Source organism: Rana temporaria, chromosome 6 (assembly GCF_905171775.1).
Source record: "Rana temporaria chromosome 6, aRanTem1.1, whole genome shotgun sequence".
In the NCBI taxonomy this organism is placed as follows: Eukaryota; Metazoa; Chordata; class Amphibia; order Anura; family Ranidae; genus Rana; species Rana temporaria.
The window spans coordinates 138,308,478-138,380,566 of NC_053494.1; the positions used below are offsets into that span (position 1 = coordinate 138,308,478).

A 72,089-nucleotide genomic window follows, 5' to 3' on the forward strand; every position below is an offset into this window, starting at 1 on the left:
GCACCTCTGGACCCCTTTACTTTACACTGCACCCCGTAGCTCTGACCCCTTTTACATTACACAGCCCTCGCACCTCTGGACCTCTTTACATTACACAGCCCCCACACCTCTGGACTCCTATACATTGCACAGGCCCCTGCACCTCTGGACTCCTTTACATTACACAGCCAGCGCACCTCTGGAGCCTTTGACATTACACAGCCCCCCAGAGTTCTGGACCACTGCACATTTCACCGACCCCCCCCACCCTACAGCTCTGGACCCCCTACATGTTACAAAGACCCCCATGGCTTTGGACCCCCTACATGTTACACAGACCCCCCAACTCTGCTCCTTCCTACCTTAATCATGCAAAGGGAGCGACAGAGTAGCGCCAAACAGAGGGCAGGTACTGCTGGAGTTATTTTTTCATATTAACAAGCTAATGATTGGTTGCTAGGACCACCTAGAAACCAGTCACCTGCTGGTTAAGTTAACTCCAGCAGTTCCTCTATTCACTGTCTATCTCCCCTCTGTGGCAGAAGGAGAGAGTGTTTTCTTTCTGCTGCTCCACTTTGTCAAAGGCAGGCTGGCTCTGGGTGTAGAGGTATGGTCCACACCCAGCCCGGGCACCCCCACACCTCATTACAGCTCGCCTCTCCAGGCTCTTCCTGACCTGTCACAGTGCTGCTGCGCTGCCTGAGCCCACCCCACTATCACCGCTTCACTGACACCGCCGGCCTGACACCCCCCTCTCCCCAGTGTGTGGCACCCGGGCGGACCAACCCACACCCCCCAGTTGGTACACCACTGGTCCCTGCACCTTTTTTTGTGTGAATTTCGTTTTTACGCTACGCCTCCGTAAATTATTTGTGCTACACTTCATTCACGAAGCATTTGCTCCGTAATTTGCGGAGGCGTTTCGTAAAAAAAGTTGGCGTAAGCGCGCGTAATTTTAATTAACCCGTAGGGGGCGTGGATTATTTAAATTAGGCGCGTTCCCGCGCCGAACGTAGTGCGCATGCTCCGTTGGGAAACTTTCCCGACGTGCATTGCGGTAAATGACGTCGCAAGGACGTCATTTGCTTCGACGGGAACGTAAATGGCCATTCACGATCCACTTACGCAAACGACGCAAATTTTGAAAAACGCGACGCGGGAATGACGTCCATACTTAGCATTGGCTGCGCCTCCTAATAGCAGGAGCAGCCTTACAACGGAAGCACCGTACGCAAACAACGTAAAAATCGAACGCCAGGCGCACGTACGTTTGAGAATCAGCGTTAGTATGCAATTTGCATACTCTACGCTGACATCTAGGTGAGCGCCACCTAGCGGCCAGCGTAAGAATGCACCCTAAGATACGACGGCATAAGAGACTTATGCCATTCGTATCTTAGGCTAAACCCGGCGTATCTAGCTTTCTGAATAAGGAAAGTAGATACGCCGGCGCAAGTAAGCAATTACGCTGCGTATCTATGGATACGCAAGCGTAATTGCTTTCTGAATCTACCCCAGTGTATTTTTTTCAACCTAATTGACTATAGAACTAAGAAAATTTTAGGGAGGCTGCCATTGACGACTAATCATTTTTGAGTCATTGCCCTGGACTATGAACACATTTTTTGCTATTTATTTTATTTTAGATTTAGTGTGAGATTATTTACATTGCCTCCAAAAACTGTTGTCAAATATATAAAGTATTTAAGAATTTATTAATGTTATTTTAGGGATTTACTTTTTGTCTTTTACTATTTCAAAAAAGCATTTGATTACCGTAATTGCTTTGAGGAATACACTTTTTCTCCAACTCTGACGCATCAGCTCAAAGGTTTGCATGCGATGTGGCATGTTGGGTCCTTTGAGGGTTTTCTCCTAGCATGACACAAAGAACATGCGTGTGATGCAAACTTTAGTGAGCAGAGATCAGCTTACTGCAAGCTTTTTTGTCTGAACTTATACGTTTGGCTCTCATTAGATACAGTCAATCCATGTAGAGGCTGAAGCAAGGAGAAAAGAAGGAACAACTGGTGAGGCCCATAATAGCTCACATCTTACTTGGCACTTATAGCTCATCCACTCAAATTCTAATTCAGTCTCGGAGAAACGTCTCCAGGAAATATCTACTTGGGATAATCAGGCAAAGGCAGCAAGTCATTCTATATCAGTAATGACCAAGAAATTGTTCCCTGTAACAATCTATTAGCATCACTGCTCAATCTCTCTGTGTCTGTGTTATAATCTGTGTTGTACAGATTATAACAGCTTGCTTAATTACTTGTTTTACCCCCTTCATGACCAGGCCATTTTTTGCTATTCAGCACTGTGCTACTTTAACTGACTGAATGCTGTGACCAAACAAAATTTATAAAACAACATTCACACAGATAGAGTATTCTTTTGGTGGTATTTGATCACCTCTGTGTTTTTTCATGTTTTTTATTAAATAAACAAAAAAGACCAACAATTAAAAAAAAAAATAAAAAAAAATCGACTTTTTGCTATAAAATATATCCCCAAAAAAATATTTAAAAAACAAAATTTCTTAATAAATTTTGGCCAAAATGGATTCTGCTACATGTCCAATAAGTTTATATTGATGCTAAAGCCCAGAGCTTCTGAACAGCAGTAAATCATAAAGCAGAACTAAACATCTCGATTTAACGGTTTCAAAAAACAGTTACATTCCTGGAATGAAAGGATTGCTAACTCTCACATTTGCTTGTGTCCTCAACTAAACTGTCAAACCATCAAATGTCTGGTGTCATAACTGATCACAGAAGCAGTTTCCTTGGCTGTAAAGAAAAGGAGGGTTTTATTCTGCTTTAACTGTTTCCGGACCAACCGCCGCAGTTATACTGCGGCAGGTTGGCTCCCCTGCGCAAGCCTTCATAATTGTACGTTGGCTCTTTAACCACTTAAGGACCGGACCAATATGCTGCTAAATGACTCAAGGGGTTTTTACAATTCGGCACTGCATCGCTTTAACAGACAATTGCGCGGTCGTGCGACGTGGCTCCCAAACAAAATTGGCGTCCTTTTTTCCCCACAAATAGAGCTTTCTTTTGGTGGTATTTGATCACCTCTGCGGTTTTTATTTTTTGCGCTATAAACAAAAATTGAGCGACAATTTTGAAAAAAATGCAATATTTTTTACTATAATAAATATCCCCCAAAAATATATAAAAAAACGTTTTTTTTCTTCAATTTAGGCCGATAAGTATTCTTCTACCTATTTTTGGTAAAAAAAAATCGCAATAAGCGTTTATCGGTTGGTTTGCGCAAAATTTATAGCGTTTACAAAATAGGGGATAGTTTTATTGCATTTTTATAGTTTTTTTTTTTTTTACTACTACTGGCGGCGATCAGCGATTTTTTTCGTGACTGCGACATTATGGCGGACACTTCGGAAAATTTTGACACATTTTTGGGACTATTGTCATTTTCACAGCAAAAAATGCATTTAAATTGCATTGTTTATTGTGAAAATGACAGTTGCAGTTTGGGAGTTAACTACAGGGGGTGCTGTAGGAGTTTCGCTTCACTTAGTGTGTGTTTACAACTGTAGGGGGGTGTGGCTGTAGGTCTGACGTCATCGATCATGTCTCCCTATAAAAGGGATCACTCGATCGATGCAGCCGCCACAGTGAAGAACGGGGAAGCCGTGTTTACACATGGCTCTCCCCGTTCTTCAGCTCCGGGGACCGATCGCCGCACACTAGCGGCGATCGGGTCTGCGGGACCCGCGATCCCGTTCACGGAGCTTCGGACCGGGTCGCGGGAGCGCGCCCGCGACCCACGGCTGGGTACTAGTACAGGACTTACCTGTACGTACATGTGCCCAGCCGTGCCATTCTGCCGACGTATATGTGCAGGAGGCGGTCCTTAAGTGGTTAAGACGACTCTGGCAGCGCTCGCCTGAAGCGCGTCCCGGAGTCGATGTGAGTGCCCGGCGGGCACGATGACCGCCGGGCACCCGCGATTCCTTGTGACAGGGCGAGAACCAGGATCTGTGTATGTAAACACACAAATCCCGGATCTCTCAGGGGAGAGGAGACACTGGGAGCTCATGCCGCATGACGTGTGAAAATCAATGTTTCCCTATGGAAGCCGTCTTAACTGGTCTGACACAAGTCAGTCCGACTTTAAAAATGCTCCCTTGTACTACTTTGGTCTGACTTTGATCCTACTTCAGCCCATTGAATATCACTGAAGTCAGATCAAAGTCGGATCCTTGTCCTAACCATCCAACTTTTGACATCCGACATTGTGATTACAGCAGCAGTATAAAGAATTTATCTCACACTGGGATTGTTTTGATTGGTCAAAGAACAAGTCAGACTATCACAAAGTCGGAGCAAAGTAGTATCCTGTTCAATCGAGTCGGATGGATGTAGGACCAATGTAAGACTGATGTCGCAGAGCAAAGTAGGATGAAAGTCCAATGACTGTCTTGTTGTATCAGTGTGACCCGAGCCATAGGCCGGGTTCATACTTGTCCGACAAACGCTCCGACATTGGGAGCTCATGTTGCATGACGTGTGAAAATCAATGTTTCCCTATGGAAGCCGTCTTAACTGGTCTGACACAAGTCGGTCCGACTTTGAAAATGCTTCCTGTACTACTCTGGTCCGACTTTGATCCTACTTCAGACCATTGAATATCATTGAAGTCGGACCAAAGTAGGATCCTTGTACTTACCATCCGACTTTTGACATCCGACATGTGATTACAACAGCAGTAAAAGGAATTTATCTCACACTGGGATTGTTTTGATTGGTCAAAGGACAGGTCAGACTATCACAAAGTTGGATCAAAGTAGTATCCTGTTCATGAAAGTCGGATGGATGTAGGATCAATGTAGGACCAATTCAGAGACGTTTACGCCGGCGTATCAGTAGATACACCGTCGTAACTCTGAATCTACGCCGTCGTAAATTTAAGCGTATTCTGGAAACCAGATACGCTTAAATTAGGCTAAGATACGAGCGGCGTAAGTCTCCTATGCCGTCGTATCTTAGGGTGCATATTTACGCTGGCCGCTAGGTGGCGTTCCCGTTGATTTTGGCGTAGAATATGCAAATGAGATAGATACGCCGATTCAGAAACGTACGTGCGCCCGTCGAACAAAAAGCTGGCCTAGCCAATGTTAAGTATGGACATCGTTCCCGCGTCGAATTTTGAAATGTTTACATTGTTTGCGTAAGTCGTCCATGAATGGGGCTGGAAGTAATTTACGTTCACGTCTAAACCAATACGTCCTTGCGGCATACTTTGGAGCAATGCACACTGGGATATGTCCACGGACAGCGCATGCGCCGTTCGTTAAAAACGTCAATCACGTCGGGTCACCAGTCATTAACATAAAACATACCCCCCTGTTCCACATTTGAATTAGGCGCGCTTGGGCCGGCCCATTTACGCTACGCCGCCATAACTTAGGAGGCAAGTGCTTTGTGAAGATTAGATCTGCATTGCACAGTGGAAAAAACTGAATACTTTTTAAAAAATTTTGGTAGCCTCAAAGCTGCTCTCTTGCACTCTTGGAAAACCTAACTGTCAATAATGTTATGCCAGGGAGGTAACACATAAGTTCATGTAATTGTTCAGTTTGTATAATTGATAGCATTAAATTAAGAATGCCACCCACATTTTAAATCAGTGTGTACAGTTTAGGTTTCAGTCCAGATACAAAACTTGCTCTAATTGTGGTCTTCATCTTTGGAATTCACCTTCCCCATATAGCTCTATAAGTGGTATTTGGATGTTGCAGATCTAAAATCTTGAAAGTCTTCAGGTGGGATCTAACAGACAGGCCTAGAAGAGGAATGCTCAGATCACAGGAAATCCACAATATCGGCAATGGGGAAAGCTGAAACAATATGTGAGAAGTTCAACAAGAAGCTCATCCATATATCAAGTTACCTCTAACAGAGTTACACAGGGGTTTTAAAGGACAGAAAGCCAAGAAAAGACACTGTGGCTGAGTCAGCATCATATGGCGCCATCAGGAGCCAATACTTCCGCCCCGCCCCCCCCAAAAAAAAGATTTGTCCACCAACATATCCTACATATAGTATTAGGTATTATTTTATTGGCGGCAACGTCTGCTGATGCAAACCAATGCAGGTTGGGGCAATGCACTTCTCCATCGAAGAAAATCTCCACCAACGCTCTCTGGTCTTTTGCTTGTAGGGCTCTTTCAGACAGGTATTGAATTCTAAATCAGCCTATAAGTGTATTAATGCGCCTATAGCTTTAATGAGTGTTTTGGATGTGTTGTGCAGGCATTCATGCTGTGTCAGGCAATATATAAAATGACGGACAGGCGGGAACCCTATTGTTCTGGGACGACGCCATATGACGAGAACACATCTCGTGTGGCTGCTCCGAGCCATGCTCCGCCCCAATCTGTCACCCGCTGCGTCCACCGGTCAGTGTCCCTGGTCACTGTCACACCAGTTAAATGATAACGCTGTACTGCATTGGTGACAGTATGTAACAAATAAAAAAATAAAATTTGGAAAAAAAATGCCATGTCTCTTACTAAATACCTCAGACTGTCTACTTTCCAAGTGCAACAGTGCTGAAACCAAAAAATTGGCCTGGGCAGGAAGGGGTAAAAGTGCCCTGTATTGAAGTGGTTAAAAACACAAATGCCATAGGTGCGTTTACAATGCACTTGTGGTACATTTCAATAGACGTGATTAGAGGCAGTTGCAAAGAGTCAACCATTGCCAAACTCTGCAGGCAGCGTTATTTTTGCCTCACCGCAACCAGGGCTGCTATTTGAAAACACGGGGTCCTGTACAGCCTGACAGGGCACCCTTCCTTTTTTACATTATTTTACCAGCCTTGCATTTGGTAAAATATCAGCAGGGCCCAGATTCACGTACCTGGGCGCATCTTTGTGCGGGCGTAGCGTATCCTATTTACGGTATGCCGCCGCAACTTAGACAGGCAAGTGCAGTATTCACAAAGCACTTGCTCAGTAAGTTGCGGCAGCGTAGCGTAAATGGGCCGGCATAAGCCTGTGTAATTCAAAGTAGGCTGGTAGGGAGAGTGTTGTATGGAAATGAATCGTGACCCCACGTAAATGACGCGCCTAACGAACGGCGCATGCGCGTTCATGCTCAGTATTACGTCAAATTTTCTCCCTAAATTACGCCGGCTCAATGCTTAGTCGACGTGAACATAACCTACGCCCATCCCCATTCACGTACGACTTACGCAAACTTTAAACGATGATCTCTGTGACCTACGATGGCCGACTCTGAGAAGTGATTAAACCAAGCATATTCAATCCTGCAATTTCGCTGGAGCCAGGTCCCCTAAAACAAACTGTGTCAGGCTTATTATTGCCACCCAGCACCCCAGCTCGACTCAATAGATTTCATTGTAGAATTTAAAAACTCTCTGGTGTGTACAGTTGCACGGGTCACTGTAGACCAATTCAGTAAGATGGCCCACTTACCCAAGTTCCACTAAACAGTTAGCTACCTTTTTTTTTAAAACATATCGTTGATGTCTCATTCACAGTTTTCGAATAGGGCCATTTGTGATTACTAATGGCAGACAGTCTGTGTCAAGGGCCGATCCTCTGCAGGTAATCACTGCATTACATGCGAACAGGCAGGAATAGCTTCAGGTGCTGCCAGGCTCCCATTGCTTTCAATGGGGCTACCGTCCCACAACTATTCGCAAAAATCTACATTGATTCTCCAATGGGCAATCACAAATTGGCCAATTTGCAAGTGTGAATGGGGCCTAAGTTAAATCCATCTGGACATCATGCCTGACCATGTTAATTTCTATGTTTTGGAAAGCTTTCTCTTCACTCTTGGAAGTCTTGGTATCTCTTTCATCTGCCTATCACCCTCAGTCTAATGGTCAGACTGAGAGGACTAATCAGTCCTTGGAACTCTACTTCTAATGCTTTGTCTAAGATAGTCAAGCAGATTGGGTAACCAATTTTCCTGAGCAGAATTTGCCCTTAATAATCCTCCAAAGTTCCAGTTTCTCCTCTCCTCACAGATGACCAGCTCATAATTTCAAGGTGGGCTACCTAGTATGACTGTCCACTAAAACTTTTTCACTTAAGGTACCATCACAAAGGTATGCTTCTAGATTCATCGGGCCATATCAATATGTTAGATCAAGCCTGTTTTGTTTCACCTCAGATTACCATCTTCTCTGAAGATACCCAACAGTTTCATGTTTCCTTATTGAATCTGGTGCATCCTTTGACTTCTGTGACCTCTCAACATCTGGCACTTGTGGGCGGTCAGGGAGAATATGAAGTGAAAAAGAGACTCCCGGTAGGTTATGAGCTCTCTCCATTAATCAATCCATTGGAAGAATTATGGCTCGCAGGAATGTTCCTGGATTCCGCATCTTCAGTTCACGCTCAACATTTGATTATAATTTCCACCAATCTCATCCTGAGAAACCATCCATGGAAGGGTTATGTTAGGCAGCCTGTATTGCTAGCTGCAACCGTGTCTTAATTAATTAATTAATTAATCTGGCCACACTGTTTAGCAGCCTGTGCTACTGGCTACAGCCCTGTCATTCTCAACTGTGGGGTAGTAATTCTGGCAACATGGCTCAAGGTCTGGGAATAGTCTATGGCTCAGGAGTCACCCTATTTAAGCCTTAACTGTTTGTGCCTCAGTGCTTGTGATAGCATTTCTTGGCTGATCAAATGCGTGTTTGTGTTACTGTTTCTGGACAAATCATCAGCTATGTTAAATGGACTAATCTCTTGTCTGCTTGTCCCCTGACCAATGGCTACATTCATCAGATTTGTCACTTATCTACTGCCTCTCCTGATCCTTGGCTACATTTATCACACTTTTTTTCAGCTACTTTAGCTTCAGCCACATATACGCTGCCCTACATTCCCCTGCATGCCTGTAACAGCATCAGTAGATGAACTACCCTTAAAGGAAAGATAGCTGCTTAGGCACCGTACACACAGTCAGACATTTGTCTGACCAAAATCACATCGGAATTCCGATAGAATTCCATCGGAGTAAAAGAGAACATGTTCTCTATCTAAACGCCGATGGAATTCCTCTGAATTTCCGATGGAAATAATCCGATGGGGCATACACACGGTCAGAATTTCTGATGGAAAAATCTGACTTTTTCCATTGGAAATTCCAATCGTGTGTATGGGTCAGTATATACTGGGACCAGGGTATTTGCATACACAGCCTTGCAGGTATAGACAATGTATAGAGAAGTCCAGCATTAGCGTTCTTTGCCACCAGTAAAAGGCAAGTGGAGAATTTACTATAAGCAATTAAAAAAACAATCAGTGCAACAAATATCCCAGATAACTATTCAGAAAAAAAAATAGCTATCTGGGCCTAACTACACTTTTCTGACCCTGACTAAACACTGACCAGTGGATGCTAGAGGTTCCTTGAGCAGTTAGAAGTGGCAAGAAATCTTCCTGATGGTGCCTGGACAGTTACAGAACTAATGTCACTTGACAGAGTAACTAGTGTGGAACCACAGATGCATCTACTCCTGTCTCTCCAGTAAGTAACCAATGATACAAATGTTTTTTTTTTAGCTGTCTGTAAGGGGGAAATCCTTCCCATTGACCCCTAAGGGAAAGGGGAATTCTTGTGAGGGGTCCCTTGAGGCCCTATGATTTTATGAGTACGAAATCTCCCTATGCCTAACTCTGAACATGGGTCATCCCTTCTGTCCCCCCCCCCCCCATTTTTCTTTTAGCACCCCTCGCAGGATTAAATTATATAGTTACCTCTTGTACAGGTGTCTTTGGTCTGGTCCGCTCCTCTTCTTTCTCTACTGGTGGATCCTAAATGCTGCATAGAGTCCAGGGTGGGGGGGCCAGTGCTTTGCCACTCTGAGCTCACAGAAAGTGGATTGAATAATAATGGGCGGGGCTGGTGCAACCCCAAAAAAGTTGCACCACATTGCTGGATTGGTGGATCTGTGGGTGACAGCAATGGAAATCGGGTGAGTTTCAACACCGGAGTAGCTTTTTTTATTTTTAACATTCCTTTAACTTTTGCCCAAGGTAGAACTGGACTTTAAATGAAGAGTGACGTGTTAGTGATTTATTGTTTGCCACATCCTTAATTTTGGCACAGCATAAGACCTCTTTCTATTAGGTTTATTGGCTGTAAGACTACTTAAAGCGGTGGTTCACCCTCAATAACAACATTCTAGCATTAAATTAAGCATAGTAGCGCGAGCTACAGTATGCCTTTATTTTTTATTTTTTGCCCCGTACTCACTGTTTAATCCTATAGTGAAGATTCAGACTCCCCACGGGGAATGGGCGTTCCTATCCAGAGGGAAGATGATTGACGGCCGGCTATGGCGCGTCACGCTCCCCGAAGATAGCCGGACTAGGTCTCGGCTCTTCACGTCGCTATACGGCGCCTGCGCACAGACTAGGCGCAGGCGCGGTGAAGAGCCAAGGCCTATTTCGGCTATTTCCGGAGAAGCGTGACACGCCATAGCCGGCCGTCAATCATCTTCCCTCTGGATAGGAACGCCCATTCCCCGCGGGGAGTCTGAATCTTCACTATAGGTTTAAACAGTGAGTACGGGGCAAAAAATAAAAATAAAGGCATACTGTAGCTCGCGCTACTATGCTTAATTTAATGCTAGAAAAAAAAAATGTATAGGGTGAACCCCCTTTTTAACAACTGACAGTGACACTAGTGCAGAAATGCACCCTAGATACTTTTATTTAGCATAAAGTTAACATGTTCTTTCTGCTAACTAACAACATCACACTGTCACAGCAATTATTTCCCTATCTATTTGACAGTATCAGAGGTCCCTGAGTATGATTTAGTCGTCTACTTTGGCATGAACCCTTTGCTGTACATCTTAAATTCCATGGAAGCATCTCTACAGCTATTTATGGGCCCTGCTCCAAAAAGCCTTTGAGCTTGATGACCAAATCCCATATTAAATTACTGCTAAGCAACACTGGCCCCCCTCTGTGTAACTGCATGGGCTGCGACAAAATCCATTGACTGCAAAACGACAGAAGTAGACCAATCATAGGCCACTAAGAAATAGAATTACCAAACAGCCCACCACCAGTTAGGGAATCCCACCCCTACTCTTTAGAGGAGTAAATGCAGTCAGGTCATTAACCTATTCAGTGAAAGGCAGGACCTGAAAACATTTGATTAACTAAGTTAGGAAGTTTTGAATAAGACTATCACTAAATTAAAACATCAGTTCAATGATTTAAATGCATAAGAAAGAAGAAATATTTGAACATATTTCAAGTGTTAAAGAAAATGTATGACTGATTTTTTTATTCCAGTTTGCTAAAGTTTTTATCAGATGAATTTTTGTTTCAGGTTAAAGTATTATTTTTTGCAGTGTTTTGTATTTACAAACTAGTGTTTACTTCTTAAACTATAAGGGCCATATCCACGAAGAAGTTACAATGGCGTATCTATTGATATGCCGCGTAACTTCTAGTTTGCTCCGGCGAGATCTTTGTTTTGTATCCACAAAACAAGATACGCCTGAAGCTGGGCTAGATCCGACTGGTGTACGTCTTAGTGCATATTTCCGCTGGCCGGTAGGTGGCGCTTCCGTCGTTTTCCGCATCGAGTATGCAAATTAGCTAGATACGCCAATCCACAAACGTACATCCGGCCGGCGCATCTTTTTACGTTGTTTCCGTAAGGCTTTTTCCGGCGTAAAGTTACCCCTGCTATATGAGGCGTATCCTATGTTAAGTATGGACGTCGTTCCCGCGTCGAATTTTGAAAATTTTACGCCGTTTGCGTAAGTTGTTCGCGAATAGGGCTTTGCGTAGAATTACGTTCACGTCGAAAGCATTGGCTTGTTGTGGGTTCATTTGGAGCATGCGCACTGGGATACCCCCACGGACGGCGCATGCGCCATTCAGAAAAAACATCATTTACGTCGGGTCAAGACGTATTAACATAAAACACGGCCCCATCTCATCCATTTAAATTGCGTGCCCTTACGCCAACACAGTTACACTACGCCGCCGTAACTTACGGCGCAAATTCTTTGAGGATACGGAAAATACGCTGTAAGTTACGGCAGGGTAGTGTATCTGAGATACGCTATGCCGGACGGAACAATGCGCCACACTACGTGGATCTGGCCCTAAGTTTACTTTTATTTTAGGTTTGTATCCCTCTTTGGGGTAGGGGGGTATGATAAATGGATCTCCCTACAAATGGATTTACCTACAACGGGAGATTACTCTAAACCTGTAGGTAAATAAAAGGACAGAATCTTCGCTAAATGGAATGCCTCATACACGCGATCGTCAAAAGTCCACCGGCAAAACCGAGAACCTGCTTGGTCGCTTTTCCGTGTACACACAGCCGGTTTTCCCAACAGGAAAACTGCCATGACAGCTTTGGTCGGGAAAACCGGCCGTGTGTATGCTCCACTGCAGTGTTTCCCATAGGAAAACTGCAGAGCAAAAAAAACGCAGAGAATTGCGGGGGGGAAAAAAGAGAACAAGTTCTCATTTTTTGCTTGCAGTTTTCCTGACCAAAAGCAAGTGTCCTGATGGAATTGTGCACATATGTTGCAGCAAAGTTCAGTTACAGGGGTCCCTGAGGATAAACGTAATGTAGCGTTCATCTTGGTGTTAGCGACCTAAAGACAAGATCAGTGGTGGTAGGGAGATCCTCCAACCCTTATCCAATCAGCCTTGAACTCAGAATCTTGCCAGCAGAAACCAAGGTGTGGCACTGGAACTCAATCAGCCTCTGTGTCTTAGTCCCTATAGTTTGTAATCCGTCCCCCTCTGACGCACCCTCTGCTACATCACTGGGGAAGCCCAGGCTCGTGACGGGTGGCCCGCCTCACCTATAAAAGAAATGTCAAAGCTTCAGCAGCGTCATTCGCCGGGCTGTCTCCGACGGTGGAGACAGGTGGCCGGCGATGCTGCTCTCTGGATCCCGGACGATCTTCTCATCGCTGGACCGGAGAGGAGATCACCCGTCGCTGGATACCGACAACATTGGAGCGGGGAGCCGGGACCGAGTGGATTACCACCGCTGGATTTTTTTTTCTTTTTAATTAAGGACTTTTTTCACGGTGTGTGTGTTTTTTTTACAACTATTTACACTTCCTTCGTGAAATGGTAGGGGTACAATGTACCCCATTACCAATTCACATGGGGGGGCAGGATCTGGGGGTCCCCTTTGTTAAAGGGGTCTTCCAGATTCTGATAAGCCCCCCGCCCGCAGACCCCCACAACCACCAGCCAGGGCTGTGGGGATGAGGCCCATGTCCCCATCAACATGGGGACATCCTCCCCATGTTGAGGGCATGTGGCCTGGTACGGTTCAGGAGAGGGGGGCGCTCTCTGTCCCCCCCTCTTTTCTGGCCAGGTTACGTGCTCAGATAAGGGGTCTGATGTGGATTTTTGGGGGAACTCCAGGCCATTTTTTTTTTATTTGGGGTGGAGTTTCCCTTAAAATTCACACCAGACCTGAAGGTTCTGAAATGGATATTTGGGGGGGAACCCCAAGTAATTTTTTTTTTAAATTGACGGCGGGGTTCCCCTTAATATCCATACCAGACCTGAAGGGCCTGGTAATTGAATTTCGGGGGACCCCATGCTTTTTTTTTTTATGAATGAATTCTTTGGGAGAATTGTCATTTTTACAGAATTTATTCTTCCTATCCATGAAAGAAGGAGGTGAGACCATGACATGAGTAGAGCTTTTAGGGAGCAGAAGGTTGGAATGTAGCTTCGTAGAGTGTGTGATAGGATTTGGTGATGCAGATTCCAAAATAATTGAGATGGGCACTAGGCCAGGAGAAATTATAGTTTTGTTTTAATAAGGTAAGCTTGGCCACAGGGAGGGGAATATTAAGGGCAAAAGATTTGTCTTCATTCCTCATCACTCAGGCCAGATACAGAAGAGAATTGTGTAGAAGTGGAAAAAAGGACAAGCAAAATATTGTGAGGTTGAGTCAGAGTTAAGAGCAGATCGTCGGCAAACAAGCTGACTTTAAACGATGGTTGGCCATCCGTGACCCCTTTGATGTTAGCGCTGGATCTAATGAGGTGTATTAGAGGCTCAAGGGTCAAGATAAAGAGTTTAGGGCATAGGGGGCACCCCTGGCATGTACCCCTATGGGTTGGGAAAGAAGTAGATTGGCAAGAAAGGGAACAAACCATGGCCGAGGGTTTGTGGTACAAAGCCTGCAACCAAGATGTGAAGGTAGCCTGGAACTCCCATTTGTCCAGGGCATAATACATATACTCCCAAGAGAGGGAGTCATATATCCAGTCCAAGGACCATACAGCAAGTTTGATTCCTGTGCTTCAGTTGGATTAGGTGTATAACTTTATCAGAGGCCTGTGCTTTCCTTTTTCCAAATCCTTGGCTACAGACATGTGATCTCTACACTGTAGTTACAGTCATACAAGGAAGCAGGTGGGCTACAGCAGCAGAAGACCACACTGGGTGCCACTCCTGTCAGCTAAGAACAGGAAACTGAGGCTACAATTCGCACAGGCTCACCAAAATTGGACAACAGAAAACTGGAAAAACATTGCTTGGTCTGATGTCTTGATTTCAGCTGCAACATTCAGACGGTAGGGTCAGAATTTGGGGTAAACAACATGAAAGCATGGATCAATTCTGCCTTGTATCAACAGTTCAGGCTGGTGGTGGTGGTGTAATGGTGTGGGGGATATATTCTTGGCACACTTTGGGCTCTTTAGTACCAATTGAGCATTGTTTAAATGCCACAGACTACCCAAGTATTGTTGCTGACCAGGTCCATCCCTTTATGACTAAAATGTACCCATCTTCCAGCAGGATAATTCACCATGTCACGAAGCTCAAATTATCTCACCATTGGTTTCTTGAACATGACATTGAGTTCACTGTATACCAATGGCCTCCACAGTCACCAGATCTCAATCCAATATAGCAGTGTGTCATCAACCCTGTCCTTAGGGACCACTAACAGGCCATGTTTTCAAGATAACTGAAATACATCACAGGTGATATAATTTGCTGCTCTGTGATTGCAGTATTCTAGTCTACATCTCCCCAAGGTAATACATAAAACCTGGCCTGTTAGTGGCCCCTGAGGACAGGGTTGATGACCACTGCAATAGAGCACCTTGGGGAGATTGGCATCATGGATGTGCAGCCGACAAATCTGCAGCAACTGTGTGATGCTATCATGTCAATTTGGAGCGAAATCTCTGAGGAATGTTTCCAACACCTTGTTGAATTAATGCCACAAAGAATTAAGGCCGTTCTGAAGACAAAAAGGGGTCCAACCCGGTACTAGGTGTACCTAATAAAGTGACCAGTGAGTGTATTTGTATGGACTCACTCATGTCGTTTGCCTAGACAATAAAATAAAATAAACAGCAAATAAAGCCAAATACATGGATCGAAATTCGGCCGGTTCAGTCGGGAGTGACCAAATTCCAATCCATTTATGGAGACAGTGGTTGTATAGAAGTCAATCTACCAATCGACTTCGTTACAACTAATCTGTGAGATAAATGCTGCTTGATCACTGCTGCAGGCTAAAGCCTTCAGTGTCGATCACTGTATTCTGATCGTGGGAAGTCTCCTTGCTGTCAGAACACAATAGCTGAGCCGGAGTGATTCCCCCATCCACAACACATGTGAATGGGTGAATCGGGTCATTTTTTTTCCATACAACCTGCTGAATAGTTTATGGGCTGCTTTATTATTAAATGCAACTGTCAGCAAGGAGTCAATTTATGCGAGAATACATCTGTCTCAGACAATATGAGGCTATTTTCTCAGTCCCATATACTTTATTGCTCGTAGAATGAAAAGGAATTTCTGTTTGGTTACTACTGGCAACATAGAATATGATCTTTTTTTCTCATGCCTCGTACACACGACCGGTTTTCCTCGCAGGATAAATGCCATGACAGCTTTTGGCCGGGAATCCCGTGTGTATGCTCCATCGCAGTTTTCCAGACAGGAACATGCTCTCTTTTTTACCGCCTTTTTTTAGGCCGGCAGTTTCTCTACCTGCAGTGGAGCATACACACGGCCGGATTTCCCGACCAAAGCTCTCATGGCAGTTTTCCTGTCTGGAAACCCAGTCGTGTGTAGGGGGAAAAAGCTACCGAGCAGGTTCTCGGTTTTCCCGGCGGACTCTTTATCGTCGGGAAAACCGATCGTGTGTACAAGCCATCAAACACACTAATAAGGGCTAAAGTATGTGAAGGGTTGTGAAGCCCTTACAATGAGAATAATTCCAGGAACACGCTGTTACAAAGTGTCATTGATACTAAACTAAGCAATAAAATCATCACACTGCAGCTGAGATGTGTGTGTGGAAACCTGTAATGACAGAAATATGAGGTTGCAATTGCTGACCTGCTTCTGAATATGGTAGTTGTTTGGCTTTTATCCTGTTCACCAGCTTCAGTACTTTCCTAGTCACTGACAAGGAACAAGTAAGGAGAAATAAGCTTTATCTCCATGCTTGTTCTGGGTCAGTAATTTAGGAAGTGTGTGGACAGGATAATGGCCAAACAACTACCTTTTATGAAGCAAAGGTTTAGTACACCAACTAGCATTTAAAGCAGAAGTAAACCCATAGACATACCCGTTTCAAAAAACAGTTACATTTCCATAATGCAAATGTCACATTGGTTGTGCTCTCAACCAAACTGTCAAACCATCCAATGACTGGTGTCATTACTGACCACATGTGTAGCATTATGGCAGTTGAAGATTAAACAGTGGTCAAGATGGTAGCTTAATTGGCTGAAAATGATAGGGGGGTTTACTTCCACTTTAAGTAGCAGTCGTCAGTTGGGTGACCTCGATTTTTCCCTTCAGACAGGTTTTCCTTTCAAGTTGAACTCTGAAAAACCTGAAAATTCTTCTTTTGTAGTGAGGCTGTATCTACACTGCAAGGGTTAACTATTTGTTTAGTTTAGGGAAGGTAAAAAATTGTACTTACCTGATCCTCTGCTCCCCCATGCTCTGGTGGTGAACTGTCCCTCAGCATCCGCATGCTCAACGCAAGGCAAAGGGACTCTACATCAGTCTTGAGGACACCAGGACCACCATAGACCACATTTTAGCAGTGTGGGTCAGGTGAGGATTGGGTAAGTGAATCTACTTTTCCTAGTTCCCTAGACCCAAACAAGAAGATTAAGTTTCCCAGAGTTCTGCTTTAACTATTAGGGCCCTTTCACACGAGTGGACCATTCAAGTCCGCCTGTCAGTTTTTTAGGTGGACCTAAACGGGTGCTCCATGCACCTCTATGGAGCCATGGATGTCAGCGGTGGCATGCCCGCTGACATCCGACCCGCTCCGATCTGCCAAAGTGTGACATAAGAAAACCCTACTTTTCCATCCGTCTGGCAGATCGGATGACAACGAACTCTACGGCCCGCCGTCGTCATCCGATCCCCCATAGAGGAGAGCGGCGCTCTCACAGGTCAGTCCCTGCTCTGCGGGGATTGACGGAGCGATCCCCGCTCAGCAAAGCGGAGCCAACACACGGATCCGCCCCGTATGAAAGGGCCCTTACAAATATTAGGAGTCTCTACAAGAGAATGCCTGCAGGCAGAGGCGTATCTAGTGAAAATAGCGCCTATGGCAAGCACTGAAACTGCACTGCCTGCAGGGGAATGTAAAGGATGTGATCTAGTGACAAATGTAAAAAAAAATTTTTTTAAATAAGCAGCAGTCTCTTTAAATTAATAAAACACTTTTGACAAACAAAGAACTTGGAAAGGTTCACTACTATAAAACAAATTAAGGCAAAATGAATCATAAAGTCCAGATGCTACATATCAGAAAAAGCTTCCAAAAAAACATTAGAAAAAACATCAATGCAAAAAGACCTTCCAGAAGTCCTCTAATCACTGTGCCTTAAAGTACTTATTGACTTCTTATCCTGTGTATGTGCTCCACCCCAGTGTAAGAAAAAAGCGCACTCACCAAGTATAAGCATTTAAAAAGCATCAAACGTTTATAATAGCGCTTGAATGGAATTCCTCAGATCGCTCTTAAGAAGGCCATTTAGATGGTAAAGCATACCTCCCAACATTTTGAGATGCGAATGAGGGACACCTACTAACAAATGTATGTAGGCATAGGGCATGCCCCCTGCTACACCTTCTTAACCACTTAAGACCCGGACCTTTAGGCAGGTAAAGGACCCGGCCAGTTTTTCCCACAAATAGAGCTTTCTTTTGGTGGTATTTGATCACCTCTGCCTTTTTGTTTTTTGCGCTATAAACAAAAATAGAGCGACAATTTTGAAAAAAATTCAATATTTTTTACTTTTTGCTATAATAAATATCCCCCAAAAATATATAAAAAAAAAATTTCCTCAGTTTAGGCCGATACATATTCTTCTACCTATTTTTGGTAAAAAAAAAAATCGCAATAAGCGTTTATCGATTGGTTTGCGCAAAATTTATAGCGTTTTCAAAATAGGGGATAGTTTTATTGCATTTTTATTAATTTTTTTTTTTTTAACTACTAATGGCGACGATCAGCGATTTTTTTCGTGACTGCGACATTATGGCGGACACATCGGACAATTTTGACAAATTTTTGGGACCATTGTCATTTTCACAGCAAAAAATGCATTAAAAATGCATTGTTTACTGTGAAAAGGACAATTGCAGTTTGGGAGTTAACCACTAGGGGGTGCTGAAGGGGTTAAGTGTGACCTCATCTGTATTTCTAACTGTAGGGGGGCGGGGCTGGACGTGTGACGTCATTGATCGTGTTTCCCTATATTAGGGAACACACGATCAATGACAGCGCCACAGTGAAGAACGGGGAAGCTGTGTTTACACACAGCTCTCCCCGTTCTTCAGCTCCAGTGACCGATCGCAGGGCTCCGGCGGCGATCGGGTCCGCGAGTCCCGCGGCCATGGAGCTTCGGACCGGGCCCGCGACCCACGGCTGGGCACTTAAAGAGGACGTACATGTACGTGCTTGTGCCCAGCTGTGCCATTCTGCCGACGTAAATGTGCAGGAGGCGGTCCTTAAGTGGTTAAAGGAGAATTAACCAAAAAAAAGGTTAATTAAAGCGGAGGTCCACCCAATTTTATTTTTTGTTTTTAAAGCCAGCAGCTACAAATACTGCAGCTGCTGATATTTTAAAAATGGACACTTACCTGTCCAGCGTGCCCGTGATGTCAGCAGCCGAGACCGAGCAATCGCTCGTCTCTCGGCTGCCCCTGCCGCCATCCTCGGTGAGAGAATCAGGAAGTGAAGCGTTGTGGCTTTACTTCCCGGTTCTCTGCTGCGCATGCGCAAGTGGCACGGCGCGTCCTCACTGGTCCCCGCTGTCTCACTTTGTCAACGGATATTTAGCACTCCATGAGTCCCTTCCACTCGTACAGAATTAAAATCCCTTATGGTACATTTTAGGATATACCACGTTTTCTCTTCTTCTTTCTTTCCCTTTTATCTCTCTCTATCCTGATTTTTATTCCATACTTTTTAATTGTCTGCTTTTTCTTTTACAATCAGCTGTCAGCGGTAAAGTCATTGGTTGTTAAGGACGCAATGGCCGGCTTCCCGGCCCACTCATTAGCAATCAGCTCAATGTGGGAAATTACGGCATTAAATAATGCCGTAATTACCACTAATCCAAACAAATACCGCATTCGGTATTTAACTCCAAATTCTTAGTTAATAGAACACTTGCACAATTGTTACCACATGCGGTAACAATATTAGCTGTTATTTAACTCTAAAGGCCCGTACACAAGAAAATCAGTTGGAAAAATGTGTACGACGACTGAACATCAGTTTTTTTTTTGTGGCATGCTAGTCTCATTAGGTTACTCATAATACGAAAATTTTCATATGACAGAATACAAATTCTGTCATATGAAAATTTTCGTATTATGAGTAACCTAATGAGACTAGCATGCCACAAAAAAAAAACTGATGTTCAGTCGTCCGAAAATCTAAGCGTGTGTATGAGGCTTTAGTGAATTTACCCGTTGTCCTTCAAAGCCCATAAGGATCATATGCTTCTTGGACCTGCAGTCCTACACTGAAAGTGAAAGATTAGCTGGGAAGCATCCAGCAAACCAACACAACTGAAGCTTAATATGGTTGTAAAGGCAGAAGGTTTTTTTTTATCATTATGCATTAAAGCGGAGGTTCACCCAAAAATCAACTTTCTGCCATTAGATCCAGCATACTGCTGACATCTGCAGTATGCTGTTTCTTTTTTTTTTTGTACTTATTGTTTTATCAGCCTTTGTTATCCGGCTCCGAGCAGGGGGTTCCTTCCGGGTATAGGCGTTCCTAAGCCAAGCGGAGTTGATTGACAGGCTGCTAAAGCGCATCACGCCTTCCGAAAATACCCAAAGTGACACTCGGGTGTTTACGGCGCCTGCGCAGTCAGCTCTACATGGCAGGCGCCGTATAGCGCCGTAAACACCCGAGTGTCACTTCGGGTATTTTCGGAAGGCGTGACGTGCTTTAGCAGCCCGTCAATCAAATCCGCTTGGCTTAGGAACGCCTATTCCCCACAGAAATCCCTGCTCGGAGCCGGATAACGGCTGATAAAACAATAAGTACAAAAAAAAAAAAAAAAAAAACAACAGCATACTGCAGATGTCAGCAGTATGCTGGATCTAATGGCAGAAAGTTGATTTTTGGGTGAACCTCCGCTTTAAGATAAAAAGCCTTCTGTGTGCAGTTCCCCTCAGTCCCCCTAATATATACCTGAGCCCCATGTCTATCCAGTGATGTCCACGAGTCCCTTGGCCATCTGGGGTCGTCTCTCCCTCCTGATTGGCTGAGACCCAGCAGTGGCGCCATTGGCTCCCGCTGATATCAAAGGGGGTACTCAACAGGAGTCAGGAGCAGTGAAGAGGAACCTGAGAAGTGGAAGATTCAGGCTGCCCTGTGCTAAACCACTGCACAGAGGTGGTAAGTATAAAATGTTTGTTATTTAAAAAGTAAAAAACAAACAAAAAAAAACACAAGACTTTACAATAATTTTACGCTACAGCCATTTGCTACAAGAATTCTGTGAGCAGGAGATTTTGCTTAGTTAGCCACGGTTTGGCACAGTCCCCATCTCCAGAGAGGTCTTGCAACACCCTACTAATTAGGTCCTTAAAGACAGACACATCCTTTACCATTAGACCCCTTTCACATTGGGGCGGTTTGCAGGCGCTATTGCGCAAAAAATAATGCCTGCAAACTGACCTGAAACAGCGGCTGCTGTTTCTCCAGTGGGAAAGCCTGAGGGCTTTTCCACTGGAGCGGTGCGCCAGCAGGACTGCTCCAAAAGTCCTGATATCCGCATTTTTGGAGCAGTGAATTAGCGGTGTGTTTACCGCTCCTCCACCGCTTCTTTCCATTGAAAGCAATGGGAAACCACGGCTATACCCCCGGGAATGTGCCTCTGCAGAGGCGCATTCCCGGCGGTATTAAACCTTTTTCGGCCGCTAGCGGGGGGGGGGTAAAACCTCACCTCTAGCAGCCAAATAACTCCGTAATTCCGCCACCACACCTCCTGCCCCAGTTTGAAAGGGGCCTTATGGTAGTTATAATCTAAAAATAGAGAACTCTGGTGCTGTTTGATGGACTGGGGGGGGGGGGGGAGAGAGAGAACTGCAGCAGCATCTGTGGATCTGATCCTAACAGAAAAAGTGATAATAATGTAAAGTATGGTAGCTGCGCTGTGGGGGGGGGGGGGGGGATGGGAAGTGAAAGGGAGTGGGTGAACTAAACAGGGAAAGGAAAAAAAATGAAAAAGGGTATCTGATGATACTAAAATGAACAATACAGATGAAAGTGAACAAACACCTATAATCCTGTGCAAAACTGTCAAAAATCACACGTGATAAAGTCCTGTCCATAAATAAAGGTCAGATCTAGAAATTCAGTAATTCCTCCACGGAACAGTGTCTAGATCAGGGATCCTCAAACTACGGCCCTCCAGCTGTTGCGGAACTACACATCCCATGAGGCATTGTAAACCTCTGTCATTCACAGACATGACGGGAATTGTAGTTCCTGAACAACTGGAGGGCCATAGTTTGAAGACCCATGGTCTAGATGAAACACCTCCACCCAAGATGCAACGTGCAAAAATGAAATCTTCAGTGATGACACCTCTGAGGCTTCGTACACACGACCAAGTTTCTCGGCAAAAAACAGCAAGAACCTTGCTGGGAGATATTTTTTTGCAGAGGAAACCGGTCGTGTGTACATTTTCGTCGAGGAAACTGACGAGAACCTCAACGAGCCAAAAAGAGAGCAAATTCTCTATTTTCTCGACGGGAGTCTGATTTGGCTCGTCGAGTTTCTGGTCGGGCTGGTTTTCAACTAGAAACTCGGATGTCGCTATGCTAAGAAACCCCCGCTTGCTCAGATTAAAGTATGAGACGGGAGTAAAAGTAGCATTTGTAATGGAGATAACACATTTTTAAAGCTGTAACAGACTGAAAAGTGCAAATGTCTCTTACCAAACTTTTATTTAACACGCAAACACATGAAATTAGCAAAAGCAGCCCCAAGAGTTTAGCCAGTGGAATCGAACTTCCCCTGCCGTTGTATGTCAGAGAGGAGAACGAGGAGATTTTGGCTTGACTGTGTACGCAAAGCAAGCTTGTCGAGTTCCTCAACAAGCCTAGCAAGGAACTTGACGAGGAACTCGATGTGTTTCGCCCGTCGAGTTTCTCGGTCGTGTGAACGAGGCCTATGTGTGCTAGCAGCTCACCTCACGGCTGTTTGTCCAAACAGCTAACAGAGATACTGATCGCAGCTGGATGAATAGGCTGGTGAACACCTCTTCCTGACTCCTAAAACAGCTCTCAGCGGCCAATGTGTGTCATGGAAAAGAGAAGATATATGCAATGAAAATAGCGTGACACTGTGAGGGTACCTCAAACGAGTAGAGATATGAGAAAATGCACGCACATGAATGAAAGGACAGCGGGCATAAATCCACGAGTGCAAAACTCGTATCCCACTCCAAGTGTCAGCTATACAGGTAGGAGTGTAATCTGATCCTCATACGTCCAAATGGCAAGGCTCAATGTATCATGGGAGCATTAAGAAGAGCGAAAGAGACCATAGCATGACTCCATATAATGGATAATTAAAAAAAATTAAAAAAAATAACTCACATTAAAGTAGTGAAGTAGAGTAAAACATCCACGAGCGCCGAACTCGTATTAAAACTTCAGACTCTGTCTGTACCCGGTGCTCCAATCCCTACGTATCGTCACGTGATTTCATCAGATTCTCTGATTAAGTCACGTGATGTGATGATACGTAGGGATTGGAGCACTGGGTACAGAGTCTGAAGTTTTAATATGAGTTTGGCGCTCGTGGATGTTTTACTCTACTTCACTACCTAAATGCAAGTTTTATATTTGTTTTTATTAAATGTATCCATTATATGGAGTCACGCTATGGTCTCTTTCGCTCTTCTTAATGCTCCCACGATACATTGAGCCTTGCCATTTGGACGTATGAGGATCAGATTACACTCCTACCTGTATAGCTGACACTGAGGGGGATACGAGTTTGGCACTCGTGGATTTATGTCCGCTGTCCTTTCATTCATGCGAGTGCATTTTCTCATATCTTTACCCGTTTGAGGTACCCTCACAGTGTCACGCTATATGCATTGCATACATCTTCTCTTTTCCAGGACTTATGGTAGTTGCTTTGTTCATTGGAAGTAGACCACTTTTTTTTCCTCCCTAATTGGGTACAAGGGTAAAAAGCATGTGAGGGTGTTTCCAATCTTTGTATAGAAAGAATTAGAACAATGGGTGCAAGCACTAGTAGAATTGACTGACAAATCCTTTAGTTTCAGTGTCTCAGGGGCAAAGACTGCAGTGACATATAAACAGACAGACAGTCTCCTTTTTCTCGTCATGTTTCCCGTCAGTATTTTTTTCATCGCGAAAAACGGTTGTGTATGCTTTTCCGAGGGGAAAAAAACATGCATGCTCAGAATCAAGTATGAGACGGGAGCGCTGATTCAGGTAAAACTAGCGTTTAGAATGGAGATAGCACATTCGTCACGATGTAACTGACTGAAAAGCACGAAGACTGAAAAGCGCGAATCGTCTCTCACCAAACTTTTACTAACACAAGGATCAGCAAAAGCAGCCCAATGGGTGGCGCCATTTGAAAGGAACTTCCCCTTTATAGTCCCGTCGTACGTAACCGCGCTTTGGTCTGACTTTTTTTTTGCATGAACGGGTGTATGCAAGTCAGGCTGGAGGAATCCCGTCGGGAAAAACGTTTTTTTTTTTCTGCCGAGAAAAACGGTCGTGTGTACGAGGCATCAGTGTCAGTAAATAACTGGGCCATAAAGCCTTGGAGGGCTGTGTTAAAAAATCTCAGCTGAAAGTGCAGATGAACCAGCCATACCTGAATCAGCTAAATGATTTTGATGACAGGATAGACTTTAGGAGTAGAGGGCAACTGGATTCCAGGATGCAGATGTTGACACCATTAGAAGGCATACTGCAAGCAGTCCTGGAACTGTTATTAGAGTGTAAGCGGGGGACACTGTTACAGCCCCTGTCCCCCATAAGGAATATTATGACTGCATGGTGGTAAGGAAACTTAAGGCTCATGGTACCAGGCAGGAATACTCACAAAACCCAGACAGCAGGTGAAGGTTGGATGGTGGGGAGACGTTTCCTTGACATTGAATCCACCAGTGAATGATGCCAGCGCTCAGTTCCACAGCATCAACCCCTTTCCTGGTTTAAACTGGCAAGAAATGGGGAATTTTTAAAGGCAACCAGCAACCTATTTAGTTGAGATAGCTCCCGATGCTCAACCCAACCGACTTACAATGTCAGTCTTCTGAAGCAGAGTATGTTCTGATGCAAAACCAACAGCTCTGGACCTGGAAAGCAATCCACTGCTATTGTTTATTAGAATGAAGTCTGGAAAGTGCCCTATAACAGTGGTCATCAACCCTGTCCTCAGGGCCCTCTGACAGGCCAGATTTTAAGTATTACCTTGGAGAGATGTAGACTAGAATACTGCAATCACTGAGCAGCAAATGATATCACCTGTGATGTATTTAGTTATCTTGCAAACCTGGCCTGTTAGTGGGCCCTGAGGACAGAGTTGATGATCAATGCTCTATAATGAACCCATTGCCTGAAGGTCACCTCCAGGCTATTCCTGCAATATCTTAGTAGATCAGGGTCTCTACAGAGAATTCCAAAAGCCATCTTTTATCACACTTTTACTGCGTATAATAGAAGTTTAAAAGATAAAGCCCATTCACAAAAGAGTGGTTCACTGTGGTGAGTTTACCGACACCTGCGGTAATATACAGGGAGTGCAGAATTATTAGGCAAATGAGTATTTTGACCACATCATCCTCTTTATGCATGTTGTCTTACTCCAAGCTGTATAGGCTCGAAAGCCTACTACCAATTAAGCATATTAGGTGATGTGCATCTCTGTAATGAGAAGGTGTGTGGTCTAATGACATCAACACCCTATATCAGGTGTGCATAATTATTAGTCAACTTCCTTTCCTTTGGCAAAATGGGTCAAAAGAAGGACTTGACAGGCTCAGAAAAGTCAAAAATAGTGAGATATCTTGCAGAGGGATGCAGCACTCTTAAAATTGCAAAGCTTCTGAAGCGTGATCATCGAACAATCAAGCGTTTCATTCAAAATAGTCAACAGGGTCGCAAGAAGCGTGTGGAAAAACCAAGGCGCAAAATAACTGCCCATGAACTGAGAAAAGTCAAGCGTGCAGCTGCCAAGATGCCACTTGCCACCAGTTTGGCCATATTTCAGAGCTGCAACATCACTGGAGTGCCCAAAAGCACAAGGTGTGCAATACTCAGAGACATGGCCAAGGTAAGAAAGGCTGAAAGACGACCACCACTGAACAAGACACACAAGCTGAAATGTCAAGACTGGGCCAAGAAATATCTCAAGACTGATTTTTCTAAGGTTTTATGGACTGATGAAATGAGAGTGAGTCTTGATGGGCCAGATGGATGGGCCCGTGGCTGGATTGGTAAAGGGCAGAGAGCTCCAGTCCGACTCAGACGCCAGTAAGGTGGAGGTGGAGTACTGGTTTGGGCTGGTATCATCAAAGATGAGCTTGTGGGGCCTTTTCGGGTTGAGGATGGAGTCAAGCTCAACTCCCAGTCCTACTGCCAGTTTCTGGAAGACACCTTCTTCAAGCAGTGGTACAGGAAGAAGTCTGCATTCTTCAAGAAAAAAATGATTTTCATGCAGGACAATGCTCCATCACACGCGTCCAAGTACTCCACAGCGTGGCTGGCAAGAAAGGGTAGAAAAGAAGAAAAACAAATGACATGGCCTCCTTGTTCACCTGATCTGAACCCCATTGAGAACCTGTGGTCCATCATCAAATGTGAGATTTACAAGGAGGGAAAACAGTACACCTCTCTGAACAGTGTCTGGGAGGCTGTGGTTGCTGCTGCACGCAATGTTGATGGTGAACAGATCAAAACACTGACAGAATCCATGGATGGCAGGCTTTTGAGTGTCCATGCAAAGAAAGGTGGCTATATTGGTCACTGATTTGTTTTTGTTTTTGAATGTCAGAAATGTATATTTGTGAATGTTGAGATGTTATATTGGTTTCACTGGTAAAAATTAATCATTGAAATCGGTATATTTTTTTTTTTGTTAAGTTGCCTAATAATTATGCACAGTAATAGTCACCTGCACACACAGATATCCCCCTAAAATAGCTAAAACAAACTAAAAACTCCTTCCAAAAATATTCAGCTTTGATATTAATGAGTTTTTTGGGTTCATTGAGAACATGGTTGTTGTTCAATAATAAAATGAATCCTCAAAAATACAACTTGCCTAATAATTCTGCACTCCCTGTACATTGCATCACAGTGGATAAACAAGTTTAATGTGTGCATCACACAACGACGCAACCCATAAGAATGCATTGCCACGTCTTGTAGTGCACTGCAACAAAAAGGGTGTTCAGCACACCAAGGTGTGTTACTGCAGCATGTGTGAATGGACCCATAGCGATTCTGCTACTAGCGAAGTATCAAGGGTGAAATAATTGTCTACACTTTATAAGCACTGATGTTCAGGATTTTAGCTTGCTTTACTAAATGTATTAAGCAGAATCTAAAGAGGTTGGTCACACCAACACTTATGAAATACAATATTTACATTCACAAGTTTCAGGCATGTCATTTTTTTTTTTATACAGTGTGGGTGCCTAGAAGCACTGTCTGCCACACACATCTCCGGCTGGATCATACAGCCACTTCTTCATTGTAATAACCAAGCTTGCTTCTTTCTGCCACCTGCTGGCTGCATCAATGCAAAGCACAATCGTCTTCTGCAGTTTCTCTTAGCAATCATACTGTATTTTATTGCAGCCAGATCAGATGGTGCTGTGGGTTACTGAACTTTGAAGTGTCTTCAAAGTTTGTGTACAAGGCTTGTAAAATAATGGAAATAAAAAATGCCTGTTTTGAATCCCTGTATGCGTAAAATGTGTTCTTTGAAGATGCATTGTAGGAAAACTTTTTTGCCATTTAAAAAGACAGTGATGACAATTATTTTAGCCCATGCTGAAAATCCCCAGGACCTGGTACAAGGAGATTGCAGTTGCATGCAATGGCCAGGATCGACAACTTACAAATAAGTAGATTAACCACTTACCGACCAGCTCATGCAGATATACTGAAGCACGTCGGCTTTCGAATCAACGTACCTGTACGTCGGTCCGTGCAAGTTTAGTGGCCGCAGAAATGTTTCCGCAGACTCGCTGTCCGCCCGCAATCACGGTGAGGAGAGGGGGAACTGCCTATGTCAGTGATGGCGAACCTTGGCACCCCAGATGTTTTGGAATTACATTTCCCATGATGCTCAACTACACTGGAGAGTGCATGAGCATCATGGGAAATGTAGTTCCAAAACATCTAGGGTGCCACGGTTCGCCATCACTGCCCTATGTAAACAAGGCTATTCCCCATTCTGCCTAGTGATGTGACAGATCTACTGTTCTCAGTGAGTGGGAACAATGATCTCTGCCATGTTCCTGGCAGCCCATCCCCCCTACAGTTAGAACACCACCAGGGAACACACTTGACCCCTTGATCGCCCCCCAGTATTAACCCCTTCCCTGCCAGTGTAATTTTTACATTGATCAGTGCATTTTTAGAGCACTGATCAATGTAATAATGTCATTGGTCCCCCAAAAATTGTAATTTGGGGTCAGATTTGTCTGCCGTAATGTCTCAGTCCTAAAAACTATGTAGAAGAATATACATTGGCCTACACTGATGAATAAATATTTTTATTTTGAATAGATATTATAGCAGAAAGTTTATTTTTTTTTAAGGGGGGGGGGGTTATAGCGCAAAAAAAAAAAATAACCAAATAATAATAACAACAATAAAAAAAAAGAAAGCTAGTAACTTAGTCATTAACCACTTGAGCCCCGGAGCATTTGGCTGGCCAAAGACCAGAGCACTTTTTCCGTTTTGGCACAGCATCGCTTTAACTGACAATTGCGCGGTCGTGTGACGTGGCTTCCAAACTGAACATCTTTTTTCTCCCCACAAATAGAGCTTTCTTTTGGTGGTATTTGATCACATCCGCGGTTTTTATTTTTAAATAGAGCACCAATTTTGGAAAAAAAAAAAAAAAAGCAATATTTTTTGCTATAATAAATATCCCCAAAAAATGTTTCTCTTCCTCAGTTGAGGCCGATACATATTCTACACGTTTTATAAAAATTGCCTGGCAGGGAAATTTATGCTTCACCAACTGCAGTTTACTACTGCTTTAACACAGCAAAACTGTAGAAAAGACATCCATCCTCAAAGCAAGGCATGCTGGTAGTGGGAGGGATTATGCCAACTTCCTGTGTCACTGGATGAGAAAGGTATACATTTAAAAGACAGGCCATTATTAATGCATTTTAACTGAGATCAATGTCTTTTTATTTTACTTTACAATAACCAAGAAAGTGAATACCTTTAATATCATATTGGGAAATTATACATCAGCAGATACAAATAGCTTACATCAGTTACAACTGGCATGACTTCTTTTGCTGTGTTAACAAAAGTGTGTTAACACCAACACTGCTGTAAACATTTTCAACATAAACAAAAATATTTAAAAATGTACGTATGGTTAAACCCTCTAGATTTGATAAGACTTACATTCACCGTTTTAAATCTAAATGTGCTAGTTTAAAGTAAATGTCATCTACTCTACATATCTAAAACTAAAATTGTCACCCAAGAACAGGCACCACTATGCTATATGATCTCTTGTGCAGAAAAGTCTCTTTGTTGCTCCCTCTGAAATTACATCATTTTCTACTGCGGCTACAACCTCTGGCCTAACTTGCATCACATTCACCCATCAGATTAATGTCAATTTAGAGTGGACTTATTAGCCAGCATGTCACATTCACTAGAATATCTGGGCTTAGACTTGAAAGCAACCCAAGATAGAGAACTCAAGCAGCTTTTCTTGAAGAGCTCCAGGCTCCTTCAAAAATAATTAAAAGTCAGCAGCTACAAATATTGTTGCTGCCGACTATTAATAAAGACACTTACCGGTCCAGGGAACCCGCGATGTCCTCACCCAGACCAATTCTTCAAACCGCTTTGGATGCAGGCGCTGGCATATTTAATAAGGGAAACAGGAAGTGAAGCTTTGCATCTTCACAGCCTTGTTACCTACTGTGCGTGCGCGAGTCGCGCTTTGTCTTGTGAATGGTCCCGTAGTCTTCTTGGATCTGTGGCGTACCAAAATTCCAGATCAGTTTGCCACAATGATCTGAGTGGGAATTGGGAGCAGGTACTTGTCAAAGCCAGGTATCTGCTCTCCCCCCCCCCCCAAAAGTGCCAAATGTGGGAGAGCGAAAACAAGTGGAGCTTCCCCTTCTGAGTGAAGCTCTGCTTTAAGCCTCTTTCACACGGAGCGGACCGTTTTTGTGTCCACTCCGTGTGTGTCCGTCGGCTCAGCGAGGATCCCCGCTGAGCTGTCGGCGGACAGGGCGGTCCCCGCACACAGTGCAGAGACCGCCCTGTCTCTCCTCCGCTCTCCCCTATGGGGAATTGGATGAAGACGGACCGTCTGTCCGTCTTCATCCGATCCGTTCCGCCGGACGGAAGAAAAATAGGGTTTTCTTCCGTCCGCAAAAGCGGATCCTGACGGACGCGGATGGTTGCAGACGTTAGCGGATGCTCCATCCGCTAAGGGACGCGATCCCATAGGGATGCATTACAAGTCCGTAAACGGACTTGTAATTAACGGACGAACGGCCCGCTAATGTGAAAGGGGCCTTGACGTAAAAGCTATGGGGTTGTTTTACTAAAACTGGAAAGTGCAAAATCTGGCGCAGCTGTGCATGGTAGCCAATCAGCTTCTAGCCTCAGCTTGTTCAATTAATCTTTGACGAAACAAATGGAAGCAGATTTCTAAAGCAGCACCAGATTTTGCACACTCTAGTTTTAGAAAATCAACCCCTATGGATTGTAGGCAAATCCACTTTGCGCTACAAGTGCAAAGTGCAGTCGCTGTAGATACGAGGGAGACATGCAAGGAAAAAAAAAAAAAAAAAAAAAAAAACACAGCATTTTAGCTTGTACATGATTGGATAATAAAATGAGCAGAGCTTCCCCTTATTTCAGATCTACAGCGACTGCACTTCCAAGTGCAGTTTGCACTTGTAGTGCAAAAATGGATTTGCCTTTCGTAAATAACCCCCAGTGTGTTGTTGGCTCTTAGGCAGCCGTTTTAGGTCAGTTATTCTGGAAAGATGAGAGGTTTACATATTAGCACTGGCTTGTACCTTCTTAGAGTTATAGTATTCATAAAGAGCATAATAAGAGTTAAACAAATGATCTTGACTTGGTTTTACAACAGTGCAATAAATTGGGTATAAACATTTGAAAACAATGAACTTGGGCTACAAAAGTGTCCATTAGACACCAGGTAATATTCAGCAATTTCCAATGCAGAGAAGCAAACATTCACCTTTGTAGCCTTTGTTAAAAATGTGAAATAGTTTGTATATTGGGGATAAAGTGAATACATTTTTCATCAATTGATTTGTTCCATAATGACCACAATGTAATGTCTGCAAGTGCCTTTTATCTATTGATTCCACTAAATTAATACTTTAAATGCGCCATAAATAGTGCTTCTCCAGCTCTAAGAAAACTAGTAGTGTGCAGGGACAAACCTGTTACAGTTTATCAAAGTAGAAAGATCAAAGAATGAAACATCGTTAATTTCCCCAAATCACAATGAAAAATACTGACTGCAGCATTTCAGTAACGCGTTAATATCCTAATAAAAGGGGGAATGGTAAGCTGCTCACACATTAGTGAGACATACCCCTTACCTGGCACAAGCATTGAAGGTTGCAATAAGTATCTAGATCTCTGCTAAATATGGACGTTAACATGTCTGCATGATAGGATTCCATTATTTCGGAAAAGCTACATTCAATTATTCCTACCGATTTTAAATCTGAGCTACTTTTAGTGAATCTTTCCCTTCAGTTGTAAGCAGATCTGAATTAGAAAAAACGCCCAGCTGCCATGGTGCTGCCCCTGTCATTCTCCAAGAGGACATTATTTACCTTTAAACTGCCATTAAAATTGTTAACTGGTTATTAGTGATTTTACCACCTTTTCTTAATAAAAGACAATTTAAATTTTCAGACAGACTGGTGTTCCTTCTAAAAGGAAAGTAGGATAAGGTAGCTTCCATACTGTACTATAGGGAACAGATCTCATCCCTGTGTATACAGTACATATATGTACAAAGCCTTTTAGCTTAACAGAGTATCCAGTGTATTACAAGCTACATGTGACATCTATGATGAAGTAAGCAAAGCAAGCTTAATGCCATTATCTGCCTCTTCTGGGGGTATCAAGAAAGCATCAGAAGCAGCAACACAATTCCTCATTTCCAGTACTGCACAGAACAAAACACTATTATATCTCAAATGCGGGAAACTTGGCCGTTGTAGGATTCAGCATGTCTGCTAGAAAATAAATTGTGCCAGCCATCCCTGTAGATAAAAGAAAGAAAACAACATTTAGTCTTCTTGATCAGCATCCTGAACTTCAAACTTTATTTGCAGGAGGAAAAGCCAAAACATCTTATTTACAGCCTAAAAAGGGGTTGTAAACCTATGTTTTTTTTCACCTTAATTCATCCTATGCATCAAGGTGAAAAAAAAAAAAAAATCAAAAAACCTTGTAGTGTCCGGTCCCCCCTGTTCTACTTACCTGAGCCCAGAATTTCCGTGGGTGCGTCCCTACCGTCCTTCTCTCCACGGAGACCCGGCTTTGATTGGATAGATTGATAGCAGCGTAGCCATTGGCTCCCACTTCTGCCAACTAAATCCAATGACGCAGGCACTGGGGGGCGGGGCCTGAGTCAAACACTTGGCGTCTATGGACACCGAGTGTATGACTCAGGAACGTGGCCGAAAAGGTAACCCTCTTGGGAAAGAATTTCCCGGGGGGGGGGGGGAAGAGAGAGAAAGAGAAAAAGAAAGAGAAAGAGAAAGATTCTACTGAGGTTTGAATTCATTCAGAACAGTTTATTAAATAAATAAGGTCCCTTAGGGTTCCCTCATCTGAGGCTTCTCTTACCCTTCTTTTTGCTTAGTCTGCCTGGCTAATGGCAGCAACACCTAATCAGGGCGAGTGGTCTGAATTAACTTGCATAAAACAGTAGGTGTGCCATCAGTGGACCCCGTAATTTTCTCTTTGTATTGACATCTACCATATTTATCAGCCTATTGCGTGCCCCGGCGTATAGCGCGCACCCCCGAACTTGAAGGAAAATTCCTGGAAAAAAAAAATAGTTTGGATGCCCCTCGTCGGTGTCCTGCCCGTCGTCCTCGTCCGGTGTCCTTCTGCGGCCATCGTGGTGTCCTCCCCACACCGAGTTTGAACCACTGCGCCAGCATATACCGAGCGTAGTACACTCAGGCAGGCTCGGCTCCTCTCACGTAAAGGACGTACAGGACGTGACCGCGAGAGGAGCCGAGCCTGCCCGACTATACCCGAGTGTACTGCGCTCGGTATATGACGGCGCAGTGGTTCAAACACAGCACGGGTATCGGCGTATATCGCGCACCCACGATTTTGCCCTGATTTTAAGGGCAAAAAAGTGCGCGGTATACGCCGATAAATACGGTATTTATGAGACTAGATGAAGCCAGTTCACACAGTTATGGTAAAAAAAAAAAAAAGGGGGGGGGGGGGGGGAGCTTTAAGCTTTTCAGGACATAGTGAAAGTTATTTTGTAGGAGAATTGTGGCAGTGCAGTTTCCATTGCGTGGGGGTGCCATTAAGAATTGATGGCATCCACACACATCTTTCTAACAGCCGCACGTTTTTAAAGCGGAGTTCCACCCTAAATTAAAAAAACAATACAGCACCAGCTTCCTATAAATATGATTAACCAAGTTCAAAAAATTAAATACAAATTTTTTACATGCCTTGAAATCACTGTTGCTAGGCAGAAATCCTAATCTGCCTTCTTCCTGGACTGCGGTACTATTCCTCTTCAACCTAAGCCGCACAGACTCCTGGGAAAGGAGTGTCATAATTTCACAGGAGACTGTGCACCCTTCTGTGCCCAAAAAAATTGCGGGATTTCAACACATGAAATGACGCGATTAACCACTTGGTTACTGGCCCATAGTCAAAAGACGTCCTGTTTTTAAAGATGGATATTTTGGTAACGGCAGCAGCTGCTGCCACAACCGAGGTATCCATCTTTAGTGCCAACGGTCCTGTAAAACGATAACAGCGGTCTCCGCCGTTATCGGTGGCGGGAGAGGGGGCCCCCTCCCGCCGCTTACCGGAGCCGCCGGTAGCGGCGGAGGCGATCGGGTCCGTTCGGCAGCTGACTGGGCGGAAGTCTTAAAGAAACATTTTTTTTTTTTGTCATTTAAGTCTAAATATAAGAGCTGAGGTCTTTTTGACCCCAGATCTCATATTTAAGAGGACCTGTCATGCTTTTTTCTATTACAAGGGATGTTTACATTCCTTGTAATAGGAATAAAAGTGATAATAAATTATTTCAGTGTAAAACATGATAAACTAAATAAAAAAAAAAAAAAAAAAAATTTAAACGCCCCGTCCCGACGAGCTCGTGCACAGAAGCGAACGCATACGCGAGTAGCGCCCGCATATGAAAACTGTTCAAACCACACAAGTGAGGTATCGCCGCGATCGTTAGAGCGAGAGCAATAATTCTAGCCCTAGACCTCCTCTGTCACTCAAAAAATGCAACCTGTAGAATTTTTTAAACGTCACCTATCGAGATTTTTAAGGGTAAAAAAGTTTGACGCCATGCCACGAGCGGGCGCAATTTTTAAGCGTGACATGTTGGGTATCATTTTACTCGGCGTAACATTATCTTTCACAATATATAAAAAAATTGGGCAAAATTTATTGTTTTATTTTTTTAAATTCAAAAAAGTGTTTTTTTTCCAAAAAAAGTGCGCTTGTAAGACCGCTGCGCAAATACGGTGTGACAAAAAGTATTGCAATGACTGCCATTTTATTCTCTAGGGTGTTAGAAAAAAATATATATATATATATATATATATATATATATATATATATATATATATATATATATATATATATATATATATATATATATATATATATATATATATATATATATATATATATATATATATATATATATATATAATGTTTGGGGGTTTTAAGTAATTTTCTAGCAAAAAAAAAAAAAAGTTTTAGTCTCGTAACCACCGAATCTGAAAAACAGGCTCGGTAATCAGGCTGTTTACGGTGCCATGTTCAATTGTGTGCATTGTTTTATCTCTGTTGTCATAACAACGGGGCGGGACGTTCCTCAGCCGCCACCACAAACAACCTGCACCGCTCTAGTGCGCACGCGCGAGATCGAGACCCAGCATGCACCACTGCACGAAAACAAAAGCATATATTTTTTATATATATATATATATATATATATATATATATATATATATATATATATAATTAAAAAAAAAAATAAAAAAAAAAAAAATGTACTGGGCTTCAGATGCCCACACATAGAATGGCAACCAATAAGGCAAGTGGATGATTGATTGCGGATCTAGTACCATCTTTTATGGCATGCATTATGCAATTCAATGTAAATGGCCAAAAAAAAAAAAAAAAAAAAAAAAAAAAAAAATTCAGATCGGATCTCCGCTTTAACCACTTCCATACAGGGCACTTATACACCTTCCCGCGCTGTTTCACTTTAAATGGCAATTGGGCGGTCATGCTACACTGTACCCAAACGAAATTTTTATCATTTTGTTCCCACAAATAGAGATTTCTTTTGGTGGTATTTGATCACCTCTGGGATTTTTATATTTTGCAAAAAAAAAAAAAAAATGTACATTTTGAAAAAAAATATTTTTTTTGGTTTTAGTTATAAAACATTGTAAATAAGTACGTTTTCTCCTTCTGACGGGCACTGATAAGGCGGCACGGCTGGGTGGCACTAACGTACTAATGTATGTGTTGTACTAATGAATGCCAAACAATAATGCCTGCCAATCAGTGATGCCCATTGTGGGCACTGATTGGCATCCATTATTTGTGATCGTCATCCCTGGTGGTCTAGGTTGGCATACCTGTGGTGGGCATCCCTGGTGGTCTAGTGGCATCCTCGGGGGGGGGGGGGGGGGGGCTGTGCTGATAATCGATCAGCACAAACCTCCCCTGTCAGAGGAGCAGCCGATCGGCTCTCCTCTACTCGCATCTGACAGACGCGAGTGAGGAAAAGCAGATTACCGGCTTTTCCTGTTTACATCGTGATCAGCTGTGATTGGACACGGCTGATCACGTGGCAAGGAGTCTCCGTCGGAGACTCTTTACCTAGATCGGTGTTGCTGGGTTTCAGACTGACACCCTGCAACAACGATCGTTACAATGTGCGCCCCTGGGGGCCTTTAGCTCTCATCAATATATGGAAGAGGGGCTTCTATGTAGCAAAGCTTGTAGGGAAACCACAAGGAGAAACATTGAACGCCCAACTTCAGAAATCAGTGTAGAGTGTGGATGTCAATTTACTCTCAAAATTAATATTATCCCTGCACTCTGACCTGAATATCTTCTGAGTCCCACCAATGGTTGTCACCCATAAAGAAGTCTAGAGAAACCTGTGTGCTACATCTTTCAAAGATTGGGCAAGTGAAACAGATGTGGGATTCTACACTCCCCTCACCTCCCGAAATCTACAAACTTCACACATGGTATTGTGTTTTCTAGCAGATATTACAGGCCTTTTAAATACAAGAGAGATCATCACATCTTACCTTCAAATAGCGAATATGGAGTGTCTGGAGTCCTGCAGCCATGTTCACCGTAATCCAAAATCCATTCTGCAAACTAGCAAAGAGAATTGCAGGTTAGTATGCAGTAGAGCATTTATTCAGATAACATAGGAAGGATGGTTATAAAAACAGGGTTGTAAATATCCCAAATATTTATTCAGATTTGTTTTACCTGTGATTGTCGACTATAAACCAATATGATAAACTTATGACTTGTACCACTTTTTGTGATTCGGCACTGCGTCGCTTTAACCACTTAACGACCGCCGCCTGTAGATATACGTCCACAGAATGGCACGGCTGGGCAGATGGACGTACCGGCACGTCCTGTACATCTACCCAGCCGTGGGGCACGCGCCCACGACCCGGTCCGAAGCTGCGGGACCCGATCGCCGCTGGGGTCCTGCGATCGGTCCCCGGAACTGAAGAACGGGGAGCCGCGTGTAAACACAGCTTCCCCATGGTTCACTGTGGCGGCTGCATCGATCGTGTCATCCCCTTTATAGTGAGACACAATCGATGACGTCACTCCTACAGCCACTCCCCCCCTACAGTTGTAAACACACACACACACACACACACACACACACACACACACACTAGGTGAAACATAACCCCTTCAGCGCCCCCTGTGGTTAACTCCCAAACGGCAACGGTCATTTACACAATAAAGAATACATTTTAAATGCATTTTGCTGTGAAAAGGACAATGGTCCCAAAAATGAGTCAAAATTGTGCGAAGTGTCCGCCATAATGTCGCAGTCACAAAAATAAAAAAAAGCAATAAAACTATCCCCTATTTTGTAAACGCTATAAATTTTGCGCTTTTTTTTCCCAAAAATATGTAGAAGAATACGTATCGGCCTAAACTGAAGAAAAAAATGTTTTTTTATATATTTTTGGGGGGATATTATAGCAAAAAGTTAAAAATATTGCATTTTTTTCAAAATTGTCACTCTATTTTCGTTTATAGCACAAAAAAATAAAAACCGCAGAGGTGATCAAATACCACCAAAAGAAAGCTCTATTTGTGGGAAAAAACGGACGCCAATTTTGTTTGGGAGCCACGTCGCACGACCGCGCAATTGTCAGTTAAAGCGACGCAGTCCCGAATCGCAAAAAGGGGCCTGGTCCTTCACCTGCATTTTGGTCCGGGGCTTAAGTGGTTAACTGACAATTGCACGTGCGACGTGGCTCCCAAACAAAATTGGAACAAAAGTCACGGAACTTGTGGCAGGGGCGCACGCCCGCACGGTGCGAAATTCAAAGCATATGTTGCTTTGCGCAGCCGTACCATTCTGCTGACTTATAAGTGCGTAGCGCGGTCAGCAGGCGGTTAATGGTGTATAATAAAAAAAAATAAAAAAAACAAACACACACACACACACGGCTAATTATTAATATTTGTTTCTCCCTTTAAGAGGGGCGTGTACAGAACTTGCATTTAAATACATTCCCCAATAGACAAAAAAAAAAAAAAAAGATTTAAATCCACTTTATGTGTATTGAATGCCTTTTTCAAAACTAGATATAACCTTGTAAAGTAGTAGTAACATCATCATCACTATGCTGTATATAGCTTGTGCATAAATCAGAGCTGTGGAGATGCCCAACAGACCCAGTCATCCTGCATAAGGAGAGCGTTTACACAACCATTTATTTCAGCGGACTTCCTTTGCAGTGTCTGCACTTTTGGTGTAGGGTTATTTAAATCTTAAAACCTTCACTACCAGCCACAGATCGTTTGCATCAATGACAAAATCATTACACCTTAATGCACTGTAGACAATCTAGAGGAGACAAATACCTTGCATGCTCTGTGCAAATACTTCAGATCATGTGTCAGGTTGTACATTGCAAGAAAACAATAAGCATTCCCAGCTGCTCCATGGCATATCCCATAACCCTTCTTCAGTAAACCTCGATGCCAGGAGATATCGGTGCACTGTGCCGCAGCTATTAAGTACCGCTCATCTTTGAAAAGCTAAAAAAAAAAAAAAGTTATATTATATATATATATAAACATTTATTGGAGGAGAAGCAGAATTAAAGTGATACTAAACACACACACACACAGTTGTATTTTCCCTTCTATTTCTGTATGTGGATGAGATGGCACTAATTATTTGAATGACCCAGCTCTTTCCCAGCCTGTCTGTATAAAAACATAAGCATGAGGAGCTTCTAGTCCTCTGCTGCTGGTCACATATAAAAAAATAAAACACACACACACACACACACACACACACACACACACACACCTTTGGAATACAGAGCAAACATAAAATATCAATAAACTATTTAATTGCCAGAGAAAATCTATATATTTGAAATCATATCTTTATAATTTTTTTCTGCAAGTCCCAGGCTGTGTCACTCCACTCCAGCCTGTGTCTTAGAATAACAGGGAGGTGAAGCCTCCATCAAGATGCAATATCCCACCCCCATTGTGCTTAGCGGGCAATGGGCATGGAGGAGGGAGGGAGCAGGCTGTCATTTACCACTGTGTACACGCCCACTTGTTACTCTATAGTCACATGGGCTGTTGAGAGGTAATCGGGAGGAAATGCTCAGCATATAAAACGCAGTTAAAACTGAGCTGCAAACACTGCTCTGCAAAATCCACAACTGCACTGGGGACATAAACAGCAGGGGGAGATAGAGAACAGGATCAAGCAGGTTTTTTGCTGAATACAGAAGACAAATCCCATAGCGTCCGAGTATGAAGAGTAGGGATGAGCTTCGCGTTCGATACGAACGTATGTTCAACTCGAACATTGATCGTTCGACGAAACCCGAACAAAACGGGTCGTTCGCGCCAAATTCGAGTGACGTAAAACGTCCCATAATTCACTGCGGCGTTGAGCGCTGATGATTGGCCAATCACAGCGCGCCAAAAACGAAGAGCCATAATTGGCCAAAGCCAGGGTGGCCAATTCCCTGCCACAGACTAGTAGAGCAAAACACAGAATTGTACCACTAGGGATGATTTACTAAAACTTCCAGGTTTTATTGTCAAATCTTAATTGAACAAGCTGATGTTAAAAGCCGATTGGTTACCATGCACAGCGGCACCATATTTTCTACTGTCCAGTTTTAGTAAATCAGCCATACTGTCTAAATTAAAAGACCTGCTGATCCCATAAATAGGTTAAAGGGGTTGTAAAGGAATTTTTTTTCCCCCATAATAAGCATCCTTTACCTGCAGACACTCCTCTTTTCACTTCCTCATTGTTCGTTTTTGCTCAGAAGTTGCTCTATTTCTTCTCTGTTCTCTTCACTTCCTGCTTGTCTGATTTTACTCACCACCGTGATGGGAGGCTTTACTGCGGTGGTGAGTAATGTGCTCACCCACTCCTGGGAACTACATCTGTGTGGCAGGACGCTCTCTACGTGTTAGAGACTTCAAGGAGGTGTGAATTACTGGGCGTGCCGCAATTCATACTGGGAAATGTAGTTCTTACATGAACAAATGATGCAAACCAGGAAGTAAATGGGAGAACAAACTAGAACGCCGGAGGCGATATAGGTGAAGGAATTTAATAGGTATTTACTTGTTTAAACAGAATCATTACACTATTCTGTCTACCTTGCAGACATTCATTTTAGGCAAAAATTATTTTTCCTTTAGTGACCCTTTAAAGTGCTTTGAGACTCTTTTCTAAAAAAGTGTCCCCAGAGATACTCGTTCTGAAACTGTTTTAGCTGTATCAAACTAGGATGTAGAACGAGACCAGACAGCGAAGCCGCTTTGTCCTTCTGATTTCATACCATGAAAACACTCGGGAAGGAAATACATTTCACACGCTGTCCATAATTGCGTGAAGTGATAGTACCAATCCCTGCATTAGCCACCATGCAATGTGGAGGGGCAAAGCTTAGCAGAATAGGATGCGGCATTTGGACCCAGCACAACAGAAATGCTTTAAATTTTATAACATCAGCATTGTAATAGCAATACAAACAATTATTTTGACAATCAAAATATAAGCCTACTTGAAAAATCTTCTTTTGTGTTGCGAGTTTGGTCTGTCTGCTGACCATCTCTTTCCACAAATTCCTCGATTCCCTAAATGTTTTTCAGCTTATCCTGTGCTCATTTCCTTTGATTTACTTGACTTATTTCCAAGGACAAAATATCCCATGGCACCTACAAGCACTGGTTCCTGTAATGATTCGGCCTCCTGAAACACCTCTCCGCATCTCTGTAGTTCAGAAGGCAGGCTCTCTGAAATGTTTGACACAGCTGCCCACTTATAGGACGTATGGAACACCATTTACCACGGAATTCAAGAAAGTAAATGTGTAAAATTCTTCAAAAAAAATGTCCAACATTAAGATTGTCCAAATTATAAAGAGTAGACTAAAAATAAATGTAAATACAATGTGGAAACGAAATGTACAATTTTACATTTTGACTATAGATTAAAGCTGAACTCGGGTCAAATTTTATTTTCTCATGCGGTGGGGCTGAGCATGCACTGCATAGGTTAACTGCTCATTTTGGTCTAGAGCAGGGGTGGCAAACACAAGGCCCACGGCCCGAATCCGGCCTGCCAGGCCATGTAATGTGGCCCGCACAGCGGCACGCCAGCCTCCACTTCCTCTTCTCACAGCCGCTTTCTGCTGCCAACACGAAACAGGTCTCCTTGGCAACCGGAGTAAACACTTCCTCCCTCTACTCCTCAGTACTGTGTGTAGCTGAGCGCATGCAGTGGATCCAGCATGTACCTCCCCCAGCAGTTTTCCAGCCTATCTCCTGCAGGCTGCTGCTTGAGTGGAAGGGAAAGGGATGTGCCTGACCCCCTGAGGCCGCGCCCGCCTGGAAGAGGGAGGTATGAGCAGCTGAGCAGAGGGAGCCCAGTGACTGAACTTCCCGGAAGGTAAGCTCAGCAAGCAGTACATTGTGGATTAGATAACAAGCACCTCTATGCTTGGTTACTGCAGCTTAGCATAGAGGAGCTGTTAGCTGACAAATCAGATTGAATCTTTTCATGTGGCACAATGAGAAATTGGGCTCTTAAAAGCATCGTACCCCCAGGGTGTGCTCTCCTCACCTCCCTGGTGCATGCTTTCCTGACCTGCCTGGTTTGCTTTGGGAGGTGGGGGGACTTTTTCTGTGTATAGGAAGATGCGTTTTGAGGTGGGAGTTGGGGACAGAGTGCTGGGTGCAGGGGTCAGAACCCAGGAGAAGGGGTGAAAGTGAGATGTTGCACATTGGGCACAGCCCACCCCCAAGCTCTGCCCTCTGTACATAGCACACCCCTGAATTTCTGCACGTAGTACAACCCTGAATTCCTACCCTCTGTACGTATTGCACTGCTGAACCCTGCACTCTGTACGTAGCATAATCCTGACGTAATGCTAAACTCTGTATGTAGTGCGACCCAGATACAACTGGCCCTTTGAGGGCAACCACACTGCTGATGCGGCCCTCGATGAAATTGAGTTTGACACCCCTGGTCTAGAGGATTGGAGAGCGGACATATACTTACCTAATCCTCTGAACCTCCCAATACAAGGCCGGCTCCTGCTATACCCCCCCCCCTCCCCCCCATGGTCTAGCGGTCTTGTGTGGTGGACTTTTTATCACTCCCTTCGACTTGTTCTGGACGTGAAGGATGTCAGGATTAGTCCACTGCTGGATTGTGGGGAAGTTCTGTTTGCCGCTGGAGCAGAGGTTCAGGAGAGTATAAGGCTTTCTGGTTGCCCCTTGACAAAACGAAAGATAAATCTACTGGTGCAGCCCCAGACTACCATATATCTGTTCAGTGGTGACAAGACAGTAACATGTTACAGAACACTGTAATAATATCTTTGCATAAAGAAGCTTGGAATATTAAAAGTTCAGTTTGGAAGTTCCAGCACTCTTGCATGCATGTGTTCACAATAATTACAGTATATACACAAAAATGCAACTTGTTTACACACCTTATATGCTTGAATTAACATATAAATAACACCAGGGGCACCATGACACCAGTGGACTAGCAGGTCTCTCTTGTCTCCAATGCATGGAGGATAGTTTCCAGATGGGAACTTCAGTTGAGTGACGTAGTCTACACTGGGACGAACGAGGCTCTGTATCTTTTCGCTGCTTACATAACACATAGTCTGAAGTGAAAAAAATAAATAAAAAAAATTATGTTTGCAATTAATCATAAACCAGGAAACATTAGTACACAGGAGGTATCCTTCACCCATCCTACACCACAAAATTTCCCAAACATCACCTGCTGGAAAAAAACAAAAAAAAACAAACACACACCATCTATTAAAACACAAGCCAACACAATCTATGTTGTGATGGAATTTGATCAAGCATTTGATCGTGCAGCAGGGAGCGATAGAGAAGAGTTGTTGGTTCTAAAGAAATGTTGCACCTGTTGATACCTTCAAACATGCTTTCTTTACTACTTACTTATTCTACCCAGCAATATGCCATCAAAAAAGATCTTGCGAAAACATTGGAATGTACTTCATAATGACAGGGTTGCGGGACCTCTCCTTCCAGGAGGTATCAGCAGTGGTATTTAGAGGGGCTCCACCGCTAATGCCCTGTACACACGAGCGGAATTTGTCGTATAAAAGTTTACTTGCATACACACGGTCACACAAAAGTACTCTGAACTTTCGAGCGTTAAGAAAGCGGTGACGTACAACACTACGACGGGGCGATAAAAAGAAGTTCAATGCTTCTGAGCAGGCGTCGAATTGTTTCCGAGCATGCATGTTTCCCCCCCCCCCCCCCCCCGTCGGAATTCCATATAGATGAACTGATTTTCCGATCTGAAAAAATTGAGAGCCTGCTCTCAAACTTTTGCTGGCGGAAATTCCGCCAGCAGAAGTCTGATGGAGCATACACACAGTCGCATTCTCCAATGAAAAGCTCACATCAGACTTTTGCTGGTGGAAATTCCGCTCGTGTGTATGGGGCATTAGACTCCAAGTCGCTCCAAATGTAATAGATGGCCCACCCCTCAATAGATTATCTTTTTTTCCCCCACAATATCTCCCCCCCCCCCCCCCCAATGTAGGAAATGTTCTATTTGCCAGATTAATGCAGAAAGGAGTTAGAAAAGATTCCTTTATGTCCAATTCCACTCAGGACCATTTCCCCAATTAAACCCTTTATAACATGTACCACTAAAAACGTAGTCTATATTATGCAGTGTCCGTGTGGGCTCGAATATATAGGTCGTACTATTCATAAACTCCAGGTGAGACTGAAGAAACATGCAACAAACATCAAAAATGCATACCCAAAGCAAATTCTCTTGCAATTATTATGCCACCCATCGGATGCCTAAGGGGACTGTGTTTTTGGGTATAGATAAGTTTACCGGAAAGTGGAGAACCAATGGATTTATAAGGCTGAAACTTACAGCCCCTCTGGTATGAACATAGAGTGGAATGTGAATGCATTTATCAGCTCTGCATGAGCAATGTTTTTTTTATAGGTCCCTTTGCTTGGAATAAGCTATGATTTTTTTTCATCCAATATGTTGTATACAGCAATGTAGATGTTAATCATTATAAATTTCAAATTGTTATGGTTTTAGATATCCATCTATGGTTTTAATGAAATACCTCCTGTTTGTCCACAAAATGGTGCTGCGTCTGAGCGTTATTTTTGTATTTAATTTATATTGCTTATTTTTAGTAAATGGCACTTTCAGGTGTGCGTCAGTCAAACTAACTATTCGTTTTGATGCTTTTTAACTATTAAATTACTTTTATTCAGCATAATAAATGCATTTTTTTTAAAGAACAATGCTGCTGTCCTAATGGCCATAATTGTTTTCACAACATCTGCCATTTGGAGAGTTGCACACTTCCGCCTTTCAATTATCTTGTCCCACATATATAAACCATTAGAGTGTCCATCTAACCACGCCCCTGACTAAGTCATTGTGACAAAATGATGTAGGGAGGAGTCGGTGATGCAATGCTGCTGTATGGTGGCTATTTTGCTGGTGGGGACTGCTGGATTCTTATACAAACACAGGTCTGTTTTTTAAATTGGAACATGTAAGTTTATTCCATTTTCTATCCATAAACAAACACTGGTTAATATACCGCACAATGAGATTTTTCTCCTTTTATCCACATGGGATGAAACATTTGTGGTCATCACTATTGGAGCGTTTTTTTAAAAGGATAGCGGTTACCTGGGGTTGGTGCACCTATATTACATCTTGCTGTCTCAAGATTATGATGTATGGAGATTGAAGGGCTTACTTTATCATTCATATGCTTATGTGGCCTTTGTAATGAGGGTACATCAAGGAGGTTAAGAGGCTGGGTGATGGTGATGGTTTCTTCTATTATTCGCCTCCTACTAACCATTTTGTGAACTGTGTCAAATACCATCCCTTGGATTTATTTTCTATACAAGCGCTGCAGCTCATCTATATTATTTTAAAGCTTACCTGTAGGTACAAGTGTACCAGCAGTGTTTAATAACACATTAAGGTTAAAAAAGAAGCACATCGCTGCCGAAAGTGGCAAGCCCTGCTTTTACCTACACAGTGTCTATTCTGACATTCACTCAGCCGATGATTTATGATCGGAACCCCCCCGATCAGCTTGTGCTGTAGCAAATGTCAGCAAAGCCGACCACGCATGCGCTTACCCCCTACCCAGAAATGCTGGATCACGTACATGAACCAGCACAGCAGGGCCACTCTGCTGCAGTAACACTGCTGTATGCAGTCCACAAATGGTTAAGATACCCCTAAGGGAGCTGTGCCAGCGCTTGTACACTGATACAAGCTGTACCAGTCAGTAAACCTACCTGCATTAAGTAGTAGTAAATTCCCGCTAGGCCATGGGCTGGTCCCACATAGTGTTCTCCATACCATTCATACATTAAGGGGCTCAGATTCTGTATTCGTCTGTGAGCTGCCATGTTTTCTCCAGATTGTATCACAATCTCACAGACCTGACAAAAAAAAAAAAAAAACAGAGATCTTAAAGTAGTATATCATTCTGTTTATAAGAACAATCCACAGAAACCACAGTCACATAATTTCATCATTAAAATGAATAAACTATAAAATGTAGCGGAGGACACAAAGCATTACACTGTAGGAAAGCAACTGAGAGGTGCTGCGAGGAGGGTGGCCACAGGCAGCACCTAAGTGACAACTCCTAAGTCTAAGAGGTATGTGCTGCAGTCATCTGTTACATATCTTAGTTCATTACTTATATCTTCGATAGAAGATAGACATCTTCCTCAGTTGCCTGCCTCCAAGGCTGAAATAGCGGCTTCAATATTTCCTGAGTCATGGATTAAAACAAGTTTGTAAATGAAGGGTTTAACCTTTGCTTTGATTTCACTGGCTGCATGATTATTCTAGGTCAGAGAATCAAAATACAGAAGTCAGGGATCAGAAATAACTGCATGGCAATTGGCATTTTTGTAAGAAGGTCAGTAAAGGACATTGTTTCTCAGCACAGAAAAATGTCCCTTTAAGTGGTTGTATACACTACAGGGAAGTGACTGACCTCAGGTGATACAGAGAGGAAACAAATCCTCCTACAAAAGCTGTACTTGTCCATCTGCAGTCTTCTCTACATCCAATCAAAGTGCTGAATCTTAAAGCTTGTCTGATGCCCCGTACACACGATCGGGTTTCCCGACAGGAAAACAGCGAGGAGAGCCTTTGGCTGGGAATCCCGGCCGTGTGTATGCTCCTCACAGTTTTTCCAACGAAAAAAAAAAATAGGGAGGAAAGAAGAAGAAAACGCTGGACAAAATAAAAAAAACCCGCTCTTTTTTCCCCCACCGGGATACCTGGCAGAAAAACTGATGGAGCATCCACACGGCCGGTATTCCTAGCCAAAAGCTCTCCGAGTTTTCCTGTCGGAAAACCTGCTCGTGTATATGGGAGGGCAGGTTCTCGATTTTCCTCATCGGGATTTCTGACGGACTTTGACCCGTCGGGAATCCCGACCGTGTGTACAGGGCATTAGAGTTCAAAAAAAGGGGGCGGAGAGCTGAAAGGACACATGAACAGAGTCTAGGCTGTCAGTCAGCTGGAGACCCCTCCCCATTTTTCTCTTGGTGTTAGGAAAACGTGTTAGAAACGATTTATGCTTATAGCAGAGGAACGAAGCATCAGACAGAAATGGTACACACTATAGAAGGATATGGTTTGTTCATATTTCATGTCTGAAGTGTACAACTACGTTAAGGGGGGGGGGGGATTACAAACTGTCTACATCGGAGAGGTTTAATACTACTTCAAGTTGTGTAATCACAACAGAAGTTAGAAAAAAATATCTAAAAAAAAAAAAAAAAGGGACAAGTTCCAAAACGGCTTTTGACAGATATTTCCATTGGAATACCCCATATTCCTGGTCTTGACGTTGCCAAGTAGTGCGGCAGAGGCCATGGAGCCTACAAGATGAGTGTCAGTGAAAACCAATGTTGGGTACTGTATACCTATCACTAAACACCAATAACGAGCACTACGATTCTCCTACTGATTAATAAACAAGGATGGGGCACCATGCCTCTTAATGACCACTGATGCTAGGACACTGAACGCTCTGTTTTGCCATTGACTGGCATTAACTGCCACTCTGTAATCGTCACCTGCCCTCCAGTTTGTATTGCAGGGGTCAGTTTATAGTATCCAGCAGCCCATACAGTAGTTTGGGGGCCGCTGCTATAAAGCAATGAAATGCACGAATCTCACATATTAAACTGAAGATTATAGCATAAAACTGGCTCTTACCTGTTGCATATACTGGTAAGGAATCTTTCCCTCCCCAAAATACTTGTTGATAAACATCAAAGTATAAAGGTAGCCCACACGGCCATACAAAAGCTCATCTGGTAGTCGGGAGTCCAGCTTCATCACAGTTGAATGCATCTGAAGCACTCTACAAATATCAAAAAAGAAATATAATAATTAGTATGAGTTTGTCATTTATACAGGTCTTTTTTTTTTTTTCAAAATTTGGAAGTAAAAAAAAAAAAAAAAAAAAAAAATTTTTTATATATATATATATATATATATATATATATATATATATATATATATATATATATATATATATATATATATATATATATATATATATATATATATATATATATATATATATATACACATACATACATACATACATACACACACACATGCTTGCAAGTGGGGTTTTTTTGCCAGCAATTGCCTCTCTTATGAAGCCGCTGGATGGCTTCCAGAAGCAGCGGGAGGGATCGCCGGTGTTTCTTGGGCTTACTGTTAATGGTGCATCTGGGAAACGATCCAACGGTTCAGAGACCAGATCGTCCGATTGCCTCTATGATCTTGGGAGGATGGAGCGATGTCATGACGTTACTTATGGTCTAGGGCGGAAGTAAACAATTTTTTTTTTTTTGGGCGGACCTACGCTTTAAAATACTGCCACTATACCTTTTTGGATTATCTGTATACCACGTTCAGTGATTAACTGCACAGTTTCTCCAGTGCCGAGAGTCCAGGAAGGAGGAGGAGATTTTAACTACGCGAGAGATGTCAATATCATGGGACCTGGCTAGCTCTGAGAACAAGAAACCGTTTTCTCTAGCATAAAAAAGACACAACTGAGCATGTGCAGGTTGGCTACCTTGTCTGTTATTTCCAAGGTAGACATTGCAGAAGGGAAGGATCTGTGCATACAGGATAAAACAGTCTTTTTACACAATACAGAGGGTCAACCCCTTAAAGGGTCACTAAAGGAAATTTTTTTTTTTGCTGAAATGACTGTTTACAGGACATAGAGACATAATAGTTAACTGATTCCTTTTAAAAATGATTAAAAATAGATAAAAAAACAATCATATAATGTGCCTGCAGTGTAGTTTCGTTTTTGCTGTTGTTTCCTGGTTCTCTGATGTACAGAGAGCCAATAGAGGGCAGTCAGCCAATAGAGAGCAGTGATACTTTGTCTAAAACTCCTCAGCACCAATCCAGTTTAGTTTTACTCACACCTCCTTGATTAGTGACCACCGTGAGAAATCTCCCAGTACTGTGGTCATCAGGAAACAGGCAACCAGGAAGTGTCCAGAACAGAGAGGATTTACAGCAACATGAAAGCAAAAACGAACAATGAGGACATGAAACCAGGACTGCAGCAAGGTAAAGGAAGCTATTTAGATAAAAAAAAAATTCCTTTAGTGACCCTTTAAGTTCCACAGCGAGTATAACCAGCATGCTATGCTGCATATACAGGCTGATGTTACTGTTGTGGGTTTAGTAACATTAACACTAGAAGAGTCACACTTTTTGTTGTTTTGCAGCGCCCCCTAGCGATGAATATGAATTAGGGAAAAAGAGGTGGAAGGCTGATAGAGATATCACAGACAGCTACTCTTCCCTATGCAATAACACAAACAAGGTACTGCAATTGCATTTATAAATATGCAAAATTGTGCAACAAATATTTCTGTATACACAGCATTTCTCCATGTTCCACTCTGTCTTCCATGATCTATCATCTACTCCAACAAGATCATGGCGAAAGGCAGCTATAGGTGGTCAATTGAAGAAGCTGTTGCAGTGGTAATATGCAAGGCAGACCTAAACGTCTGGTCTACCAAAAACGTAACAATGTATTGACAATCCAAAACATCTGAAGCCATCAGATATTGATCAACTGAGATTGGAAATATGATCATACAAAGTCAGTATTTGTTTACTTTAACAGTAATCAGGACCAGTTAAAAATGGCCCGCAGGCAGGGCGGAAGTGGAGGGGGAGTAGATTTTCTTCACATGCAGAGTAGCGCAGGAAGCGTCTCTGTCATAAGTTCACTTCTCTGTCTCACGCTGCAGCTGCTCCCCGGCGCCCCCCCCCCCCCCCCCCTCCCTTTTTTTCCCTTCCTATTTGCTTGTGATATCACCTGGGATGGACGAGAGAAGAGGGGGGGGGGGGGCCGCCGGGGGGCGGGGAGCAGCCGCAGCGCGAGACAGAGAATCGAACATATGACAGACGCTTCCTGCGCTACTCTGCATGTGAAGAAAAAAGAAAAACAAGTAAACGCTGACATGTACACTGATTGAGCCCCATGTGCTCTGTTTGTTCCCCATGTACCCCGATTGTGACCTCATGTTCCCCATGTGCCTTAATGTGCCCCATGTACCCTGATTGTGCCCCCATGTACCCTGTTTGTACCCTGATGTGCTCCGATGCGCCCCATGTACCCTGATGTGCCGGGCTCTGTACCCTGATGTGCCGTGTCCTGTGCCCTGATGTGCGCTGTGCCCTGTACCCCAATGTGCTGGGCTCTGTGACCTAATGTGCTGTGCCCTGATGGTGAGTGGTCAGTGTGTAGTGTGCAGTGTAGTGTAGTGGTCATCGTGTAGTTCAGTGGTCAGTGTGCAGTGTAGTGGTCAGGGTTAATAATGCATCCACTGACACCAGTGCTGGGGGTAAAAATGCGTCCACTTACAGCAGTGCTGGTGGTAATAATGTGTTCGCTGACACCAGTACTGTTGTTTTTGAAGTTTGAAAGTTTGCATGCGGCCCCCCATGGCATATGAAAACTTTTCTTGTGGCCCTCAGGTAATTTGAGTTTGAGACCCCTGCTTTAACTGTTCCTCACAAAATGTATGTTTTTTAAGGACCCTTCATGTATGCAAAGATTCCACCACCTGGTAATTACTACAAAGTTGTTACAGATCAGAATGCCATAAGCAAGCGGCCAGCTGGGTAGGGATGTCAACCACAGCGATAAATCGGTTTGTGTACTTTCATGCACAAAGTTTGTTTCTATAAATGTTAAAAGGGGCTGTAAACCCTTGTGCGTTTGAAAAAAAAAAAAAAAAAAAAAATACATATCATACTTGCCTCCACTGTGCAGTTCATTTTACACAGAGTGACCCGATCATCATCTTCTGGGGTCCCCCCCCCCCCCCCCCAACAGGGTACGTGGCTCCTCCCCGCATCAGTAAACCCTCTAGAAGCGCTCTCACAGGAGGTTAACCTTCCCCCGGCCCCACATAACTGGATTTGATTAACAGCAGCGGGGGAAGACCGTGATTATTGCTAGTGGCTGCAACAGCCGCTAGCGATGATTGTATGTACAAGCTGGTTGTACCCAAGTTGATTGATCCTGCTGAACCGGCCAAGATTCAAGCCGGTCTGGCCTTAGGCACTGCGGATGCTAAAAAGCCCAATCTGGCTCCCTGAAGCCCAGTTTACCAACACCGCTAGCCTTTGCCCATTCATGTACCATTTTCTGACATAATGTAGGCCAGATTCAAAGCCAACTTACCTTGACAGGCAATATCTCACTCAAATAACCAGGTAACAATAGTGAAAACATGTAAAAAAATAAAGTAAAGTAATTTAAAGTACATATACCCAAGGAGGAACCAACATGTTTCACTCTAAAAAGAGCTGCGTCAGAGGTGTAGTGTGCAATAAAAGTATGGAAAATGTGCATCACCATATTTTCTATAATTTTATTGCACACTGCACCTCTCACAAAGCTCTTTTTGTCAACCTGCCTTACCTTTTAAGGTAAGTTGGCTTTAAATCTGCTCTGCATTATATCAGCAAATAGTAGATGAATGGGCAGAGGCTCGCACTGTTGGTAAACTGGGCTTCAGGGATCCCGATTAAGCCTTTTAGCATCCACATTGCCTTATGCCCAAGTACACATGGGCGGCATCGGCTGGCTCAACAGAAACTGCCCAACATTCAGCCCGTGTATACTGGATTCGGTCCGACAGAAGCCAGTACAGAACGCTGACCGGAGTGTTCTGGTTGAAGAGCCGTTCCCTGTCAGAACACAATAGAACAGCAGGGGAGGTCACTGTACCAACATCGGATAGTTTGTACAGCGGCTCCTCCTGAGCCGTCAAGTTTTTTTAATGAAAAAAATAAATAAATACTAGTGTGTACGGGGCTTTCGAGCATAGAGCCAAAGCCATTGTACAGTCTGAAGGGTACAGGTTAGTCCTCTTGTGTCTACAATCTCACTGCTCCTTTAGATGTAGACACTATAAGACTAGTTACATGAGCCAAAAGATGTGCTTGGGTTATGCGGTTTCTCACGTAATTTGGCATTTACATTATGGCACCATTATTGAAATTTTAATTGGGTTGAATAAAATTGGGTGCACCCCCGTTCATGGTACTGCATGGGTTAATCAAGTGACGTATGTCTGTGTGTGTAGTATGACAGTACAATCTTCTTAGAACTTTCATCAACTGTCCGATTGGATATTAAAGAATGGATTGTCCTCATATTATATAGTTTGGGTAAATCTAAATTGATTGGGTGGTATATGGTCAGTTTTAGAGGGATCTAGTTGCAAACATAGATCTGGACGTCTTACCTGTTTACACAATCATCTGCCTCTTGAGCAGATCCCAGTTTATGGAAAATAACAGATGCCACTGCGTAGAGTCCAGCATCCCCACAAAGGAAAGTGACATCTCGTTTGTTCAAGCAACGCAAGCTTTTGGTGGCATATTCCTTTGCTTTCTGCAGGCATAATGGATCCCCATACACCTCCGACAGGTGAAGATACAGCAAGGCAATTCCTAGAAGAGGCAGAGACAACATTAAAATCAATAGCAGGAGTAAACTGATTTGATTTGAGAGATAGATAGATGGCTGAACCCGTCCTAGCTCCAAGCTGCAGCAATGTCAGGCCACGCCCCCAAGGTGTTTCAAGCGGGGGTTCACCCTGTTAAAAAAAAAAAAAAAAAAAAAGAAAAAGTTTTTTTTTATTAGACCATTAAATTCGGCATCGTAGCGCGAGCTACGGTATGCCGGTCTTACATTTTTTATGCCCGTACTCACTGTGCTATCGATGATTGAAGAATCCGGGGAATGGGCGTTCCTATGGTGAGAGAAGGTGATTGACGGCCGGCCCTGGCACGTCACGCTTCTCCGGAAATAGCCGAAATAGGCTTGGCTATTCACGGCGCCTGCGCATAGCCTGTGCGCAGGCGCCGTGAATAGCCGAGACCTACTCCGGCTGTCTTCGGGGAGCGTGACGTGCCAGAGCCGGCCGTCAATCATCCTCCCTCTCCATAGGCACGCCCATTCCCCGCGGGAGTCGGATTCTTCAATCATCGATAGCACAGTGAGTACGGGGATTAAAAATTTAAGACCGGCATACCGTAGCTCGCGCTACGATGCCGAATTTAATGGTCTAATGATGGAAAGGAGGGTGAACTACCGCTTTCACTTCACCCCTTGGAGCTCAATTATGAGGACCCAGTGATTAAGCGCCAAGGGATGGTGTCAAACTTGTTGAGGGCGTGGCCTGACTGGAGTCCAGGCTGAGGCTGCCATTAGTCTCAATTCACGCACATGGGTGCTTGGTGATGTGCGGCTTAGGGATCTTTTCCTTTGACATTGCTGCACAGTCCTCGCTGCTTCTGCCCAATCCATTCTCTAGTTAGCTCTCATGCGGGAAAACAAATTGCTTGTTTATGAACTCACCAAAAAATAAAAAAAACCCCACACACACACACACACACACACACACACACACACACACGTGTAGAAGGCAAAGTTACTCTAAGGCCCCATGCACACGAGACGCTGCTAAACTCGAGTTCAAAGGCATTTGGGCATTTTTTTTCAACTGCCCCTGAACACATTTATTGTTATCCTATGTGTCCATGCACACAATCACGTTTTTTGGCGTTTTAAAGCAGTTGAGTTTATGTCCGTTTTTTCAGACGCAAAATTTTGGGTTCAGAAGCTTTTTTTTTGCGTTTCAAAGCTTTGGGAGAGTCTACAATGTCTTTGAGATAAACGCTGACAGCCGCAAACGCGTTAAAACGCCGCTAAACGCGGCAAAACGCAGCGCAATTCGCGGCAAAAACGGGCGTTTCAAACGCCGGTATTTGCCTTTGAAAACGTGAGTTTAGAGGCGTTTGTAATTGCTTCTCGTGTGCATGGGGCCTAAGAGCAAGGTGGCATTTTTCTTACATCCCTGAATTCATTTATTTTTCTAGGTCTGTGTGTGAACCTGTTTAAATGTTACCTGACCAGCCTGTGTACACAGTGAAGTCGCTCGGATCTGCAGATTTCAGGCCATGTTCCATGTGTTGGAGAAGCTCTCGGACTTTATTGTTCAATAGATGTTTAAAATCAGGAGTCAGCTAGGAGTAAAAAAAAGAGAATAAACTGTTAATGAAAAATAGCAATTAGCTGAAAAATTATTAAACACCAATTTGAAACAGGGTACCTTCAAGCAAATGTGTGCTCTGCTAATGCACGATATAGAAAATTAAAAATCATTTAGAAAAAAAACAAAAAACAAACACATGTTCAATACATACATCTCTGCAAATTTTCCCCCATGTTTTATCCATTTAAAATTCTGCAAGTAATGAAAGACAGAAATCCAGTGAGCTTTTGACTTTGTTTCCTCTGATAAGAGCCCTTTCACACTGAGGAGCTGCAAAAACGCCCTAAAACGCCTTTAGCACTATTACCGCGTTTTTAAGGGCGATAGCGGTAAAATTAACGCAACACTGCGGGCGTTTTAACAGAGTTTTTCAAGCGTTATTGAAGCATGGGCAATTTCAGTCCTGCTGTTGTAGATGCTTTGTTTTTGCTTGCACGTTTACATTTGTGGGAGATCATGTGACTTTTCTACAGCTCAGAGTGGATTATAGGCGCTATTTAGGCGTTTTTACAGCGCTTAAAATTCATTTCAGTGGAGAGGGGCGTTTTTGGAGCATTTTGTTTTAGTGCCCAAAAGCTGCTCCAAAGATGCTGCTTGCAGGACTTTTCTAAACGCCCTGCTAGTGCAACACCTCAGCGTGAAAGGGTCTATTGAGATGCATGGAGAGTGTTTTAATAGTGCTATTTTTAACGCTAAAAAACGCTACAGTGTGGAAGGGGTCTTACAGTGACTTAGTGGCACTGATATCCGAACCAGTGTTGTCAGCCCTGCCTGCTGGACTAGAACATGCCCACCCCTTTCTATCCCTCTCCGATTGCATACATTAATATGTTCCCTAGCCTTTCTCAGAGCTTGAAATACACTACGAGGCTGACTTAAAGTGTTTGTTAACCCCCCAAAAAATCCTGTTACCTTAAAGTATGTTATACATCACAATGCTTGTGCTGTATCATTTGGACCCCTCTATCACCTGCAATACCTGTCTGGCTATACCCTCCTTCCTGTAAACTGACCATTGTATATCACCATGGCCAGTTTACATGCCTGTCATCCGCAGACCTGCTCTGTCCTGTCTCCCCACTCCAAGTCCGTGCTGCTCTGCTCCCCACCCCCTCCTGCTGCTCAAATTATGGTTAAAATGGCATAATCCTCTCTATGTATTAATGCAATATGCCCTGTGTCTATGCCTTATAAAAATAATGCTGCAATATACCTGTTTTAGAGCTCTGATTGGCGGTCACGTGATCCGCTGTCTCTCCTCTCTCGGCCTGACAGCTGCAGCAGGCTGGGCTGCCTCTCCTCCTCCCCTCCTGGCTGACGTCAGCAGGGGATCCTCTGCCCCGCCCACTGCAGCTGTCAGGCCGAGGAGAGAGACGGCGGATCACGTGACTGCTGATCAGCACTCTGAAACAGCATTATGAAAAGATTGACTTCAAATACCCAATCATGTGCAGACGAAAAATGTATATATGGGAATTTCTTTTCACATGATTGGATAATTTAAGTGAATCTTCACACATTTTATTGTGTAGATATTTTTACAACCTATATGGCTCATTGAAACCTTGGCTTTCTGATGACTTGCATTAACAACCATGTGTTACAACACGTTTTTCCCCAAACGTTGCTTTAAGGCAGTGCATTCAAATGGGCTAGTAATGCACCAAAACTGACATACACCATTTTCAGCGCTGTAGTGGACCACTGCATTGCAATTCATGTGTTGGAGCCACATTGCCTCAAAATGAATGGCATCACAATGGCTAGTGTCATCTGCAGCGGGGGACAGGATGGAAAGTGGGGAGTGTTGGTGAAAATTTTATATTTACCGACTTAAAAAGGTTCCTGTACGACTTTGGGGGCGACTCGGGGCAACTTGCATTGACTTCAATACAGAAGTCATTTTGCAAGTCGCCTTTGAAGTCGTCTTCAGATCGCCTTGCCGAGTCGCGCCGCCTCAGTGTGAACCGGCTCTAAGGAGTTAAAGCTCCATTAGTCAAACTTATGGAATAAAAACATTAGTCAAAATCTTAAGTTTTAGCTCACCTGCCCAGAAGACGTGAAGGCAGGTGACACTTCTCCATTGTAATCCGGATATGGATTTGGGTAACTTCTGCCGTCCATGGTGTGCTACTGAATTCTAGGAAAAATAACAACAGATATTGATAGAAACAATAACCTTTTTTTAAATAAGTGTAGCACCCTCTAGTGTGTGCGCGCCACTAGTATTGAGCAAGCAAATTATAGTCCCAGGGAGTCATCGAATCTGGGTCATTAGAGTCCAGGGCTGGATGACTCAATCTGGCAGCTCTCTGGTGCCTCCCCGTTTCTAGAATGTTGGAGAATATTCTGGAACTAGTGGGCGGAAGCTAGGAGGGGTTGCCTTGAATATTTAGGGGCCTTAAGCCAATCCCCAGGGCAGGGAACTAAAGAGCCCTTAAATACACTTGAGCCTTTCCAGCAGTAGTCGGGTGCAAGATGCAGTACTGAGGGAGGCTGTCAGTGGCCCTTTAGGACTGGGAATATGCCGCCGACAAACATTATGACAAAATTAACATGGACATTAAAGCAAAGCTCCACCCTCTTCCTTCCACTCATCAGAACTCTCCCCCCCTCCAGTATTTGCACCCACTTCTGGCCACACAGTCTGCAGGTAGACTGCGGGCAGGACGTCAGATCCTGTCCCCCCGTTGTGTTCTGGGAAACCTTCGGCTCCCAGAACACAGCAGGAACCAGTCAGCGCAGCGCGACTCGCGCATGCGCCGTAAGGAACCGGGCAGTGAAGCCGGAGCACTTTACTTCCTGGTTCCCTCACCGAGGATGGGGGCAGCAGAGTGACGAGCGATCGCTCATCCTCTGCTAGGGACGGCGCTGGACTCCAGGACAGGTAAGTGTGCTGATATTAAAAGTCAGCAGCTGCAGTATTTGTAGCTGCTGGCTTTTAATATCTTTTTTTTTCCAGGGGACATCCGCTTTAAGACAGTTTTTTCCTGCCATAATGTGTCAGTTTCAGCAGAAAGTGGACAATCTTCGACGTGTGTGCCCCTCTGTCATTAGACCAGCGTTCAGTGCCGATCCTGACCTCCCTGGGGCCCTAAGCAAAATGGCATGTCAAGTTGAAAAGTGCGTGGGGGGGGGCGCCAGTGACATGTCACATTAAAGTAGTGAAACGGGGGGAGGGGGTGTTCTGCTGTCGGAAATGACATCTTACATTAACCCCTTCCCGACCGCCGCACGTATATATACACACACACACACACACACACACACACGTCGGCAGAATGGCACGTACAGGCACATTGGCGTACCTGTACGTCCCTGCCTTCTAGCGGGTGGGGGGTCCGATCGTGACCCCCCCGCTACATGCGGCGGTCGGATTCCCTCAGGGAGCGATCCGGGACGATGGCGCGGCTATTCGTTTATAGCCGCTCCGTCGCGATCGCTCCCCGGAGCTGAAGAACGGGGAGAGCCGTATGTAAACACGGCTTCCCCGTGCTTCACTATGGCGCTGCATCGATCGAGTGATCCCTTATATAGGGAGACTCAATCGATGACGTCATTCCTACAGCCACACCCTCCTACAGTTGTTAACACACACTAGGTGAACACTAAATCCTACAGCGCCCCCTGTGGTTAACTCCCAAACTGCAACTGTCATTTTCACAATAAACAATGCAATTTAAATGCATTTTTTGCTGTGAAAATGACAATTGTCCCAAAAATGTTTTAAAATTGTCTGAAGTGTCCGCCATAATGTCGCAGTCACGGAAAAAACTCCGCCATTAGTAGTAAAAAAAAAATAAAAATAATAAAAATGCAATAAAACTATCCCCTATTTTGTAAACGCTATAAATTTTGCACAAACCAATCGATAAACGCTTATTGCGATTTTTTTTACCAGAAATAGGTAGAAGAATACGTATCGGCCTAAACTGAGGAAAAAAAAATTGTTATATATGTTTTTGGGGGATATTTATTACAGCAAAAAATTTTTTTCAAAATTGTCGCTCTATTTTTGTTTATAGCGCAAAAAATAAAAACCACAGAGGTGATCAAATACCACCAAAAGAAAGCTCTATTTGTGGGGAAAAAAGGACGCCAATTTTGTTTGGGAGCCACGTCGCACGACCGCGCAATTGTCTGTTAAAGCGACGCAGTGCCGAATTGTAAAAACCCCTTGGGTCATGTAGCAGCATATTGGTCCGGTCCTTAAGTAGTTAAAATGAGACGCGGGGGGGGGGGGGGTTCCGACTTCTTACCTCTTCTCCCATGCAGCCAGCGAGTTAGGGTGAGGCCCTAAGCGGCTTGCATAGTCAGCCTATAGGGCGGATCGGCCCTGCCAGCGTCTATAGAACGGTCCTGCTGGGAATGCAGCATTTGATCAGTACTTACAGCCAATGGATGCAGCGCTGATCTGTGTATTCTGGTGGGGAGGGATGAATACAATCACACGGCGGGAGAGATTCCTGCATCATCACTTGTGTGGATGCCACAGGAATACGTTTTTTTATATACAGCTTTACAGTATTGATTGAAATACACACCCTATAAAGATCAGTCTGTATGATAATTGGATGTCTGACACACACACAGATAATCATTTGATTGGTCAGATATTTCGCCATGACAGGTCAATGTTCCAGCACTGAAACAGATGGAAAGCTCAGCCAATGAATAAAATGGAGGGCCTGCAGATTGCAATTAGTATCCATGTCAGTTTAGACACATCGAACGATTGAATGATCATAGTGTCAGCTTTAAAAACGATCATTCATTGATCCAGCTTTCCAATATAAAACACACAGATATCCGTTTATAGATCAGAAATCAGCAATATTTGGCTGATCGTTCTGACAATCAAAATCAATGAAGATCTCAGTACATCTAATTATCATTCACGGAAATGGAACGATCCTATTGATAGGTGTATGGCCCCCACACAACCACGCAGGTACTTAGAAGGAATAATAGACGGGAGAAACACTGAGAATGAACGCCGATGAGAAATGGGTGGGCGGCCTTCTATGCAATGCCGGAGAAGACCCGCATCATCATCACCACAGTGACCGCACTACTGCAGGCGCACCGACACCACGGCCCATCCCCCGCCCCCGCACTCTGCACTACAACTCACACAATGACCAGACAGCAAGAACTACACAGCGTGCATACCTTCACCTGAGCGCCCTCTGACACCCGCCCACAGCTTCACACTGCGCGCTCATTGGCCTTTCACCGTCCTACGCTACACGCTGATTGGCCTCTCGCAACCCGACCCCCAAACACTAAAGGCGACGCTTAGCAGCGTGTGAGCAAGTATAAGATAAGAGTTATTGGCTAGATCGCCACCTAGTGGGCAACATAGGTTTTGTGCACTCAGGAGAGGACTGCTTTCATGATTGTACAGAGGCCATGAGGAGAAGCTATGAAGAGTCCCTGTCATCCCCTATAACAGTGATGGCGAACCTTGGCACCCCAGATGTTTTGGAACTACATTTCACATGATGCTCAACTACACTGCAGAGTGCATGAGCATCATGGGAAATGTAGTTCCAAAACATCTGGGGTGCCAAGGTTTGCCATCACTGCCCTATAACAAGCCCGAACTCAGCGAATAAATACATGTCAAGTATTAGCCCAGAGTTAGGATTTAGGCTCGGTTCACACCTATGCAGTTTGATTTTTAAAAAAAAAATTGTGGTTCATTTTGCATTACATATGCTTTTTTTTTACCATTTTTTTTGTTGGGTGGATTAAAAAAATGCAAAACGCTAATTGTGGCAAAAATGCACTACATGCTTTTCTATCAGTGGCGGCTGTTTTTTTTTGTGTTGGGGGGGCAAACAAACCACCCCCCTCCCCCAGTTGGTTTGTCGGCGGCACCCTTGCCACTTTCCCCAGCACTTACCCCAGTGTAGGGTGACCAGACATCCCCAGTTTCAGGGGACAGTCCCCAGATTGAGGACACTGTCCCTGGACCAAGTGTGTGTCCCCGGTTTTGTCCCCAGATTGGATTTGAACAGGGGCTGAGGCAATTTCAAAGACAGTCAGTGCATAAAAAAATCTGAATTACACCCCCCCCCTCCCCCACTCTGCTGCGCCTACTAGATTAGGGTAGGGTGACCAGACATCCCCGGTTTCAAGGGACAGTCCCCAGATTGAGGACACTGTCCCCAGAGCAAGTCTGTCCCCGGTTTTGTCCCCGGATTGGATTTTAACAGGGGTTGGGGCAATTTCAAAGACAGTCAGTGCAAAATAAAAAAAAATACAATTCTGAATTACACACCCCCGCTCCGCCGCTCCTACTATCTTAGAGGGGTCTATTATTTTCCATTATCTGTGCCCCTTTCTGATGATCATGTGCTGGTCGGAGCGGAGGGAATATTTCTTCAGTTTCGGGTGCATGCCCATTCAGCGCCACTCGCATGTTCCTCTGCCTTGGCCAGCCGCCTGCTTGCTTATTTCCTTGCCTCCCCTGGTAGAGGGATCTTCCTCCATACCCCACCCAGGCCCGGAGAGTGAGACTTGACAGGCTGTGAGGTCGGTGGCGACAGGCGACGATGGGCAGAGAGTCGCTGATTCCCGCCATTACTAGTAAAAAAAATATGTCCCCAGATTTCATTTAAAAAATCTGGTCACCTTATTTTAAATGTCCTCATTTCTTCTGAGAAATCCTCACTTCCTGTTCTTCTGTCTGTAACTAAACACAGTAATGCAACACTTTCTCCCTGGTGTGGAGAAAGCCTCTTAAGGGGGCGAGCAGGAGGGTCAGAACGCTATCTACTTTGCAGATAGAGAAAGGAGCTGTGTGTTAGTGGGCGTCCTGACACTCCTGCTCACCCCCTCAAGAGGATTTCTCCACACCAGGGAGAAAGCCTTGTATTACGGTGTGTAGTTACAGACAGAAGAACAGGAAGGAAGGAAGCTATTTAGGGGAACATTTTTTTATCTTTACAACCCCTTTAAAATTATTTCCTAAGTCTAAACATACCTATGGAAATGAGCTCCCTGTGTGACTGCCATTCACTCACATCTAATTCACTAAAGCAGGGTACACACACACAGTTTTTTTTCAACCAGCAGGTTGAACACAAAAAACTGAGCACAAGTGAGGTGGATCCATCCCTGCTGCACTGTTGTATTTAATTGTGCCTGTTCACACCTGAGCGTAGAATCATTTAAAGTGTAACAAATCATATGAGCTTCTTTTTTACTTCTAGCGTCAAACATTTTTAGCCTCATTAGACTTTAATGGGAGTGCCCACGCAGCCGATGTAGTGGTCAGCGGATTTGAAATCCTCACTCCTCTCCCCCTTATTTTTGCAGGGCTTTCGGGATGGATCAGAGCAATTCCGATTGGTCAACACTGATGCAGAAAGTTACTCTGATTTGTCCCAGAATCCTTGCAGAAAGATGTGCAAAATAAAGGGGATTTCAATTTCCCAGATGACTACTCTGGCAGCGTGGGCACTGACAGCTCATCATCCACAGAGGTAAGTACAGTGGGAACCAGGGGGAATGGGGAGGGTTTTATGGTGTTAGTTCACAATTTCATGTTTTCTGAAAAGGTTATTAACCCTTTAGTGCCGGTTCACACTTGTGCGATGTGGGAACCCTGCGAATCCACTGCAGGTTCCCGCATCGCACCCGACTCACACGGCAGTTCACACTGCCATTTGCGAATTGCTGAGGAGTGTCATACAACATTAACGACACCCCCATTTCAGCTTGCATATCGCCAGGGCTTTTTTTCAGCAGGAACGCGGGGGAACGCAGTTCCGGCACCTCCAGCAAGGAGTACTGGGGTGTTCTGGAGGGTCTATTGATGCTTGTTGCTGGGAGATCTATTGTCACTGGTGGGGATCTATTTTTGCGTGGAGGTCTCTTGTTGCTGGGTAGATCTATTGTTGCTCGTGGAGGTCTTATGTTTCTAGGGGGGAGCAATTGTTGCTGGGAGGGATCTACTATTGAGGGGAGAGGGCTATTGTTGCTGCCTTCTGGAGGGTCTATTGATGCAGTCTGCTGGGACATCTGTTGTTGCAGCCGGGGGTCTATTGTTGCTGAAGTGGTATTTTGTTGTGTGGGGGCTCTATTTTTGCTGGGATGAGTCTACTGTTTCTGGGGTAGGGTCTATTGTTGCTCACTGAAGGGAATCTATTTTACTGTATTTCTTTGTTTTCATTAACAAATTCCAGGCAAATCACTTAAGGCCTCGTACACACGACCGAACATGTCTGCTGAAACTGGTCCGCTGATCAGTTTCAGCGGACATGTTCGGTCGTCTGTACGTCCGACCGGACAATTTTCCGGCGGATCGGACAGGTTTCCAGCGTACAAATGTTTCTTAGCATGCTAAGAAACATGTCCGCTGGAAGCCTGTCCGTCGGATATGTTCGGTCGTCTGTACAGACTCATCGGACATGTCCGATTGGCCGAAAGCCCTCGCATGCGTGGAAGCATTGAACTTCCAGGGCCGCGTACGTTACCGCATCATCGTCGCGGCGATGACGCGGCCACGTCACCACGTATCATGTCCGCGCGGATTTCTGTTTGATGGTGTGTACAACCATCAGACAGAAATCTCCGGGCGGACATGTCCGATGAAAACAGTCCGGCGGACCGTTTTTAGCGGACAGTCCGTCCGTGTGTACGAGGCCTAAGTAGCAAAAATGATATTTGGTTCTGTATTCTCTAAAATGGGCAGTACAGGGAGGCTGGTAGGAGGTGGAACCAATAAACGGTGCTCAGGGGAGCGAATCACATGCGATATCGTACAGCGCACTAGTGTGATCCGGCACTAAGGCCTCATTTATGCTGCTGCTGGTAAACAGACATTTATGAGCAGTTGGAATGTAAAGGGCAATGCTGCAGACCTTGATGTAAGTAGGAACTCACATTTAACCACTTGCTTACTGGGCACATATACCCCCCTCCTGCCCAGGTGAAATTTCAGCTTTCGGCACTGTGTCGCTTTAACTAACAATTGCGCAGTCGTGCGACGTGGCTCCCAAACAAAATTGACGTCCTTTTTTCCCCACAAGTAGAGCTTTCTTTTGGTGGTATTTGATCGCCTGTGCGGTTTTTATTTTTTGTGCTATAAACAAAAAAGTGCGACAATTTTGAAAAAAATACAATATTTTTTACTTCTTGCTATAATAAATATCCCAATTTAGGCCGATGCGTATTCTTCTACATATTTTTGGCAAAAAAAAAAAACGCAATAAGTGACTGGTTTGCGCAAAAGTTATAGCGCTTACAAAATAGGGGACAGAATTATTATTTTTTATTATTTTTTTTTTTTTACTAGAAATGGCGATCTGCGATTTTTATTGGGACTGCAACGTTATGACGGACACATCGGACACATTTTTGGCACCATTCACATTTATACTGCGATCAGTGCTATAAATATGCACTAATTACAGTATAAATGTGACTGGCATTGAAGGGGTTAACACTAGGGGTGAGGAAGGGGTTAAATATGTTTCCTATATAGTGTTCTAACTGTAGGTGGAGGGGGGGTGACTGGGGGGGTGACCGATCTATGTCCCTATGTACAAGGGACACAGATCGGTCTCCTCTCCAGAGACAGGACGCTGTCTCTGTGTAAAACGGCAATGAGAGATGATCTCATATGTTTACATATGAGATCATCTCTCATTGGCCGCACAGATCGCATCGCAAACGGCCACTCTGATTGGCCGTTCGCGGCGATCTGTAATTGGCTGTGTCCAAGGGGTGGACCGCCCAAAGGGGCAGACGTCAATTGATGTCCACTTGGATTTTGGGATCCGCGCTGTAGCCGTCAATTGACTATAGCGCGGGTCCCAAGTAGTTAAAGGGGAACACTGCAGACCATGATGTAAGTGGGGGGGGGGGGGGGGGGCTCTGGTGACCAGAGACGAATGCCCTGTACACACGATCGGTCCATCCGATGAAAACGGTCTGATGGATTTTTCCATCAGTTATCCGATGAAGCTGACTGATGGTCCGTCACGCCTACACACCATCAGTTAAAAAACCGATCGTGTCAGAACACGGTGACGTAAAACACAACGACGTGCTGAAAAAAATAAAGTTCAATGCTTCCAAGCATGCGTCGACTTGATTCTGAGCATGCGTGGATTTTTAACCGATGGACGTGCCCACAGACGATCGTTTTTTCAGATAATTTTAAAACAAGTTCCTATTTTTTTAACCAATGGATAAATAACCGATGGGGCCCTGATGAAAACAGTCCATCAGACCGTTTACATCAGACAAACCGATCGTGTGTACGCGGCATAACTGTCATCAGAGTTTCCCTTTACACCAGAGTCTGCAGCATTTCCCCTTACAACATGGTCAACAGCATTCCCCTTTACAGCAGGGTCCGCAGAGTTCATACTTGCACTGTAAGGGTGAATCCTGCATACTTTGATGTAACAGGGAGTTCTTGTTTAAGGGCTCTAGTTCCCCTTTACATCACGGTTTGCTGCCTTCCCCTTTACATCAAGGTCCACAAGGACGGGAACCCTGCGGACTCTGATGTAAAGGGGAGCTCTGTGGACTTTAATGTAATGGAAAACTTTGTGGACTGTGATGTAAAGGGAAACTCTTTGGAGTTTGATGTAAGGAAGAACTCTGTGGACTGTCACGTAAAGGAGAGCTCTGTGGTCTCTTGTGTCGGTGGTGGGAGGCTCTCATGACCAGAGACCCCCTTTCATCAGTGTTTCCATTTACATCATGGTCTGTAGTGTTCCCTTTTGCATGGCAGTCTGTAGTGTTCCCCTTTACATTAAAGTTCACAGTGTTACCCTTTACATCAGGGTACACAGTGTCCCCCTTTACATCAGGGTCTGCAGAGTTCCCCCTTACTTCAGAGTTTCTCTGTACACCAGGGACCTCAGCATTTCCTCTTATATTAGAGTCCTCACTGTAAGAGTGAATCCTGTAGACTCTGAAGCAAGAGGGAATTATGTGTAGGGGGGGAAGGGGCTCTGGTGCCCAGAGACCCCCTTACATCAGCATTCCCCTTTACATCAGGGTCTGCTGTGTTCCCCTTTACATCCGGGTCTGATGTGTTCCCCTTTACATCAGCGTCCACAGTGTTCCCCTTTACATCAGGGTCCACAGAGTTCCCCCTTACATTGTAAGGGGGAATCCCTGCGGACTCTAATGTAAAGAGGAACTCTGTGGGCAGAACTTTGTGGAATGTAATGTAAAAGGGAGCTCTGTGGTCTCTTGTGTGGAGGGCGGAGGGCTTTGGTGACCAGAGACCCCCTTACATCATAGTCTGCTGCATTCCCCTTTACATCAGGATCCACAGTGTTCCCCTTTACATCAGGTTCCACAGTGTTCCCCCTTACATCAGTTTCACTTTAAACGAGACACTGCAGCATTTCCCCTTACAACATGGTCCACAGGATTCCTCTTTACATCAGAGTTCCCCTTTACATCAGGGTTCACAGAGTTCCCCCTTGCACTGTATGGCTGGGTTCACATGGAGCGGATTCATTGGACGGACTCCGCTAGCTCAGCGGGGGAACGATCCATTGAATCCCTATTGTGCAAGCAGGCGGATAACAGGTCCGTCTCTGCTCTCTGAGCCCTGCTGTTCTCTATGGAAAGATCGTATGAAAATGGGCATCCTGTCCGATCCTCTGGACGGATGCCGAACTTATCGCAATCCATTTGTTTTGAGTGGATCTTGTCGGATAGGATGGCAGGCGGGTGTCAGCGGACACTGACTCTGATGTAAGAAGAAACTGTAGACTTTTGTGTAAGGGGGGAGGGCTCTGGTGACATCAGCGTTTCCCTTTACATCATGATCTGCTGCATTCCTCTTTACCTCAGGGTCCACAGTGTTCCCCTTCACATTAGGGTCTGCAGAGTTCCCCCTTACACTGTAATGGACTGTAATGTTAAGGGGAACTCTATAGAGTCTGATGAAGAGGGGAACGCTGTGGACTTTCATGTAAGGGGAGCTCAGTGATCTTTTGTGTGGGGGGGGAGGGGCTCTGATGACCAGAGACCCCCTTTCATCAGAGTTCCCCTTTACATCACGGCCTGCAGTGTTCACCCTTACATCAGAGTTTCTCTTTACACCAGAGACCTCAGCATTTCCTCTTATATCAGAGTCCTCACTGTAAGAGTGAATCCTGCAGACTCTGACGCAAGAGGGAACTTTGTGCCCAGAGTCCCCCCTTTTATCAGAGTTCCCCTTTACATCACAGTCTGCGGTGTTCCCCTTTATATCACGGTCTGCAGTGTCCCCTTTACAACAGAGTCTGCAGAGTTCGCCCTTACATCAGAGTTTCCCTTGACAACAGGGACTGCAGAATTTCCCCATAAAACATGGTTCACAGCATTCCCCTTTACATCAGGGGCCCAGATTCAGGTAGAATCGCGCAATATTTGCGTGGGCAAAGAGCAAAAAATTTTCTCTGCGCCCACGCAAATATTGCGCTTTGCCCGCGATTCACGGAGCAATTGCTCCGTAAATTGCGCGGGCGATATGTTAATCAGCCGTGCGTAAGGCTGCCTAATGTAAATGATCCCGCCGGGGGCGGGAATCATTTAAATTAGGCGCGCTCCCGCGCCGAGCGAACAGCGCATGCTCCGTCGGGAAACTTTCCCGACGTGCATTGCGGCAAATGACGTCGCAAGGACGTCATTTGCTTCTAAGTGAACGTGAATGGCGTCCAGCGCCATTCACGGTTCACTTACGTAAACGACGTAAAATTTGAACGTCGCGAGCGGGAAGCGCAGCTATACTTTAGCATTGGTTGCGCCTGCTATTAGCAGGAGCAACCTTGCGCTAAAGTTGCCGTACGGAAACTCCGTACCTTGCGTGCCCAGGGCCCGCGCAACTTTTGTGAATCGGTGGTAGTATGCAATTTGCATACTATACGCCGATCACAAAGGCCGCGCCCCCTAGCGGCCAACGCAAGAATGCAGCCTGGGATGTGAAGGCATAAGGAGGCTTATGTCTGTCACATCCTAGGCTGCAGTCGGTGTAACGAGGTTCCTGAATCAGGAGCACTCGTTACACCGGAGCAAGTAAGCCCTTGCGCCGCGCAACCTATGGTTGCGCGGGCGCAAGTGCTTCTTGAATCTGGGCCAGGGTCTGCAGAGTTCCCTCTTACACTGTAAGGAGAACTTTGTGGAATGTGATGTAACAGGGAGCTGTCTGGACTCTTGTGTAAGGGGGGGGGGGGGCTCTGTGGACCCCTTACATCAGAGTTTTCCTTTACACCAGAGAACTCAGCATTTCCCCTTACACCAGAGTCCTTCTTTATGTAGGAGTCCACAATGTTCCCTTTTACATTAGGGTCTGCAGAGTCCCCCTAGCACTGTAACACGATCAGCCTGCTCGGATTCGCCTGTCTGTTTTACACACGGCTCCGAGTGGGCCACCCATTGATTTCTATGGGCAGGCGGATGTCAGCGGAGATGTGTCCGCTGACACCGGCTCGATCTGCTCAAAACAGACGGATGGCGATACATTCGGATCTGATGAGAACGGATAAGCTGTCCATTTTCATCTGATCTCCCCATAGAGAACAGCGGGACTCTGACAGATCAGTTCCCACACAGTGAGCAGAGATAAACCTCTCATCCGCCTGTTCAGCGGGGATCAACAGAGCGATCTCCCGCTGAGCTAGTGGAGTCCGTCCAGCGAATCCGTCCTGTTGGAAAGGGGCATACAGGGTAACCCTACAGACTCTGATGTAAGGGGGAACTCTGTGCTGGGTTATATTAACCTGACCTTCATGTAAAAGGAGAAATATGTATTTGTTTACCTTTTGTTATCTCTTTGCTAATGACACTAGCGATCTGTAGCTTAAATATTGGCATTTGCGTAGAAAACTGTTATTTTGGCTGACGTTTTGAACTGTCAGTAAAAAAACTGTCTGTCAGGGAGACTGCGGCTGTGTCCATGTAACTTCTGATTTCCTATTGACATCAATGTTAGTACATGCACATTGTATGGTAATGTACACCCGGCGTGCCTACAAAAACATACTTTGGTATTCTTTTTTTATAATTTTAGTACTTTTTTTTTTTTTTTTTTTTTACCATTTTTAGTACTTTTGCAGTTTTTTTTTTTTTTACTTTGGTATATTTTTATACGTGCAAAAAAATAAAATAGAAAAGTACTAAAAAATGGTCAGATGAAGAGTGATTTCAGCCTGAGCGTGAGTTTGGTCGCTCTCTACACCCCTTTGGTTATTTCATATATTACTATATGTTTGATTTACTTTATATTAGAACTAAGCTAGTGTATATTCCTCACACTGTGCCAGAGAAATACACAGCACACTCCTATCCCCGCACCAACATCATCCTAATAGCTGCCAGCAGTATAAACAACAGAAATAGCGGCATCCTGACGGGGGGGCGCGGTTATTGGAGGTGGGCGTGGCCCATAAGCCTGCATTGAGGAAGTAGAAGAACCCGCGGCCTTTGGCGCCCTTCAACCTTGGACACTGTGTGCCACGCCCCTTGAGTCCCGCCCCCCGACGCCAGACCCAACCGGAGCAGTGCTGGGAAGGAGAGCATGGGGACTTCTGTGTTGTTGCCCCGCCCCCGGACGCCAGACCCATCCGGAGCCGTGCTGGGAAGGAGAGAGCGAAGGAAGTTTTGTGTTGTTTCTTCACGAGTGAGGTCAGTGTGATGTAGTGTGTGTGTTTAATAGAAAGATTGTCATAGATTTGTATTACAAGGAATGGGGGACAGCCTGGCTAGAGCGCGTTCTGTAGATGATCAGCTGTGTGTATGGGGGAGGGGATGAGCTGTGTAAAGTACTACTAAAGGTCAGAAGATCGTACAAAAGATAGCAATTTCGCGGTGACCGTACAATGATCTGATCGTTAGTACTCGGCTTTCATCCGAAGGGACACACATTACAAATTTTCTCATACGATACCAGATGTATGACTTCCGTTTTGCTTTTCAGCTGTGGAAGGTTTACCCCTCCCCCTCCTGACCAGGCCATTTTTTCCACTGTTGCTTTTACCTCCTGCTGACCAGCCACCGCAGTTATACTGTGGTAGGTTGGCTCGGCTGCGCAAATCGCCGTAGGTGTACGTGGGTCCCTTTAATTGCAGGGATCTCAATCTGGCGGCCCTCCAGCTGTTGTTAAACTACAAGCCCCATCATACCTCTGCCTGTGGGAGTCATGCTTGTAACTGTCAGCCTTGCAATGCCTCATGGGACTTGTAGTTTCGCAACAGCTGGAGGGCCGCCAGTTTAAGACCCCTGCTTTAATGGCTACCGCAGGCGTGCACCTGCTGGAGCTTCGCAGGGAGCCAGAACGGGGATCTGTCAATGTAAACAAATGGAATCCCCCGGTTCTGGCTGTGTAAACAAACGGAATCCCCCGGTTCTGGCTGTGTAAACAAACGGAATCCCCCGGTTCTGGCTGTGTAAACAAACGGAATGCCCCCGGTTCTGGCTGTGTAAACAAACGGAATGCCCCCGGTTCTGGCTGTGTAAACAAACGGAATCCCCCGGTTCTGGCTGTGTAAACAAACGGAATCCCCCGGTTCTGGCTGTGTAAACAAACGGAATCCCCCGGTTCTGGCTGTGTAAACAAACGGAATCCCCCGGTTCTGGCTGTGTAAACAAACGGAATCCCCCGGTTCTGGCTGTGTAAACAAACGGAATGCCCCCGGTTCTGGCTGTGTAAACAAACGGAATGCCCCCGGTTCTGGCTGTGTAAACAAACGGAATGCCCCCGGTTCTGGCTGCGTAAACAAACGGAATGCCCCCGGTTCTGGCTGCGTAAACAAACAGAATGCCCCCGGTTCTGGCTGCGTAAACAAACGGAATGCCCCCGGTTCTGGCTGCGTAAACAAACGGAATGCCCCCGGTTCTGGCTGTGTAAACAAATGGAATGCCCCCGGTTCTGGCTGTGTAAACAAATGGAATGCCCCCGGTTCTGGCTGTGTAAACAAATGGAATGCCCCCGGTTCTGGCTGTGTAAACAAACAGAATGCCCCCGGTTCTGGCTGTGTAAACAGACCCTGTTCTGTTAGGGGAGGAAAGAGAGATCGTCTGTTCCTAGTGATCAGGAATAGGGATGAGCTCCCAGCGTTTTCGCACACTCAATGTGTAGAGCATGCCAGGAAGTCGTTACGGCGCTGTGCTAATCACAGGCAGGGAGACATTGTCCCAATCTCTGCAGCCGCACATCGGGACAATGTCTCCCTGCCTGTGATTAGCATGGCGCCGTGCCAACTTCCTGGCGGGCTCTGCATGTGGAGTGTGCGAACATGCCGGAGCTCACCCCTAATCAGGAACAGCGATCTCTCTGTACTCCGTCAGTCCACCCCTCCCCCACAGTTAGAAACACCTCTTTAGGGACACACTTAACCCCTTTATTCCCCCCCCCCCCCTAGTGTTAACCACTTGCCTGCCAATGTCATTTTATACAGTGATCAGAGGCTGTTTTTATCTCTGATCGCTAATAATGTCACTGGTCCCAAAAAGCGTCAAGTGTTCGATCTGTCCGACATAACTATATCCCCTATTTTGTAGACACTATAACTTTTGCACAAAAAACAATTAATAAACGCTTATTGTTTGTAATTATTGTAAGTGGTTTTTTTTTTTTTTTTTTTTTTTTTTTTTTTACCAAAAATATGTAGAATACATATTGGCCTTTTTTTTGTTTATAGTGCAAAAAAAAAAAAAAAACAGAGGTGATCAAATGCAACCAAAAGAAAGCTCTGTTTGTGGGGAAAAAAGGGACATCAATTTTATTTAGGTGTAGCATCGCACGACACCGCAATTTTCGGTTAAAGCGACGCCGTGGTGTTTCGCAAGAAATGTCCTGGTCATTAAAGAGGATGTCCGCTGCAAAAAAAAACATTAAAAGCCAGCAGCTACAAATACTGCCGACTTTTAATATTTGGACACTTACCTGTCCTGGAGTCCAGCGCCGTCCGCAGCAGAGGACGAGTGATCGCTCGTCACTCTGCTGCCCCCCCCCGCCATTCTCGGTGAGGGAACCAGGAAGTGAAGTGCTCCGGCTTCACTGCCCGGTTCCCTACGGCGCATGCGCGAGTCGCTCTACGCCTGCCGATTGGCTCCCGCTGTGTTCTGGGAGCAGAGTGTTCCCAGAACACAACGGGGGGGGGGGGGTGACGTCATGCCCGCAGTCTGCCCGAGACTGTGTGGCCGGAAGTGGGTGCAAATACCTGCCTCTAGGGGGGCTTACTAACTGTGGGGGGGGTGCTTGTGCCGTAAGAAGACAGAGATCCGTGTTCCTGCTTAGCAGAAACACAAGATCTGTCTTCTGTCACAGAACGGCGAAGTTCCTGAAGTCACTCTCGATATGTTTTATCCCCCAAACTTTTCACAGTTTTTCTCAAGTCGTCTTCCAGGACGACTGAATGAGCGATGACTGGCTCCACCTCACAGGAAATGCAATCAATCAAGAGGTTAAAAACCCCGCCCCTCCCCGTGCTCCTCAGTTTTTGATTGTGTCTCCCCACAGCGAAACCATACCTTTTTTTTTTTTTTTATTTTTTTTTTCTCCCCCCTAAAGGACCTGGGGACCGGACCATAAGCTTGAGAAGCCTCTGGGTTTGGTAGGGCATCCCTGCCCTCCTGGGGGTTCTCCCTACTTTCCTCAGGGGGGCAGCAATCGGAAGAACCCCCCTGAGAGCTGAAGGGCCCTGGGTACAGAGGTGTTCCCAGAACCTCAGGGCCATTATCCTGCCTCCTCCCTTACCTGTCCGTTCAGACGGGGTGCTGGCTGTCGGTTCTTTCCAGCCGTCCCCCCGACTCCTGGTTCCCTGCTAGCTTGCGCGGGCTGCTGGGAAGGGCAACAAACACCCGCTTCATTTTCGGTCTTTGGGAAAATGGCAACGTTCTTACCCGGGAGGGTAGGCTGAGAGTCAGCAGGAGCAGGCGCCAACATCCTCCTTTCGCTAAGCGAGGAGGCACCAGTTCACTACGATGGATGTCTGCCTATACCACCTCAGATGGGAATGAGGAACATAAGGCATGTATATACTGACTGGTACAGTGCAGGACACAGCCTAACCTTGCAGCTCCCTATGGGGACAGCAGTTGGGGGGGCACAACGGTGAGTACTTTCCTTTGCTTTGGGAATTAAACTGCAAAATCCCCAATTCCATCCTGATGGTTCCGGGGCATTTGAGATAATCTCCCCTGGGGGCTGGATTCAAATAGCCCAGAAGCTTCTGCTAAAAACGCCAGACACCTCCCTCTTACATCAGAGATGCTGTATGGTGGACAAGTGGTGCAGAGGAGTGAGTGTGCCTAAACCACCTCAGATGGGAAAGAGGTAGGTAAGGCAGTGCTCTAACTTTCAACAATGTGGCAGGGACCAAGCTTCTGTGTGGCACAGTAAGGGTTCCCTTGTGACAGATCCCCCTTTTGGGGGTAGCTTGTATGTGTAACCTTTCATAAGCTCTAACCTCCCACTCCACCTTTACATTGGTTATGTTATAGTGCAGGAGGTAAAGAAAACCCTTTTTGTTGGTTTGGGCTACAGTCCTCTCAGTGGCAGATCTGAGGGCGATTCACTATAAATCGCTT

At 44.6% G+C, this 72,089-nt stretch overlaps 1 protein-coding gene across 3 annotated transcripts; it reads right to left on the bottom strand.

Moving 5' to 3' along the window:
- Positions 1 to 31,079: 31,079 nt before the first annotated feature.
- On the bottom strand, positions 31,080 to 58,814 carry LANCL1 (LanC like 1). 3 transcript variants are annotated; one of them, XM_040357449.1, is made up of 10 exons: positions 58,707 to 58,814; positions 55,581 to 55,674; positions 53,388 to 53,505; positions 51,720 to 51,927; positions 47,125 to 47,272; positions 45,177 to 45,323; positions 42,311 to 42,493; positions 38,187 to 38,363; positions 36,362 to 36,434; positions 31,080 to 32,065 (listed from the first exon to the last, which is right to left on the bottom strand). In XM_040357449.1, the coding sequence occupies exons 2-10, from the start codon at positions 55,656 to 55,658 to the stop codon at positions 31,989 to 31,991; spliced, it is 1,209 nt and encodes a 402-aa protein (XP_040213383.1). In that variant the 5' UTR covers positions 55,659 to 55,674; positions 58,707 to 58,814; the 3' UTR covers positions 31,080 to 31,988. The 3 variants fall into 3 exon arrangements, with proteins under 3 accessions (XP_040213383.1, XP_040213384.1, XP_040213385.1); XM_040357450.1 differs by lacking the exon at positions 58,707 to 58,814 and adding an exon at positions 58,669 to 58,689; XM_040357451.1 differs by lacking the exon at positions 58,707 to 58,814 and adding an exon at positions 57,794 to 57,813.
- Positions 58,815 to 72,089: the final 13,275 nt, after the last annotated feature.

Bases quoted from the DNA above. Each gene is read 5' to 3' on its own strand.
- LANCL1 (XM_040357449.1), bottom strand. From the start codon at position 55,658: ATGGACGGCAGAAGTTACCCAAATCCATATCCGGATTACAATGGAGAA. The intron at 51,928-53,387 runs GTAACATTTAAA...TGCCTCTTCTAG, and splicing joins TGTGTACACAGGCTGGTCAG to GAATTGCCTTGCTGTATCTT. The intron at 45,324-47,124 runs GTAAGAGCCAGT...TTTTTTTGTCAG, and splicing joins CTTACCAGTATATGCAACAG to GTCTGTGAGATTGTGATACA.